The sequence below is a fragment of the Nyctereutes procyonoides genome, unplaced genomic scaffold (assembly GCF_905146905.1).
Source record: "Nyctereutes procyonoides isolate TBG_1078 unplaced genomic scaffold, NYPRO_anot_genome, whole genome shotgun sequence".
NCBI classification, from domain to species: Eukaryota; Metazoa; Chordata; class Mammalia; order Carnivora; family Canidae; genus Nyctereutes; species Nyctereutes procyonoides.
Window position 1 is genome coordinate 9,024,062 of NW_026575145.1, and position 72,089 is coordinate 9,096,150.

The 72,089-nt window shown below is 36.5% G+C and overlaps 1 protein-coding gene across 1 annotated transcript; it reads left to right on the top strand.

Moving 5' to 3' along the window:
- The first annotated feature begins 401 nt into the window (after nt 1-401).
- SEC23A (SEC23 homolog A, COPII coat complex component) lies at nt 402-58,117 on the top strand. The gene is made up of 20 exons (XM_055309326.1): nt 402-565; nt 6,745-6,986; nt 8,644-8,701; nt 8,904-8,990; nt 9,902-10,138; nt 13,727-13,806; nt 14,741-14,885; nt 17,479-17,637; nt 19,169-19,284; nt 23,499-23,622; nt 25,643-25,723; nt 27,026-27,115; nt 28,276-28,382; nt 29,825-29,978; nt 38,702-38,779; nt 41,034-41,195; nt 43,340-43,426; nt 45,667-45,822; nt 47,501-47,566; nt 56,721-58,117. Exons 2-20 carry the CDS (start codon nt 6,766-6,768, stop codon nt 56,808-56,810), a joined length of 2,298 nt encoding a protein of 765 aa, XP_055165301.1. The 5' UTR covers nt 402-565; nt 6,745-6,765; the 3' UTR covers nt 56,811-58,117.
- Nucleotides 58,118-72,089: the final 13,972 nt, after the last annotated feature.

The window sequence follows — 72,089 nt, forward strand, 5'->3', positions numbered from 1 at the left end:
CGGGCGGTCCCCACCTAGGTTAGCCCCGCCCCAGGTCGGTGCACGCCCCTTCCCCGCCCCCTCCCCGCCCCTCCCTCCTCCTCGTCCCCACTCCCTCGGCTCCGCCCCGGTGCCGCACCCTTCCCATTAGTCCCCGCATCCGGTAGCCCCGCCCCATACCTGGCCCCGCCCCCTCCCCGCCCCTCCCTCCTCCTCGTCCCCACTCCCTCGGCTCCGCCCCGGTGCCGCACCCTTCCCATTAGTCCCCTCATCCGGTAGCCCCGCCCCCAGCTCTGTCCCCGCCCCTGCCCCGCCCCTCCCTCGTCCTGGGGCCCTATCCCGGCCCCACTCCGGCGGGTCCCGCCCGCTCTCCTTCAGTTCCCTGGCGCGGTCGCCCCGCCCCCCTTCCCCTTGACGTGGCAGAGGCGGCCCCAGCCATGTTGGCCCAGCGGAGTTCTGCGCGGCGGTCGGGGGCGGGGCGGCGCCGGCCCTGATTGCAGTAACACGGTTGCTCCAGGTCGGCAGCAAGGACCGGTTGTGCAAGGCGGTGGCCGCGGCTGGCGCGGGTCTCGTCGGGGGGCAGTTGGTAAGGACTGACTTCGGGCTGCCTCCTCCCAGCTCCCTGGAGGGGCCGCGGGCCTTCAGCGGAAAGCGGGGGAGGGGAAGCTGGGCGGCCGCGGGCCGGGAGGGGGTGGGCCGGGGGCTCTGGGGTCGTGCCCGCTCTGCCCCCTCGGTGCTCCGGGGCAGGCGGGCGCGCCGGCGGCAGCGACCTTTGAATCCTGACCCCTTCCACCTCTTACTCACCACTGTGCTTCGTGGTTTCGGGGCCTGGGGGCCCGGGGGCCCGGGAGCCCCGAGCCCCCGAGCCCTCCCCACGCTACCCTGGATAAGGTAGGAAAGACAGGAGTCGAGTGAAAAACGGCAGTTCAGTGTCTCGCCCAGCACCCACCCTCGCCTCCGGGGCGATCCGCCTTCCTCGCCCCAGCCTCTCACCGCTCCTGGGCACTCGGGCTTCTTGGTTCATACCTTGCCTCATCTGAAGTGCCCTAGACTTTGAACCCAGGTGACTTCGTCACCGGTAGTTCGGCCTTGGGAGTCAAAGGGGATAAGGAGAATTAAGTGCTAGGTAAAGCTAACGCCTTAGGCCTCGATCACTAGTAGGGTGCAGTTTTCAGATGGGACCAGTCTTTTCTGTTGTGCTGTTGTCCCGTTTTGGTGGGAAAGGAAAAGCATTAGTCGATCTACCTACGTGTCATCTTTAGTGTACGTTGAATTCACGTGAATTTCCTCAACCTCCACCCCGCAAAGCCGTGTATAACTAGCCAGATTAATTTGGTTAGAAATGTTTTAGATTTGAATATGGATTTGAATACAAATGTTAAGTCTTCTCTCTCTTTTCCAGTAGTCTAATTAACATCGTTTTGGAAGTCTTTACAACTGAAAAGTAGAGAGGCACAGTTAATGGTTAAATACATCTGGTTTGGAAGAAACTCAAATTCTACTTGTAATTTAGGATATTTTTCATTTAGGATCTATAAAAGTGCTAAAATTGGAATATGGAAAACTTACAGTTATTGATTAGGAAAAGCTTTAAAAAATACTGTGGGCACGTATTTGATATGCTCGGTTAAAGAGACATAATACTTTGCTTCTTTGCTTTTAGTTCTACCATGAGAAATTATTTAAAGTTAAGTCTCACTGGTTATAAACTGTGGGGAAATAAGATTTCTTTAGCATAGTCTTTTGTGTTTTGTACCACTTAAAAAATATATTACGACTAGTATTTTAGGTCTCCATCCTATAGTGTCTGAATCATATTTATTCGGTTTTAACATAAGATTATAGGACAGACTGCTGATCAAATAATGGCATTTTATAAAAAGCTATTTGTAAAAGGAATTTATTTCAGATATACCATTATTGGATATGGGGCCCTACATGGAAAGTTTCATACTAGAATTAGTAATTTTGAAATTGAGCAGTTCCTACCTTGGAGAGGTGGGGGAGATATTGTGGATGGACATGTAATTGGACTATTTAAATAGGTGGGACTTTTTCAAAATACTCCTGGAAAGTGAGAATATGCAAAATAAAATAGATGTGATTTAGTGAACAAATACGATCTTAGAGCAGAGAGGTTGAAAAGAAAGTGGAAAAGGACGGTAATTGTGTTCAAAATATCACACAGGTTATATTTAATATGTCATGATATATTTTGTGTTTTGTACTACAAAAAGTAAGGATGTTACAACCCAGCCTTGTTACTTGTAGAAACTGAAACCTGCTATTGTGTGTAGATGTCTTTATGCTTTGTCTCATAGAGCCTTTCTTTACTAGGCTTTCTGAATTAAGACCTACTGTCCTAAGACCTTGGTTCTTAGAATTCTTTTAGACTCTTAAATATTATTGAGGATCCGCTCCAAACTCCCCCTCCTCCTCCCCAAATCCCATGCCTGCCTTAATAGAAGACAGGTGGATTTTCTTTCTTTTTTTTTTTTAATATCTTATTTATTCATAAGAGACACAGAGAGAGGCAGAGACTTAGGTAGAAGGAGAAGCAGGCTCCCTATGGAGAGCCTGATGTGGGGCTCGATCCCAGGACCCTGGGCCATGACCTGAGCCAAAGGCAGATGCTCAAAGAACAGGTGGATTTTCATATTTACTTCTGCATTCAGTGTTTTGTGATACATTATTCTGCTTGAATTGTATGAAAGAAATCTGGCCTCATATAGATACGTAGTTGGAAAAAGGAGGAATATTTTAATCGCTTTTTCAGATAATTGTGCATATTCTTCTTTCATATTACATTACAACCTGTTAATTGATTCAGAAGCCAAGGGTTAATAGCTATGTGAAATCTGAAATCTTAGGAATGAACTTTTTGTACTCTGTTGCTTTAAAATTCCCATTTTTCTGTCTTGCACTGTGAGTGGATCTTTATCCATGCATGATTTGGTAACATCATGAATTGATCATTTGGGAGACTTTGCTTCTCTGAACAAAGTATATTTTCCAAATGTTGACATGTTTCATTATACAGTAGAAAACTCACATTAATATCACCACCGATCTTATCAGAAAAATCTTTAAATATTAGCAAGCTGTGAAGCTCATAGTCGTGGATACAGGTTTTCAAAAATTTTGATATTTTCTTGAAAGCTGGGATTTTATCTTTGTTGTTAACTACTGTCAGTTATTTTCCAGGTAACAGGTTCACTTCATTGATTACAGAGAAAATGTATGCCACGTACTTAAGTACTACTTATGTACCATTTTTGAAGAATTGAGAAAATAGTCAAAACATTTTTTGTGTTTTTGTGGTTTAGATGAAAAACCTTGATTGGTCTAATATTTTAATGCTTTTTGGTGATGCATATTTTTTAAACTTTTAATTAAAAAATTGCGGGGGGGCACCTGGGTGGCTCAGTGATTGAACATCTGCCTTTGGCTCGGTCGTGATCCTGGGGTCCTGGGATTGAGTCCCACATCGAGCTTGTCGCAGGCTTGTCGCGAGGAGCCTGCTTCTCCCTCTGCCTGTGTCTCTGCCTCTCTGTATGTCTCATGAATAATAAATAAAATCTTTCAAAAAAATTTTTTTTGGTGATGCATTTTAGGTTATATAGGTTAGATTATACATGCAAAAATGGGAAAACTTCATTTTTTTTAAGATTTTATTTATTCGTGAAAGACAGAGAGAGAGAGGCAGAGACAGAGACACAGCAGAGGGAGAAGTAGGCTCCATGCAGGGAGCCTGACGTGGGACTGGATCCCGGGTCTCTAGGATCAGGCCCTGGGCGGAAGGTGGCGCTAAACTGCTGAGCCACCCGGGCTGCCCCTGTTTTTTTGTTCTGTAGAAATAATAGAAGGGATTGCATAGTCCTGGAGTTTATATTCACATCTGTAGCATGGAAGCTGTTGGCTAAAAACTGGATTTTTCTCACAGAAAGGTTGTTTCTCCTTTAAAACTGAGGTTTCCATCTAACTGCTCTCTGACTATTCCAGACCTTTGTTTTATCATTATGTTTCAGCACACACTTTTTTTTGAAAACTCGTACTGTCCTTTTCATATCTGGCTTCTATAATTTGTCTTGAAGATCATCTGTTCTTTTTTTTTTTTTTTAAGGATTTTATTTATTTATTCATGAGAGACAGAGAGAAAGAGGCAGAGACACAGACAGGGAGAAGCAGGCTCCTTGAGGGGAGCCTGATGGCAGGACTGGATCTCGGGACCAGGATCATGCCCTGAGCTGAACGCAGACTCAACCACTGAGCCACCCAGGCATCCTGAAGATCATCTTTTCTAAACAAGTTTAGTTATCTTAGTGTTCCTCTTTTATCTCTCATCAACCTTTGAAAAATCTGTGTTCGCTTTTGATTAGCATACAATTCTCTGGTTGTCTCTGAGATTCTGATAGAAATACAGTGTTTAATTTTTCTTTTATTATTTTTAACAGATATACTTAATTTTTCTTTTTCTTTTTCTTAAATATTTTATTTATTTATTCACAAGAGACACAAAGAGGGAGGCAGAGACATAGGAAGAAGGAGAAGCAAGTTCACCGTGGGGAGTCCAATGTGGGAACTCGATTCTAACACCCTGAGATCACACTTTGAGCCCCTTGAGCCGAAGGCAGCAGCTCAACTGCTGAGCCATCCAGGTGTTCCAACATTCTTACTTCTCTTAAAGGAAAGAAAATTCTTAGCTGCTAAAGAAGAGAAATACATAGATATGTTAAGCTTCGCTTTCTGTAATTTTTATTATCAAAGTCTATTTGAAAATGTTTCTAAAATTAAAATGATTATATTCAAATGCTTTTTTTTCAAATAATACCCTTTCGGGATCCCTGGGTGGCGCAGCGGTTTGGCGCCTGCCTTTGGCCCAGGGCGCGATCCTGGAGACCCGGGATCGAATCCCACATCGGGCTCCCGGTGCATGGAGCCTGCTTCTCCCTCTGCCTGTGTCTCTGCCTCTCTCTCTCTCTCTGTGACTATCATAAATAAATAAAAATTAAAAAAAAAAACAAATAATACCCTTTCTTCAGTTACATTTTTTTTAAAAGATTTTATTTATTTATTCATGAGAGGCATAGAGAGAGAGAGAGAGAGAGAGAGAGAGAGAGGCAGAGACACAGGCAGAGGGAGAAGCAGGCTCCACGCAGGGAGCCCGACATGAGACTCGATCCCGGGTCTCCAGGATCACGCCCTGGGCCGAAGGTGGTGCCAAACCACTGGGCCACCGGGGCTGCCCTCTTCAGTTACATTTTACAATCAGTTCCTCATCCTATATTGTCATTCTTTCTTTTCTTTTTTTTTTTTTTAAGATTTTATTTATTTGACACACAGAGAGAGAGTGTGCACACCAAAGAGGGAGTGGCAGCAGAGGAGAGGGAGAAACAGGCTCCCCACTGAGCAGAGAGCCTATAGTGGGGCTTGATCACAGGACCCTGAGATCATGACCTGAGCTGAAGGCAGTTGCACTTAACCAACTGAGGGGGGGGGGCGCCCCTGCCCCTCTTTTTAAAGATTTTATTTATTTAATCCTATTGTCATTCTTCGTTACTTCAGCGTCTGTGTTGGCTCTTTTGGCACCCTACCTTCATAATTCTTCAGTTTTTTTTTTTTAAGATTTTTATTTATTCATGAGAGACACACACAGAGAGAGGGGCAGAGACACAGGCAGAGGGAGAAGCAGGCTCCATACAGGGAGCCTGATGTAGGACTCGATCCCAGGTCTCCAGGATCAGGTGCTGGACTGAAGGTGGCGCTAGACTGCTGAGCCACCTGGGCTGCCCCATAATTCTTTAGTTCTTGATATCTTTCATTTCTCCTACAAATCTTTTGGCCAGCCACAAAAGCACTTCAAATTCTATCCTCTCAAAACATTAAATTTTACAATTTCTTTTCTTCACTAATCACTGTTGTAGTTTTAGTTTGTGAATGTTGGATAAAACTGTTGCCTAGGCAGGAGAGCTGGCATTCTAGAAAGGCAGTAGGAGAGAAACAAGATGGAGATGTCTGTTGATATTGGGCTCTTACCAGAGCTGCATCCTCCTCCCCCTAATAAATTTAAATGATTATATTGAAATCATATGTTTCAAATGAAAAATTCTCTCCTAAGTTGGAATGATAAAAATATTCTGAATTAAGTTTCTGCAAAAGTCAAATGGCATAGGGATCACCACTTGTCAGGCATTTTATTTATGAATGCCACAAATGGTCTTATATTTGCACAATAAAAAAATTACCTGTCTAAAATAGAAGTACCTGGTTTCAGAAAAATGTTTTTGTTATGCACTATTAAGTATTCTCTTCTAGCAGGGTTAGTGGAAATTTGTCATTTTCTGGATAGAAAACCAAACGAGCTTTAGAATTTGTTTTTGGTAATCTGTTTATTAGAATAATGTAATTTACAGGGCTGGTAGGGAAAACACAGGATCTAAATTTTCCCCCATCTTTGAGTTTCTTTCTTATGCACCCTTACATAAATAGGACACTTATTTTGCCTTTTTTTTTTTCCTGTAGTCTTTTTTTCAAGAGTTTCTAATAAAAAAAGGATAAAATACCTCTTACTGGGCATAATGAGCACTGGGTTCAGTAGAGTCATTATTTTGTTGTAAGTCAGGTTATTGTTGCTTGCTAATTTTTTTTCTGAGATAAATACTTTGGTTATGATTTTTCATGGATTAATATTGCTGAAAGTGGGAAAAACATGCTTAGTTTAGTTTTCCTTAAGAGGATTTTTAAACATCTTTAATTTTGTCGCAGAAATAATCATCAGGCTCTACAATGACGACCTATTTGGAATTCATTCAACAAAATGAAGAACGAGATGGAGTCCGATTTAGTTGGAATGTTTGGCCATCAAGTCGACTGGAAGCTACAAGAATGGTTGTTCCAGTAGCAGCCCTATTTACACCACTGAAGGAGAGACCTGATTTACCACCTATTCAATATGAACCTGTTCTGTGTAGTAGGACCACTTGCCGTGCAGTTTTGAATCCTTTATGGTAATTAAAATACATTTAAAAAGTAATGTGGCAATATGATTTAAAAATATAGTTTCTTTCTTACTCATTTATATAAAAATTTCTTTGCTTTTGTTTTAGTTATTTTTTCAAAGTAGGATATAGTCAAATCCAAAAAGCTGTAAAATTGAAGGATATTCTATTTGTAGTGAGTTGATAAGAGACCAAAGGTAAAGTTGTCACTTTATTAACTGTTAATCCTATCACTAATATCTCTAGATACTGGTGCTGGCTGTGTGTCATTAGACCCATGTTGTATCCTTAGAAAAGTCATAATTGAGTGGTATGCTGTTTGAGAATGTTATGATTTCTTAATGCATAAACCAGAATTTCAAGAATCCTCTTTTATTCCTCTTTCTACACTTTCTCCCCAACCAATCCACTAACAACTCTGATTCTGCCTCTAGAACGTTACTGATTCTCTTATATTTAGTCTCTTTTCTACTAGTACACTCTACTTCAAGATATACCATATTTTTTTCTGGACAATTTAATTATCCTCTTATATGGTCACCCTGTTTCCATTCTTGTCTTTCAGCAGTTTATCCAGAGGCTAGAGTGTTACAAATGGATATCAGATTATTAAAACATTTCAACAGTGTTTTATTATACTTGGAATGAAAAATCCAAACTTCTTGTCAAGACTCCTAAACCATACATCATCTAGCCTTTGTAATGTTTCTGCTTTCATCTGAAATTACCCATTTTCTTTATTGTTAATAACTACATTATATCTTACCTTCTTTCTGATCCTTGAACATACCAAATTTATTCCTACATTGAAACTTGTGCAATAGCTATATATTCTGCCTGGATTACTCTGCCTGGATTGACTAGTTCCTTTTAATTTAGATCACGTTTCAGTTGTTTATTTAAGAAGGCTTTCTTTTAAAGTAGCCCTCCCAAACACATTCTCACACCCTGCTTTGTTATCTTTAATCTCTTATTATCACTATCTGAAAGTATTTTCTGTGTTTGTGCATCTACTTTCGTATTGTATGTCTTTCTGTTCTAGAATATAAACTTCATAGTAACAGGGATCTTTGATTTCTTGTTTATTGCTGTATCACCAGACCTGGAATAATGGCTTCTACATACTAAGCATTCAGTAAATATGTTTTTTGAATTAAATGTTTTCTTTTTTCTTAAACATTTTATTTATTCATTCTTGAGACACACACACACACACACACACACACACACACACAGAGGCAGAGACACAGGCAGAGGGAGAAGCAGGCTCCATGCAAGAGCCTGATGTGGGACTCGATCCCAGGACCCCAGGATCATGCCCTGGGCATGAAGGCAGGCGCTCAACCGCTGAGCCACCCAGGGATCCCCAGAATTAAATGTTTTCTAGATTTGAGTGTAGAATTACTAAATCATTTGAAGAAAAAAGTATTGTCTTAATTTTATTGGTATTTACTATATATTAGAATTCGTGTTCATTTAAGTAACTTGTTATGTTAAAAGCATGAATTAGATATTGACAACATCTAAAGGTAATGGCTTTTAAAGGTCACTTTAAGTATTAGTTTGAATATGTTCATATTTCAGAAAGAAATTAATTTTATTGAAATTAGGATCATTGTACAATTGAACTGAAACATGAGCTCTTTTGTATCTTTTCTTAAAACAGTCAGGTGGATTATCGAGCAAAACTCTGGGCTTGCAACTTTTGTTATCAAAGGAATCAGGTAAGAAAACCCCTAATGCAGATGTTAATGCTTTGATACTAGTGTAAATATGTAAAAAAATGCACATTAAAATAAAGGTGAAATAATTTTTCATACAAAAAATACTTTTTAATAACTAAATGATAAAATTATTTGCAGTTTAGAATTTCATTACTCTTTTCTGGAAAATAATTTGTTAAAAAAATTTTTTTTTTCTCCATAGTTTCCACCTACTTATGCTGGTATATCTGAACTGAATCAACCTGCTGAACTTTTACCTCAGTTTTCTAGCATTGAATATGTAGTTCTGGTAAGAACATAAGAGTAAATCCTGAAGAAAGTTTTAACTATCCAGTAATTTACTATGTACCAAAATAATTGTTAATTTGAGATAACTTAAAGAGCATCATTCTTGATTCTCACATTGAATTGATGGAGCATTTAAGAGGTAAGAACTGTCCTGGTCAGTTTGAACAAGGTAATTTTTCTGTTGTAGTTATTTAATGATTGGCCAGGATATTGGGTGGTGTCTTGATTTGCCATACTAAGTAGGTCAATGAACAGTATAGTGTCAATATTGTTGTGTAGTTGGAAGGTCAGTTCAGAAATACTTAAATCAATATGATGCTAGAACCTAATGGTATATCCCCAAGTCTAATTAATAAAGTTACTCTTGTATTGGTCCTTGTTAAGAAAGTAATTTTTCTTCTCTTTTTGAATGGCTTTACATAATTGTTTACATATTTAAGTGTTAAAGTAATACTATCCTTTATGAATGTTGTAAAGAAAGCAGAATATGGTTAACTTGAGCCAGTAAATAATATGTCAAGCCTACCTAGTTTTTAGTTCTCTTGCAGTCTGATTCAGGTTTACATAATTATTTTATAAAAATGATCTTATTTTGTTTTAAAGCTTTATAGCTACTGTTTTCTTGTTTTAAGAGAAATAAATGCTTGTTACAGGAAATGAAGTCTTATGCAGCTAAACAAAATCAAAAGGTTTTGAAACTATAAATAATGGTTTTAAATTTAATTTTTATCTTAATATGCCTTAGATATCTTTCTATGCATAACCTGTTTCATATTCTGAAATGATTTAAGATTTCATTGTATGAATGTACTATAAATTATTTAATTAGTTCTCTACTAATTATCCTTGTATTGTGCTGAGTGTTAATACATTAACATTTTCTTATTATTCCCTCATTTTTAATTTTAAAAGCGTGGTCCTCAGATGCCTTTGATATTCCTCTATGTGGTTGATACTTGCATGGAAGATGAAGATTTACAAGCCCTGAAAGAATCTATGCAGATGTCATTAAGTCTTTTACCACCGACAGCTTTGGTTGGACTTATTACTTTTGGGAGAATGGTACAGGTTCATGAACTTGGATGTGAGGGCATTTCAAAAAGCTATGTGTTCAGAGGAACAAAAGATCTGTCTGCTAAACAACTGCAGGTAAAAACAAGAGTGGTAGTTTCAATTTTATCTGCGGGCATCACTCCAAAATTTGTCTATAAATGCATTCTGGATATAAGTTTATAGAAAATAGGGGATCCCTGGGTGGCGCAGCGGATTGGCGCCTGCCTTCGGCCCAGGGCGCGATCCTGGAGACCCAGGATCGAATCCCACGTCGGGCTCCCGGTGCATGGAGCCTGCTTCTCCCTCTGCCTATGTGTCTGCCTCTCTCTCTCTCTCTCTATCATAAATAAATAAAAAAAAAATTAAAAAAAAATATTTTTATGATGAATGGCTAATTATAATAAAGGCTTTAAATTTAGGGTTGATACCAATTTTTTTCATTTGCCTTAAATTGTTAATATACAGCTTTATACAGATTGAAGACTTTTTTAAAAAAAATATTTATTTATTAATGAGAGACACACACACAGAGAGAGAGGCAGAGATACAGGCAGAGAGAGAAGCAGGCTCCATGCAGGGAGCCCAGTGCGGGACTCGATCCCCGGTCTCCAGGATCACACCCCGGGTCGAAGGTGACGCTAAACTGCTGGGCCACCGGGGCTGCCCAAAACCTCTCACTTAAAAAAAAAAAAAAATTATTCATGAGAGAGAGACACAGAGAGAGGCAGAGTACATAGGCAGAGGGAGAAGCAGGCTTCCCTGTGGGGAGCCTGATGCGGGACTCGATCCCAAGACCCCGGGATCATGACCTGAGTCAAAGGCAGATGCTCAACCACTGAGCCACCCAGACGTCCCAAAGACCCCTCACTTTGAATGGTAAAACTGAAGGTATTTTGCTAGAGATTTGAAGAGCTTATAGAAGTCATACTGAAGACTGAGGGAAAGCAATCACAGAATAGTAGCTCTTGTTTCTTGATACTTCATTTTGGATTGAAACACTTTTATTATGTTTGGCAAGGGAAGTGTTTTAAGGCTTGAGAGTTATTAATGTATGAATCACGAGTATATATTTTTTCATACATCAGGACCAAATTTTTATTTTGGGGCAAAATTGAAGCTTTATCTTCCAAGACAGGGAGTTATTTGTGGCTTATTAGGTTCATCTGGGGATATTTTTTCAATATATATATATATATATATTTTTTTTTTTTTACTTAGCGATTTCGCTAGACCATGAGAGAGTGAGTGAACATGTGCTTGTATTAGAAGGTTGTTGAGAGGGTAAGATTGTTCATGTAAGAATTTTGAAAAACTTTGTGATCTGACACGACCCCCAGCTAAGAATAGTTACCCTAGAAGAGGATAGGTAAGCCTTGTTAAAGTAGACAGACATGAAGTCAGACTTCGGAGCATCCAGGTAGCCCAAAATGAAAAAGAAAAGATTTTGAGAATGGTTTTAAACGATTCTAATTTGAGGCTTGGCAGACTGAGATAGTGGTGCTACAGTTAATTGAGACAGAAAGTAGTGGAGGAGTTTGCAGATTTGGGTGGGGAGGATAATGAACAATGAATAAGATCATTAGATTTGAGGAAGTGAAGAAAATTAGAGTCAGCATTCTTACAAGAGGTTTGTTGAAGGTATGGAAGGCAATAGTGTGGGAATTTGAGAGAGAGAACTGAGTTAACAGGTTTACTTTAGGAAGGACACTTGAATGTGTTTATGCACAGGAAAGAGAGAGAGACTAAAGAGGGTGAATGAAAGTAGGAGTGAGGTGAGGTTTCAGAAGACATGATAGGGATTCCTTCAGGGGCACAGGAAGCCAGAGTGCCTTGGAGAAGAAGAGCATCTGTTTATATGAGACAGGAGAGAAATTAGGCACATTTTAGTCTTTCTGTGCCTTAGTTTTTTTCATTTGTAGAAGAGAAGTAATAATAGTATTTACCTTACAGTGTTGTCATGAGCATTAAATGGATTGTGCCTGTTAAGTGTTTGCAGTTGTTATTTTTAAACTAAAATTTTGTTTAAAGTTATTTAATGTTACCTCTGATGGTAGAGTACATTTTATTTATATTATGTAATAGATATGTATCACATAAAATACTTTTTTTTTTGTAGTAGGCAATAAATGGCTATGGACTAAATTTTTTTCTCCATTAAAATGTTTTTATTTTCTGTCTCTGTTTGGTCAAAAAGAACTTGATCTTTGCTCCCCAAATAGTCCTGAATTCTTAATTCTTAAATTCTTCCAGTTGTGCCATCTTGGGTTGATCTCTTTGCTTGTTGTCTTATCCTCCGTAGAAAGGGATAATACCTATTTTATAAGACTATTATTAGTACTGCCTGAAATAATGTGAGAATACTCTTGGGACAGTGGAAACTCTTACAAGGCTTTGTGGCAAAATCTGGGTTAATATCTTACTTTGCCACTTACTAGTTGTGTAACCTTTGGCAAGTTAACGTAGACTTTCTGAGTGTCAGTTTTCATTTATAAAGCAGGGATTAAGAAATTTATTTCATTTTGTTTTGTGAAGAAATAGCATATATGGGCAGCCCCCGTGGCTCAGCGGTTTAGTGCCACCTTCAGTCCAGGGCGTGATCCTGGAGACCTGGGATTGAGTCCCGCGTCAGGCTCCCTGTATGAAGCCTGCTTCTCCCTCTGCCTGTGTCTCTGCCTTTCTCTCTCTCCTCTCTGTGTTTCTCATGAATAAATAAATAAAATCTTAAAAAAAATAGTATATATAAAGAGTGTAGCACAGAATCTAACATATAGTAAGTCTTAGTAAAAACTTTCTTTTCCTGCTGGGAGTATAGAAAATACTATAGGATTAGCTCAGTATTTTTTTCTTTGCAAATTTTTAGATTTTCTGATTTTCTGTTATATACTTTTAGTCGATTACTACACGACTAAGTAGAATTTCTAAATTCAAGAAAACTTTAGTAAAATAATATTTAGTAAAATAATATTTACTAAAGTAAAACTTTACTAAAAAATTTCTAAATTCAAGAAAACTTTAGTAAATATAATATTTAGTAAAACTATTTAGTAAAATAGTGATGTGTTTAGAGAGGAATTTTTTACACATTTAAAATTCAAAACAAAACTGGTAATTTGGTTAGGTAGTAACTAAAAAATTAAGTATAGGCATAAAGGTGTGTGTACATTATAACTCTTATATGATTCCATGTACCTCTCCTTTATAACATTTATTACAATTGCAATTTTATACTTTTTTAGATAACAATTTTATTAACTGCTATTTGTTTCACCAGATTTTAATTTCATAAGGTCAAGGACTGTATATATATATTTACCATTAGATGCCTGACACATAGCAGGTACTTCTCAAGTGAAGTTGCTCAAAGGGATGGATGAATATAATTTAAGAAATACATTCAAGTTACATAGTAACTTGACTATTAATTAGAAATAAAGTATTTTTGAGCTAATATTCCTCTTTGCTTCTATAGTACCTTGTATTTTGCGCTCTCATGGTGATTATTTCATTGTCTTGTTACTATTTATCTGACTGTCTCCCCAACTGAACTTTTTGCTTTCTGAGGAAAAGACTTTATGCTCTTTATTTTTGGGTTCCTAATACCTAGCATAGTATCTGGCACATGGTAAGTAGTTGATACATCTTTGGAGTAATTGAATGGATATCACAGAAAAAATCTCTTTACAGGAAATGCTGGGACTCTCTAAAGTACCCGTTACTCAAGCAACACGTGGTCCTCAGGTACAGCAGCCACCTCCTTCCAATAGGTAATAATGAAATATGGCAAACAGAATTTTTACAATTTGTTTCACCAGATTTTAGCTCTTTTAAGCATCCTGTACCCTTAACTTGAACATAGACATTCAGTGATACTATGTTGTTAAATATTTTTAAGAATGTGAATATATTGCATTAGTATACCTTCTAAAAATTTGAGGCAGAGTCATATCACCAAAATGGTTGGTTTCTCATCATTACAATGTTGAGTTACTTTAGTTTTGATATGTTCCTGATCTATTTTTAAGTTCATAAAAACTTTTGTGGTTGAAGGCAGCCAAACAAAACTAGGTTCTGCAAAAGCTTTTCATTTTGCCTTCTTAGCCTTACAGGTAGTTTTTTCCTCCTAAACTTACTAATTAGAGGTGGTATTACTAAAATTGAGTTGATGTATCTTCTCATAATTACTTCAGTAGCCTTAAAACTTACCAGGCCGGTAAATAAAAGGTGCAGTCCTGAAGTAATACTTGGTGTGAGTGTTTTACTTATAGTTGTTGTGCTAAGACTGATTCTGGACCAGTAGATAACATCACCTGGGAACTTGTTTGAAATGCAGTTCTTGGGCCCTACCCCAGACCTACTGAAACAAAACTCTGCAATCAGCAGTCTGTTAAAATAAGTTCTTCTAGTTCTGATGTACACAAAAGTTAGAGAGCCATTGGTCTGCCATGTATTGAAGTTACTTTTCTCTATTTTTAATTTTTTTTTTTTTAGGATTTTATTTATTAGAGTGAGTGAGCACATGAGGGAGAGGGAGGCTTAATCCCAGGACCCTGGGATCATGATGAACTTAAGGGAGATGCTTAACCCACTGAGCCACCCAAGTGTCCCATACTTTTCTTTCTTTCTAAAAAAGTGAACAGTTTGTTTCTTGAACTCTTACAAGCATTTATAAATGACTTTTTATTTAACTTTGCTTTGCAGATTCTTGCAGCCAGTACAGAAAATAGACATGAATCTCACAGATCTTCTGGGAGAACTGCAGCGAGACCCTTGGCCTGTACCACAGGGGAAGAGACCTTTGCGTTCCTCTGGAGTGGCACTTTCCATAGCTGTAGGACTACTTGAGGTAGTGACGATAGCTTTGTTTTGGAAATGTAAATGTGTATGTATGTATCAATGATATGTACAAGGTAATGTTGTTGAGTGAGAAAACCAGGTCATTAAGACAAGTATCTAATTACATTTGAAGTTTGACTTACGGTATATCCTTTTGTGTATAGAGAGGCACCTGGAAGGGTGTTCGTCCAACTGTTAGCAGTGGTAGGATAAGGGGAATTTTGCTTTTAAGTAGAGTTTGAAAATTTTACACTACACAGATCTTAAGCTTTATAATTAGAAAAGAGAGTTTAAAAAAATGCTTTTTAAAAATGTGAGATGCTATCAAATTTACAGAGAAGTTGTAAAGAACTTTTTTCCCTTTGAACTATTTACATTGTTGACACCTTTCCAACCCCTTAAATACTTGAGTTGTATTTCCTATAAATCAGGATATTTTCTACAAAACCACAATACAATTATTACAGTCACAGTATTAACACTGACATGTTACTACCACCTAATTTTCAGAACTCATTCAACTTTTGCTGGTTATTTCAATTTCTTTTACTAAAAAGATTTAATTCAGAGACATGTATTTAGCAGCATGTTTGTTTAGTTTCCTGCAGTCAGGTACAGTTCCTCAACTTCTGCTTTCATGAACCTGATGCTTGGAAGATTCAGGCCAGTTATTTTATAGGCTGTCTCAAAGTAGGTTTGTTTTGATGTATCCACACAGTTAGATTCAGATCTTACATCATTGGTAAGAATATTGTAGAAATAATTCTGTGTTCTCATTACACCCTATCACATGGCCTGTGATTTTCATTTGCCATTCAAGATGATACAGTCACCATGATCACTTTTTTTTTTTTAAGATTTTATTTATTTATTCATGAGAGACAGAGAGAGGCAGAGGCACAGATAGAGGGAGAGGCAGGCTCCTGCACGGACCCTGATGTGGGACTCGATCCCAGAACCGGGATCATGCCCTGAGCCAAAGGCAGATGCTCAACTGCTGAGCCACCCAGGCATCCCACCGTGATCACTTCTTAAGATTGTATCTGTAGGTTTCTCCACTGTAAACATACTTTTATTTTCCCTCCTTTTGTAATTGAAAAGCATTAGATGGTGAGGGTCTTTGAAATCATACAAATATCTCCTTCCTCATCAAAATTTAAATTTATTTATTAATATCATTATAGAGTTTACATCTTTTCTATGTGTATACTCTACTTTGTTCCATAATTAGAAACTTTTTTTTTTTTTAAGATTTTATTTATTTATTCATGTGAGACACAGAGAGACAGACGTAGGCAGAGGGAGAAGCAGGCTCCCTCTAGGGAGCCGGATGCGGAACTCGATCCGGGACTCCGGAATCACACCCTGAGCCGAAGGCAGACGCTCAACCACTGAGCCACCCAGGCATCCCCATAATTAGAAAAATTTATATAATCATATTAGAAATGCTTTTTGGGGGAGCCTGCTTCTCTCTCTGCCTATGCCTCTGTTTCTTTGTGTCTTTCATGAATAAATAAATAAAATCTTTAAAAAAAAAAAGAAATGCTTTTATTTGCAATTTTCTTAGTTACTGGACAAAAAACATAGCACATTTTTTTGTTATGTTATAGCTTCAGAAAAGAATAGATGGTATAACTTTTGTAATCCAGTGTATTTGGATTCCTCAAAATTTCTGTTCTACTTATAGCACTCTTATTTTTTATTTACGTATTTATTTTCAAAATAATACCATTTTTTCTCAAGTCATTGGTACCTTAGGAGGAAGGAGAGGTAGATTGGAGCACTCAGTCTATCATCTTGAATTTGAAATATAAGCTATGCTTGTGTTTTAAACATAAAAAACAAAAATTAAACAACAAAACAGAAGATGCACTCTTTTCACTCTTTCTTTACTCCTTCCAGTCTAGGATTACTTAAGCAGGAGAAGCATCCTTGTTTATAGGAATCAGGTTTATAGAGTATTTTAAAGTTAGGAGGGCACTATTAATAGGATTTCAAAAGAAAGGTATTTAGGGATCCCTGGGTGGCGCAGCGGTTTGGCGCCTGCCTTTGGCCCAGGGCGCGATCCTGGAGACCCGAGATCGAGTCCCACGTCGGGCTCCCGGTGCATGGAGCCTGCTTTCTCCCTCTGCCTGTGTCTCTGCCCCTCTCTCTCTCTGTGTGTGACTATCATAAATGAATAAAAATTAAAAAAAAAACAAAACAAAAAAACAAAAGAAAGGTATTTAAACAAATACCTTGTCTTTTTTTTTTTTAATTTTTTTTATTTTTTTAATTTTTTTATGATAGTCACACAGAGAGAGAGAGAGAGAGGCAGAGACACAGGCAGAGGGAGAAGCAGGCTCCATGCACTGGGAGCCCGATGTGGGATTTGATCCCGGGTCTCCAGGATCACGCCCTGGGCCAAAGGCAGGCGCCAAACCGCTGCGCCACCCAGGGATCCCGACAAATACCTTGTCTTAAATTCATTTTAAACATTTGATTATTTCTTGGGAAATGGATACTTTTGTGTTTTCTGGAAAGTGTATATCAAAATTCACTTCTAGAAATGTATAACTTGCATTTTCCTTTAAACTCTTTTGACAAGTTACTTTTTCTTATAGTGTACTTTTCCCAACACTGGTGCTCGTATCATGATGTTCATTGGCGGTCCAGCAACTCAGGGACCTGGAATGGTGGTTGGAGATGAACTGAAGACGCCTATAAGATCATGGCACGACATTGAAAAAGACAACGCTAAATATGTTAAAAAGGGAACTAAGGTAATTTTGGCTTTTAAGCCTTGTTTTAGTAGAAAAATTCACTTGATGACAGAGGGAATACAAGTACTTTATGGTAAGAATCTGATATTGTAACTGCTATTCAGAATTGGAGAAATAGTCATTTTTTTCTTGATAATTTTTCTGGTTTTAAATATTTAAAAGTATAATAGCACTAATATGTATCTCTTTAAAAGATAATTCCTGAGAGAAACTCTGTGTGGCTTTTTAGATAATTATTTTAAAGAATGTCTTTTTTCGGGGCACATTGGTAGCTCAGTCTGGTTAAACATCTGTCTTTGGCTCAGGTCATGATCTCAGGGTTCTGGGATTGAGCCTCACATCTGACTCCTTGCTCCATGGAGAGCCTACTTCTCCCTCTGCTCTTCCTCTGCCCATGCTTTCTTGTTTACTCTCAAATAAGTAAAAAAAAAAAAAAAATTCTTTTAAAAAAATTAAAAAAAGAAAAAGTATCTTTCCTGCCTCAGGAGAAATTTCTTGCATTTTCTAATTTTTCATTTCCAAGAGGCTGCCTTTAGATAGGTATATTTTTCATAGTATGAATAGCCCATCATTTTCTGGTGAGTTGTTTTCTGTTCATGTAACTTCAATTTTATTTGGGTTTGTACCAGTACATTTTCACTTTTGACTATTGACTCCCTTGAGTTGGTTTTGCTGTTATTGTCTCTCTCTCTCTCTCTCTCTTTTTTTTTAAATATATTCTCTGGAGTTCACAATTTTAGTTGTGTTGTATTATCTCTATTTTTTTTTGGTAGTCATTATTTATAGTATTTTTAAAAGTGTAATTAATAACAGTTTTTGTTACTATTACTGGATGCTTTTTTTCCTGCTACCTAATTTCCCTTTTGAGCTTGGAATTTTTCTAGTTAGAGCTTCAAAAAATATTTTTTGGTTTGTTAAAAGAATAGCTTTTATTACTGTCTTTTTTTTAAATTTTTATTTATTTATGATAGTCACAGAGAGATAGAGAGAGAGAGGCAGAGACATAGGCAGAGGGAGAAGCAGGTTCCATGCACCGGGAGCCTGACTTGGGATTCGATCCCGGGTCTCCAGGATCACGCCCTGGGCCAAAGGCAAGCGCCAAACCGCTGCGCCACCCAGGGATCCCCTTACTGTTTTTTTATATTTGATACTTTTGTTACTTGGATGTGGATTTACCTAGGAAAAACAGTTCTGTGTTATTCCTCCACTATGTTCATGTATGAAGAGCAAAACGTATGATATGCCTTTCCTTCAAGCTAGCTTAATTTAGGAGTTAATTTAGAAAGAACATCTTAAATATGTGGAAGTGTCAGGCTTATAGAAGTTATTGTATCACCTTATGAGAAATTTTTTATTATAGAAAATTAAATTAGAACATCACATTTAAATTATTATGCATTATTCTTTTAGTATTTTTTAGGTTATTTTGATCTCTGGGAAAAATGATTTATAGGATGGTTAAGTTTGTGCATTAGTTTGATTTGATTTTAAAAAATCTTTTGTAGCATTTTTTTTTTTTAATCTTTTGTAGCATTTTGAAGCATTGGCTAATCGAGCTGCTACGACTGGTCATGTTATTGATATCTATGCATGTGCATTAGATCAGACAGGTCTCTTGGAGATGAAGTGCTGTCCCAACCTTACTGGGTATGTATTTATAGTTTTTGCAATTATAGACTGATAATTACAGTTTATATAAACCAATAATGATAGCTTAGGAAAAATGGTCATCATCCTATCATCCAGGACAACTGTTAAGAGTTTTTGATACTTCTTTCAGTAAAGTTTAAGTTTTTTTCTAAAATTCAGTTACAAAGGCACAAGTTCTGTTTGAAAAGCCTGTCTTGATATTTTGCATTTGTTGTTTTATTATTGTAGTAGCTTTTGATATATAATTCCCACCATAAAATTTCCCTTTTAAAGCTTACCACAATTAATGGTTTGTTTTTGGTACATTCACAGGTTGAGCAACCATCACCAAATTTAGTTTTAGAACATTGACATTACCCCAGAAAGCAGTCATTCCCCTTACCTGCTTCCTTCTTCTCCCTCTCCCACTCTTTCAGTGTAGATCACTAATCTCCTTTCTGTCTATAGGTTTGCCTGTTCTTGATCTTAGGGGGAAACCATTTCATCTTTCATCATTAAGTATGATGTTAGGTATGGGTTTTTGTAGATGCCTTTATCAGGTTGAAGAATTTTCTCTCCTTAGTGAAGATTTTTTCATTAAAGGGTTTTGGATTTGGTCAAATGTATTTTTTACATCTACCGAGATGATTACATGATTTTTATTCATTATTAATGTGGTGCGTTATAGTGATTTTTGTGTATTAAACCACCCTTGCATTCCTGGGATGAATATCATTTGTGAATGATCCTTTTTAGATATTGCTGGATTTGATTTGTTAATATTTTGTTGAGAATTTTTGCATCCATCGTCATAAGGGATCTTGACCTATAGTTTTTTTTTTTTTTCTCCTTGTGATATCTTTGGAATTGATATCAGGATAATACTGGACTCAGAATGAATTGCAAAGTGTTCCTCTTTCATTGGCAGTCTAATTATTTTGGGGATAATTTAATTAGGCTTTAATAAACTCAAGTAGGTCAACTCATTTCTCAAGTTTATTTTATTTTATTCATCTAATGGCTATTAATGAGCACCTACTGTATATCAAACTGTTCAAGGTACTGGATATAAGGCAGTGAACCAAATATAAAAATCTGCCCTCATGGAACTTATTTTAGTGCAGGAATGTTCAGTGTAATTTTCTATTGAAAATGTTTGGTGTTGTCCCACTGAAATAGGAGTGTGACTCACATTTAAAATTTAAAATTGTAATTTTAAATTGAGTTCCATTTAAATTTAAATAGCCACATGTTGGATGCACAGTTCTAGTGAGAGATGAGACAAGTAAAGTAAATAGCATGTCAGAAGATAGTAAATGTTAGGGAGAATAATTCAGGAAATGAGGACAGGGGTTTGCAGTACTAAATAGGGCAAGAAGGGAAGGCCTCATTGAAGATGAGGTTTAACAAAGACCTAAGAAAGAGAGGGAGTGAGACATCTATATATATGAAGGAAGAGTGTTTCAAGCAGAGAGAAAAGTGACTGGAAAGTTGAGAAGATACCTGGGGTGTTTCAGAAGTTGCAACAAGGCCAAAGTAGCTGGAGTGGAGGTAAGTGAGAGGAACAGATTGTGAGAGTCTTTTGACTATAGTAAGGGTTTCAGATAAGTTTACTTTGAGTGAAATGGAAAGTCATTGGAGAGTTTTCAGTAAAGGAGTGATATGATCTGTTGTAATGTTTTAAAGAGACCATCTGACTTTATTGTCTACAGTAGTCTATATAAGGATACAGGGATTCCAAGTGGTGGCTGAGAAATGTTTAGATTTGGGGTATATTTACAAGGTGGAAGATTTGCTGATAGTTTGGAACTGGGGTTTGGGAAAACGAAAGGGCATCTACTGGAAGCCTGCCCTTTGTTGAAATGGGTAAGACTGTGGAAAGAAGAGTATTAGTGGAACGTTTGGTTTAATATGCCATTTGACATTCATGAGGACGTTTTGAGTAGGCAGTTGGGTATTACAACATAGAGTAGAGATAGGTCTGGGCTGGAGATAAAAATGTGGGAGCTGAAAGAACATTGACGTTTTTTTAAATAGCAATAAAAATGGATGAGATTGTAAGATTTTGCAGTTGAACACTGCCAGGACCTTCCTGAGAGCAGTGAAAGTTGACTTAGAGTGAACTAGAAGAAGAATAGGAAGAGGGGATTGGAAACAGCTGGTAAAGATTACAACTTTTCAAACTTTCCCATATGCAGATCAGCTGGGTATCTTGTTAAAGTACAGATTCCGGATTTACTGTGCATAGGATGGGACTTGGAATTCTGTTTTTCAAACAGGATCCTTGGTGTTGCTAATGTTGCTGGACCAAGGGTCACACTGAGTAGTAAGGGTATAGACAGCTCTTTCAAAGAGGTTTGCTGTAAAAAGGGAACAGGTAATTAGGGTGGTGTAAATTGTCTTTAAGTAGGATACATTGTCAGGTTTAGTGATGACAGATCATCATGGATGACATGTTTGTAAAAGTAGAAAGTCTGAAAGATTTTATATACTACTGTCGGAATTAGTGTGTTAAGTTGTCAAGACTTCTAGATCAAGGTCAGCATACAAAATTCAACTGTATTTTTGTATACTGGTGACAGAGAAAACAAAATAAAAAAAATAATAACATCCAAGATAAACTCAGGAATTTCACAATATCAAAAATAAAATTACCATTAATTATGCCATATAAATTTTATTCTTTTGCCTATTTTAATTTTCTTAAAAGATTTATTTATTATTCATGATAGAACACACACACACACACACACACAGAGAGAGAGAGAGAGAGAGAGAGAGAGAGAGAGAGGCAGAGACACAGGAGGAGAGAGAAGTAGGCTCCATACCAGGAGCCCGACGTGGGACTCATCCCGGGACTCCAGGATCGTGCCCTGGGCCAAAGGCAGGTGCCAAACCGCTGAGCCACCCAGGGATCCCCCCTATTTTAATTTTTTATTGTATTTTATTGTTTAGAATCTACTAAAAGTATTTTAAAAATATGAGCAAATATATGTAAATATTTGTATGCATGTGAGTTTATGGGTTATGAGCAGCAGAAAATTATACATACCTTTCTCTACTTTGCATTTTCACTCATACCCTGGAAAGTGGTCTTTAGCAGTATATTACCTCATTTTGGGTATATACCATATTTTATTCAACTAGTCTCTAACAGATGATCATCTGGATTATTTCCATTCTTTTATTACTAGCAGTGGTGAATACCCCTGTGCATTTTCTGCTTTTGTTTTTGTTTTCCAGAATATTTTTGGGACAGATTCCCAATAGTGGCTTGACTAGATTAAAGAGAAAACACATGGATAATTTTGTTAGATATTGTCAAATTCCTCTGCATTCAGGTTGCATCATTTTGCATTCCCATCTGAGTTTCTACAGTCTCATCAACAGAGTATGTTGTCAAATTGTGATTTTTGCTGATTAGAACAAAATGGTATCTCAGAATTGTTTTTATTTGATAGTTAATTTTTTTAAAACTTTTAAACTAAAATTAAAATAGGTATATGCTTACTGGAAAGAATCAAGCAGTACATAAGTGCTTAAAATGAAAATGATTCCTCAGGCTCCTCTTATTTTCATTCACTGGTTTTGATCCTGTTAAGTTTGATATGATACATAGACAGTATATGCAAATATATACGTACACAAGTATGTATTTGTTTTTAAGAATGAGAACATGTGCCATAATTGTCACGCATCTTCACCAGGAGAACTGGGTGGCTGGGAAGGAAGAGGCATACTTGCTATTGTGTACCACTATACCTTTTGAATTTTGTATTGTGTGGATGTATTATCTATCTGTAAAAGAACTGATGATAAATGAAAGTGTTAGGAGAACTCAGATACTCTCAGGATTGAGATTATCTGTGGAGTGAAGATATTTTCATATATTTGAGTTTTTAAAAATAATGGTAATCTAGCACATTTTGGAGAGTATCTCTAAAATCTGTTGGTAGTGGGATGCCTGGGTGGCTCAGTGGTTAAGCATCTGCCTTCGGCTCAGGGTGTGATGCTGGAGTTCTGGGATTGAGTCCCATGTTGGGCTCCCTCCATGGAGCCTGCTTCTCTCTTTGCCTTTCTGTCTCTGTGTCTCTCATGAATGAATAGATAGAATCTTTAACAAAAAAATAATAAAATCTGTTGGTAGTATTGAGAAGTAATAACTTTTCTGGTTTTAACACATGGACCCAATACTTGTGTCACATACATTATTTTTTGTTCTTTACATGCAGAGGATACATGGTAATGGGTGACTCTTTCAACACTTCCTTATTCAAGCAGACTTTTCAAAGAGTCTTTACCAAAGATATGCATGGACAGTTTAAAATGGGCTTTGGTGGCACATTAGAAATAAAGGTAAGAGCCAAAACTTGACATGTATGGTATGTTATCAAGAGAAGTTTGTAGGCTTCACCACAATTTTAAAATATCATTAATCAAATTCAATATGTGCTTTAAAAGTTGTGGTGGTTTTATATTGAAAACCAGAATTGGAGATTTTATCAGAAAATGTATTATTGTTAAATGTACCTGAAATGTTTACTTGAGCATTTCCAAGTGATTGTTAGAGAAGAAGATACTGTATAGGTAAAATTTCATTTAACTACTTTTTTCCCTTTATATAGGGTTTAACTTTTAAAGTGTGCTTTATCTTTTTAGTGTTAATTTGCTTATGTTAGTACTAGATTTTTTTTTAATTGTAGGAATTAGTATCTAATTTAAGAGAAACCTGTTCTATTCCATTTGGATAATTAGTAATTGTTTAATGGTTGGTAGGTTATTGATATTACTCCCCTCTGTCATTCATTTCAAATTTGGATTTAGAAAATCCAAAGGCTTGGGGCACCTTGGTGGTGCAGTTGATTGGGCATCTGACTCTTGGTTTCAGCTTAGGTCGTGGGATTGAGCCCTGCGTTGGCCTCAGTGCTCTGAGGGGAGTCTACTTGAGATTTTTCTCTCCCACTGTCCCTCCCCTCTCCACACTCTCTCTCTAAAATACATAATAAAGGGCCCAGTGGTTGAGCATCTGCCTCTGCTTCAGGTTGTGATCCTGAGGTCCTAGGCTCCGGTCTTGCATCGGGCTCACCACAGGGAGCCTGCTTCTCCCTCTGCCTATGTCTCTGCCTCACTCTCTGGGTCTTTCATGAATACATAAGTAAAGTCTTAAAAAAAATACATAAATGAATCTTTAAACAAAAAAGAAAACCCAAAGGATTAGTGTTAGCTACTAGTGTATTATAAACACATTGATTTTGAATTTCCATTAAATAAAATCTTGTTAATCTTTTTATTTTATTGAATGCTTGCTCTATCTCCAGCATTAACCAAGGAAATTATAGAGATCTCAAGGGATATACAAGGCACAGATTTTCTTAAAAAGAAACTTAGCCTTGGGGCACCTCGTTGACTCAGTAGAGCGTGCGACTCTTGATCTCAGGGTCATGAATTCAAGCCCCACCTTGGGGGTGAAGCCTACTTAAAAAACAAAAACTACTGAGCCATCCTGGTGCCCTGAAACTTAGTTTTGATAGAAAGATAAGATTAACACTTGTGATAGAGTGAAATAACAGTAGATTATAGAAGTCCTAGAAAGGTTTAGGGAAGAAACATGAATGTTTGTAGGACACAATTTATTCTTGACAATAAATGGTTTTTTAGTGACTTATAGTGGTTTTGAAAGAGGGACGAATTTAAATTGGTTGAGGACAACACATTTTAGTTAGGATCCCATATGAGGAGAGGTAAAAAAGTGAGAACCAGCATGATATATTTGGGGAAACTTCCCAGTGAGAGTGGATGGCTTTTATTGCAATGTAAGGGAAATAGTTTTAATTGTGTGGTTGGATGTAGTTTGGCGATGCATGTCCAGGCAGAAGAAGCCATTGTAAATTAATGAACAATGTTTCGGGTAAAATTCATGTGACAATGTTAATCACTTTGTCAGGAAAAAGAATATCAAGAAACGTGAATTAGGCTTTTAAAATCTTTTGATAGAAACAACAATAGCTTAAATTTTGGTGTCAGTAGAGATTGGAAAGAAACCAGTCTTGGTGACACATTTTCTAAGGGAAGAAAAATAGAAGATAATGATTTTGGGATATGATATTATTTTGAATTCAGAGTGAGGTTTCAAAATGGAGATTTCTTATGAGCAGGTAGAAATAGAGTATTAAAGTTAGGTCAGGGCTAGATTTTATATTTGGGAGTTATCAATCTAGAAGTGCCCAATGATTCATTATTTCTAAATTAGTATGTTTTCATTGACTTGAGTTTTAAATATGGAAAAAAGTCTTTATTTTTATATACTTATAGTTGAGTATATGTTTGAGCTTATCTTTGAGTATACTGAAGTTTTCTCTGTATTCTTACATTGCAGACCTCAAGGGAAATAAAGATTTCAGGAGCTATTGGACCGTGTGTGTCTCTCAATTCTAAAGGACCTTGTGTATCTGAAAATGTAAGAGACCTTTAGTCTAAAAAGAAAATATAATTCATTCAAAGGGCAGGCCAACAAGAGACCTGGAGTGGCAGCCTGTAGCATTTCTTTCAAAATTGTTTGTGTGGGCTAAGTTTCCAGTAGAATGCGGTTCAGTTTTCACTGGTATAATCTATTTGTGGTTTCTTTTTTTTTTTTTGCATGTCCTTTTTACCATCTACCCCAAAATTTAAACCTTTGTATTGTTACCAGTCTTCTATATTTTTTATGCCTAAGTTATTACTTGCCCCAGTATGCCTAAAAAACCCCAACAACTGTGATTTGGAGATTTGGAGACTTCTAAAAGTGAAATCTGAATTTTTTTGTTTGTTAGTAGGATTTCCAACAAAGTAAGCAAATGAGCCCGATTTTCATTTTAATTCCTTTCTTTTTTTGTTATCCCATCTAGTGGTCAAATAATGTACTTTAAATGGTAGAATTGTGTAGCTATAGAGAGGGTGATGGTAATCATCTCTAAAATTAGAGTTTAAAAATTAATTTTAAGCAGATTGCATGGTAAAAATTAATATCTAAGAATAGTGTTTTGGGGAATCAGACTGCTTAAATTATGGAAATCTGATCTAGAGAACCTTTATCATATGTGCCCATATTATGTGTTAAATCAGTACCTCTTTACACAGGTCAAATAGTTGGATAGAAAGATAGCGTTAATTGTAATTACTTCATTAAATGGTATATACTTTTAAAATCTTTAATATTGAAGAACTTGTATCAATATTTAGCAAGAATTTGGGGGCACCTGTGTGGCTCAGTGGTTGAGCATCTGCTTTCAGCTCAGATTGTGATCCCGGGGTCCTGGGATTGAGTCCCACATTGGGTTCTCTGTGGGGGGCCTGTTTCTCCCTCTGCCTCTGTCTCTGCCTCTCTCTCTCTATCTCTCATGAATAAATTAATAAAATCTTAAAAAAAATACTTAGCAAGAATTTGAATTATCTTATAATTTTATTGTGTAAGAATTGCTTAATATTATTTCATGACATATTTCTATGACTTTTAAAAATCTTAAGCTTTTAACAGTCATTAAATTAGTTAGAAATGTGAAGCAATTTTTTTATTGCAGTTTTTTCCTTCCCTTTTTACCTTAATATATATTATAGTAATAAATTGGGGGTGTCTAGCTGGCTTAATTGGTGGAACATGCGACTCTTGATCTTGGGGTTGTGAGTTTGAGCCCCACATTGGTTGTAGAGGTTACTGAAAGTAAAATCTTTAAAAAAAATTGTATTCTCTATTTTTCAAACATACTATATTTTATTTTTACAGGAGATAGGAACGGGTGGCACATGTCAATGGAAGATATGTGGGCTCAGCCCCACTACAACCTTAGCTATATATTTTGAGGTTGTCAATCAGGTATGACTTTTATATTTGAAATACTCAATTTAGGCCATAGATATTTCATATTTTTTTCCAATAGTAATTAGACCCGAAGCTTATTATGTTTGGAATTTTTGTTTATCATATTCTTTTTCTCAAGCCTAAACTACTTGGTGAGAGGATAAACTATAACAGAAAGAGATGTTAAGGAAACCTGCAAATGCACAATATTGGGCAACCCAACTTTCATTCTCAGTTTTCCTTTTTTTCTATTTTAATATAAAATTGAAGCATAAATAAAAATTCTGTTCTAGATATGCATTTTTGTAATTAGGCATCAGGCTCCTCCTAGTTGTCACAAGGTGTATTATAATGATATATGAAACCCCTACAAGAACGTTTAATATATCAAAATTCATAGAAAAAGATTGTAAGGTAAAGATTCCTATATTTGAAAAGTTTTTTTTCTGGTATAAGAGGAAGTTATATTAAAGACGATATAATGTATAAGTTACTGACTTTCATACCAATAGTTATGAGGCATAAAATGAATCACAAAGTATTGATGATCAACCTTCATAAGATAGGTACAGGAATTTTTTTGCTTAACCATCAAAATTTGTGAAAAGAAGTAGCTTTTATTGACCAAAAATAAGTAAATCAAGAATGCTTCTTGTCAAAGATCATGAGGAAAGTTTCTCTTATTGACCACTTGCTATTTCTGAGGATCATTATTATATGTTACTATTGGGGTCTTCTCATTAATAGTTTTCTATGGGTCATCTGTTCATCATATGATTTATCTTCCTAAAAGTTCTGTTTTCATCTCATATACTGAAAGGTGAAGGACTTGGTTCAATTTCTCTTTATCGAGCTACTATTTTGCAAAATTGCCTTACTTATGCCTTTGTGTATCTGTTAATTTCTTTATACTTCTCCCTTTATTTTGTCTTTCACATCCTTGTGAATTATCTATTACTTGAAATTGATATCCTAGCTGGACTCACTTCTCTTATGCTTCATCATTTTTCCCCTTTCCCAGATCCATTTCTCTTTTGTGTGGCAAAACACAACTCTTTGGTATGCACTGGAAACAATCATCCTTCTATCGATTTTAGAATGAATTTCATTAAATAGGGTAACTATAAAAACACTGTAATAGATTTTGCTTAGTTTTTACTTTTATTTTTACATAGCATAATGCTCCAATTCCTCAAGGAGGGCGTGGTGCAATCCAGTTTGTGACTCAGTATCAGCATTCAAGTGGGCAGAGACGCATCCGAGTGACCACCATCGCTAGGAAGTAAGTTGTATTAATTAGAGATTAAATTATCATATCGAAACTATTCTGAGTCATGTTTCCAAACTGGGTTTCTGTTTTGAGAAACATCTGTAACTAGGAAATGAACATTTATAATAATAGTATTTTATTTCTTTTTTTTTTTTTTTAAGATTTATTTATTTATTCATGATAGAGACACAGAGAGAGGCAGAGACATAGGCAGAGGGAGGAGAAGCAGGCTCCATGCAGAGAGCCCGATGTGGGACTTGATCCTGGGATTCCAGGATCACGCCCTGAGCCAAAGGCAGACGCTCAACCACTGAGCCACCCAGGCGTCCTGCATTTTATTTCTTTCTAATCCAGCTTATTGGCTAAAATGTTCATTGTTAGGAAATGTATAGCAACTTAAAAAATGACTCCTAGGACACATTCTTTGAAATATTCTTTTATTTACCATATTCCTCTGAGAGGAGGAGCAAAACTAATAAACATTATCCTTTCATAGGCATTAACGATATGTACATATATATACATACATCATAATATAGCACAATAATTAATAGCATTACTTTTCAGTGAAAAAGTTCTTAGTCCTAAAACAGACTCTTAACTAAAGAGTACAAACAGGATTACTGGAAGAGAGGTGGATGGGGAATGGGCTAAATTGGTGATGGGCATGGAGGGAAAAAGAATATATAGAAACTTTAATTATATCATTTATCATTAATAATTGAATTAAAGACAAAATGAGAAAACATTTTTTGATAATTTTGTTCATTTTCCAGCTTAGTAAATGAGAATTATTTAGCCTGGAGGAAAACTCTTATTTTGTTGTATTTCCATGTTTCTGCCTTTAGAAAATTGGAGCAATAATATTTAAAAGTCTGACATAGACTTGTGTATTTCTGTGCACATGTATACCTATACATATACGTGTGCTCTATTTATACTTGTAGAAATCTTAATGTCTTAAGGAATGTGTTTGGAGATCTATCTTTACAATTACTTTAGAAGACTTTATTAGGTTTGGATATATTTTTCTGTTTTATTTATTTTTTATTTTTTAATTTATTTTTATTTTTTTTTAGTTTTTATTTATTTATGATAGTCACACACAGAGAGAGAGAGAGAGGCAGAGACACAGGCAGAGGGAGAAGCAGGCTCCATGCACCGGGAGCCTGACGTGGGATTCGATCCCGGGTCTCCAGGATCGCGCCCTGGGCCAAAGGCAGGCGCCAAACCGTTGCGCCACCCAGGGATCCCTGGATATATTTTTCTGAAAAATAATGCTATACTGAAACTATTAGTGATTTTAAATAATGCTGACTTTCTAGATAATGTTGGAATTTTCAAATATGAAATAATTTTCTGCATCATTTTAATTTACGTCTGTGTAGTAGCCAACTGTGATATTGTCACTTTAATAATTCAGCAGCATCTCTCTGCTTTCTTCTTGCCTTTAGCTGGGCAGATGCCCAAACTCAAATCCAAAACATTGCTGCGTCTTTTGACCAGGAAGCAGCTGCCATTCTTATGGCCCGGCTGGCAATCTATAGAGCAGAAACAGAGGAAGGACCAGATGTACTTAGATGGCTAGACAGACAGCTCATTCGACTGGTAAGAAGTAAACAATGTACTTTTGTCAATATATATACTTTCGTTTGTCATATTTGTTGCTTATGATTTCTTTCAGCATACTTAGCAGTTTAACTGAAAGACTGTATGAGGGATTTTGATTCAAGTTGCTGAGAAAGGCATAGTAATGAATGGTACGTTTCTCTCTTCCAGTAAACTAAAATACCTTTTTTCCTTAAAAGAGTGACACTTAAGTAACTTTTTTTCTTTCTTTCTTGTTTTGGGGCTGTTACCACATTAGTTTCAAATTTAATCCTAAATTATTGTAAATTTTTTTTTACTGCTTTTTTTTTTTTGCATATTTTTCTTCATTGCTATTGTTTTAGTTTTCTAATTTTATTGAGAAGTTAATTGTGATTTAAAAATTGGGATCCCTGGGTGGCGCAGTGGTTTGGTGCCTGCCTTTGGCCCAGGGCGTGATCCTGGAGACCCGGGATCGAATCCCACATCGGGCTCCCGGTGCATGGAGCCTGTTTCTCCCTCTGCCTATGTCTCTGCCTCTCTCTCTCTCTCTCTCTCTCTGTGACTATCATAAATAAATAAAAAAAATTAAAAAAAATAAAATAAAAATTATGCACGTTAACATACAAAAATATAGGTAGGCCTTGATTATCTGGATCTCTATTAGCAAAATGTGTGTTAGTAAAATTATTGATAATGCTGATTTACTTGGGTTTTTAGTATGGCAGGAACCCACTACTTACGTTTTAACCTAGAATGCTTAATTAAGTTCTATTCTTAATGCTCCATGTTTTATTCAGCAAATTCTTGCCTATTATTTTAGTCATAGGCTAAAGAGAACTGTTAAGAACTCTCTGCTAATCTATCAGATTTCTGTTTGTAGCAGGAAGATTTGCATTCTTTGTTTAGATTTTCATGTAGTTTTAAAAATATTCTTCAATGAACTAATCTTTGTTTAATAAAATTACTCATTTTTGTAGCATCATCCAGGACTTTTTTCTTTTACTTTACTTTCAAGGGTGTTTTTATACTAACACCTGTCTGTGGTGAAAGGAGTGTTTTAACATCAGCATGTCTTTTTACAAGAAGAGGCATAAAACTTCTCATCAAATCAACCACTGCTTGAACACCATAAGTACAAATGCCAACCCAGTTCTTCCAAGATGAACCATTGTTTCTAGATAGGAATATAAAGTATTAAATATATTTTGACTTTGCTAGTTTAGGACTGTGGAAATATATTCTTGAATTGCACTATCATTTAGCAGTTTGACATGACATTAGTGAAATCTGTTGGCTCGTCAACCTAAATAGAGAAGCTGTTATTTTTTAGCTGATTGCATAAACTTCTTCAGCATCATATGATATGTTATCAATGCATTCATTTATTGTATTACTTTAAAATGGAACGTTTTCAGTTTATCAGACTGCATCTTTTTTTTTAAGTATTTATTTTATAGAGAGTATGCCAGTGCATGAGTTGGGGGAGGGGCAGAGAGAGAGAATCTTAAGCAGACTCCCCACTAAGCGTGGAGCCTGACATGGAGCTCCATCTCACAAGCCATGAGATCATGACCTGAGCCAAAACCAAGAGTCAGAAGTTTAACCAACTGAGCCACCCAGACACCCCTCAGACTGCATCTTATCCTAGCATTTTACTTACTTTAATTTTACATGTTGGTATTATTAGGTTCTATTATAGTTCTGTGACTTTTTCTCTTTTTTTTTTAAGATTTTATTTATTTTGAGAGAGCGTGTGAACGAGTTGGGAGAGGGGCAGAGGCAGAGGGAGAGGAAGAAGCTGAGCAGGAAGTCCCACATGGGGCTCCATCCTAGGACCCCAGAATCATTACCTGAGCCAAAGTTGCTGAATGAACTGAGCCACTCAGGTGCCCTGACTTTTCCTTTCAGGGTAATAAGTTAGTAATCTGACATAGTTTGCTTCCTGAGCCTTTTCAATGGATGTGACTTTGTTTTACTAAATGCCTTGTTCTTTCGAGAAGAAAGTGTTTGAAGTGATCAGCACCTTTATTTGCCAAATGGCTGTGATTTGTAGTAGAGTGCTTTTGCCATTTTGTGAGAACTACTACTACATTTGTAGGTTATCGCATGTGACACAAAACAAAGTACAACTTGGGTTATCAGCTCACATAAAAACCCACTTATGGGGATCCCTGGGTGGCTCAGTGGTTAAGCACCTGACTTTGGCCCAGGGCGTGATTCTGGAGTCCCAGGATTGAGTCCCGCGTCGGGCTCCCTGCATGGAGCCTGCTTCTCCCTCTGTCTGTGTCTCTGCCTCTCTCTCTCTCTCTGTGTCTCTCATGAATAAATAAATAAAATCTTAAAAAAAAAAACAACCCACTGATTAGTAGCTTTCATTGTAAAGATTGATCTTTTCTGTGTCCCTTGTTGCTTAAATGTGGTGAAATGACTCAGAAGATTGTAATTCTTCAGAATTCTCTGTGGGGTAATGTCTAGAATATTCTGTCTCACAGTTGAACTTCAAAATTTGCCATATTGTTTGACATGCTTGTAAAACACAAACACTATTAATGTATAAAACAGAATGGCCTTGTAGAGAACTAAATGAGTTACAAAAAGTACAAAATTACAAAAACATACACTATAATTCACTTCTACACATTCTGCAGTTTTGTAGTATTAAACAGCAGTGCAAGGGTTTTGGGAATAGAGAATAGAAGAGTCATAGCACGATGAAAATTTTACTGTTATTTTCTGCCACACCAATATAGTTTGTCTGTTCCTATAAGTCACTTGGCAAATGTGGGTAAGAGGAAGTTGGTGGAGGTAATTTGAGGGAGGGGCTGATATTGTCAGACTATTGTTCTGCTTTCTGTGCAAAATAGTTTACACCAGTTATTGGTGGCTTCCCTTGTCATATGTCAAAAACAGAATGAAGTTTTCCAAATGAGCATAGTCCTACTGCATACTGCCACATGGGAATGAAAAATGGCCAAAAGAAATTGCTGGGGCATATGGGTGGCTTGGTGGTTGAGCATCTTTGATCCTGGAGTCCTGGGATCCAGTCCCACATTGGGCTCCCCATAGGGAGCCTACTTCTCCCTCTGCTATGTTTCTGCCTCTCTCTGTGTGTTTCTCATGAATAAAGAAATAAAAAATATCTTTTAAAAAATTAAAAAATAAGTAAAAATAAAAGAAATTGCTAACAGGTAACTTGGAAACCATCTATCACTGTGGCTGACATCATATGGTATGCAAAGTTCAAAAAACACATTTTTAAAAGATTTTAAAGAACTCCTAGTGACTAAGAAACCCTCATATATAGTAAAAGTGGTGAGAATGTGATCTTTACATTCTTCTAATTGATGGAATCACATTAACATACAGTTGAAGTGAAACTCTAGGTGATGACCAATGAACCTTAGTTATAAAAGCTGTTCTAAGACTCATTTTTTGTACTGATTGTGCACTGCTAAAATTTCAGCTGTAACAGTGATAACAACACAAATAGAGAAGGGATTAATAGTACCTTGTAGGTACTATTTATAGTTTTTTCCCAATGGAAAAAAATCTATGAAATTATACTAACAAACTTCTTTCCTCAATTTGGTATAGTGAATGTAATTATTTTCTTTTTTCTTGATGACTCAGGCTTATTTTCATTAAAAATAAACCTCTTTTTGGGGCACCTGGGTGGTGCAGTCAGTTAAGTGTCTGACCATGGCTTCAACTCAGATCAGATTTCAGAATCATGAAAGTCCCAACGATGTGGGACTCGTTTTTTTTTTTTTATATTTAATATTTTTTTATTATCAGGAATAAAGCTTGCATACACAAAAGCTCAGTCACACTTGTAGGCTGTTTTTATATTCCCATTGCATCCTCCAACCGAAACCTAACACGGTGTTGCGTGGATCATAGATCCTCAGTACAGCACCTGTGGGTCGTTTTGTTTCCTCCTAAAGGACCTTTGGGTCACCAAATGAACCATTGTTTGATTCCAGTGATCAGCAAGCACGCATTGTGACATGTTGTGCTCTTCTGAAGATAGGCAAATAAAGGCATTTTTGTTTCGAAATATGTCTACACAAGTAATATCAAGAGCTACACTTTATTTTTTTACTTTGAGCCAGATATGGCATTAATGGTTTTGTAGGTGTGCCTGTCATTTAAAAGCTCTGTAAAGGAGATCTTACGCACCCCCACAGTCCAGAGGGAGACCAGGGCGTCTAGGGGTTAAAAGGTTCTGTCCAAGGTCATGGTGGTAAGAAGTGAGTAGAAATCACCCTCGGAGTCACCTGCATTGGCCTCTGTGCTCAGCGTGGAGTCTACATGAGATTCCCTCTCCCTCTTCCTCTGCCCTTCCCATTCATGCTCTGTCTCTGTCTCTCTCTAAAATAACGACATCTTTAAAAAAAAAATCCAAACATCTTTTTAAAAACTCTTTTGTAGGTAATGGGCAATGTATGGCTAGATTGGTGCTGTGCCACATTTGCTTCTGACACTTTTAATGTAAGCCCTCGCTCCCCTTGGCCATAATCATTTAAGCTATTGGTTTCAACATATGCTTTGTCCCCTCATCCAGAGTCTCTTGTTTGGGTCCATCTTGTGCCCACCTTCATCTTCATGGACCTGTTCCTTACCTTTTTTCGTTTTTGTTCTTTACTTTTTTGACTCTTGACTTTTTCTATTGAATGACACCTTTTTCACAACTTAAACTTGATATTGGATTTTGTTTTTTCATCTTTGACCTTTGGTTTACCCACTAACCACAAATTGTGTTTTCCTTTTAGCTGTACTGCTACCTACAGTGGATAAACAGTTCGTCTGGTCCAGGAAATCTCTTTTGTTTAAAACCCTTGGAACTTTCCAGCAAATCCTACCCCAGCCAGGTTTTTCCTTATTATACCAGTGAAACCAGGCACTTTAGTTGTGCTGTTTCTTGTTTTCTCTGTTTTCTTAGAGAAAGACAGAGAGAGCGTGGGAGTAGGGGAACAGAGAGAGAATCTTAAGCCGGCTCCATGCCTAGGACAGAGCCTGATGGGGGGCTAGGTCTTACAACCCTGAGATCCTGACTGAGCCAACCAGGCTCTCCTGTTGTACTGTTTTTAAAGATGATCATATTTGCCATTACCATTTTCTTACAGAGATTGTGCTTTGACCTTTAGGACCCATATATGTATCTGCCTTTATGTGTATATAATTACTGAATTAAAGACAGGACTAGATTTCTTGTGTTGATATTTTCATCAAGAAAATTGTATTATTGTTGCTTTATCTGCCCAATCTTACTCCTTCTGAATAACTCCAACCATGGATCTTTGAGACACCTCCTTTATACTTCAGTCTTTTTGTTCCCATCTGTATTAGTGTTTTGGTTAGATTGTAAATAAGGACTATTTCTCAAGATTCCAGTAATCAATGCTAGGGCACTTGATAAGTGTTCAAAAAATTTTTTAAGTAATTCAAAGATTAGAAATATATGTATGTACATATTATGCAAATTTTGTATTAACTGTGGTAAAGTTTGGCTGTATTTTCAAAAAAACAAGTTATACACATTTAACTTCTGGATATAAAAGAATGTTTTATTTTTTTAATTGATTGATTATTATTTTTTTTTAGGAGGGATGGTGGGAGGCGCAGAGGGAGAGAGAAAATCTTAAGCTCCACACCCGGTGTGGAAGCCTGATACAGGGCTCCATCTCACAACCCTGAGATCATGACCTGAGCTGATGCCTAACTGACTGAGCCACCCAGGCACCCCTGGATACAGAAGGATTTTTAACACGAAATAAAAAGCAGGAGCCATTAAATAAAAATATTCAACGATTTTATTATGGGGGCAGCCAGGTGGCTCAGTTAGTTAAGCATCTGACTCTTGATTTTGGCTCAGGTTATGATCTCAGGGTTGTGAAATCTAGTCACATGTTGGGTTCTGCACTTAGTGGGGAGTCTGCTTCAGATTCTTTACTTTTCCCTCTACCTCTGCTCTCTCTCTCTCTTTCTGTCTCTAAAATAAATCTTTAAAAACTTAGAAAGATTTTATTCCATTAAAATGTAAAAAAATCTATTTGGCAAAAGTACCATTACAAAAATTTGATGTCAACTTGTATGTATGACTTATATATGTATATTTTTCATACATATAATGGAATATGGAAATTTTTATATATATGTGCTTTTACAAATGAGTAAGATTTGGAGAAAAGTGAGTAAATGTCTTGAACAAGGTATTAGCCAAAGAAGGAATCCAAGAAGCCAGTAAACATATGAAAAAATTAACAATCTTATTTATAATCAAAGTTAGAAAATAGAGCAAGATAATTTTTATTTATCAAATGGGTAAGAATTAGAAAAACATAATAATGCTTAAGAGTTGGTTAGTATTCAGGGAAATGGACAGCTTCATAGCTTGAAGGTTTGGAGTATGAACTGTACAAGTTCTATAAACATCTATATTACCTTATATTGAGAAGGCAGTTGATGATATATATCAGAAGCTTAAAAACTGCCTTTTACCTAGAAATTCTATCTCTAAGAATTTAATCTAAGGTTATAACAGCATAAATGCTAATAATGAGGGATTAGATAGTGATATGAAAATAAATGTTCATTATACAAGCAAAATTTTTGGACATAAGTTTGAATACATCTCACTCTAAAAATTATTAGCCTTTTGGACATCCCTGGTTAGCCAAGCATAAAAGTGAACAATGTTTTCATTACCCTCATTAACCATAACATAAGATTTTCCTAATGCTTTATTTTAACAGAATTCCAGGCACAATTTAAAATGTGTATATTTAATGTAATGTGATCAATAGTTCTGAATAATGTATGACTACTGGTTTTGCTCACAGAGTCTTTTCAGTGTATTTGACATTTTAGATTTCAGGTGTATTTGCTATTCAGATCAACAATTCAGGAGAATTTTCTGCAATGATGGAAATGTATAATCTGCACTGTTATGGAAGTACTTACTACTCATACATAGCTGTTGAGCACTTGAATATGGCTAGTGCAATTGAGGAACTGGATTTCTATTTAATTTCAATTTATTTAAATTGCCACATAAAGCTAGTGGTTATCATATTGTACAATGAAGATTACTCTCTTATTTTTTTTTTTAAAGATTTTATTTATTTACTCATGAGAGACAGAGGGAGAGAGAGAGGGGCAGAGACCCAGGCAGAGGAAGAAGCAGGCTCCATGCAGGGAGCTGGATGTGGGACCTCATCCTGGGTCTCCAGGGTCACTCCCTGGACTGAAGGCGGTGCTAAACCGCCGAGCCACCCAGGCTGCCCAAGATTACTCTCTTAATCAAAGTTCGTCAGTGAAGTATTATTAGAGGGCATTAAGGACAACAATACTCTTATTTCCAAATACCAAGATCTGTTTTCTGAGGATTAGCTCTACAACAGTAGCTTTGCTATTCTTTGCATGACAGTGGTTCTGATACGATTTTTCTTAGAAGCCAAAAACGTGATCAAGCCAATTATTCCTTTTTATGTGCTCTATACAGCACAGATAATTACATAAATCATATAGTGTTAGGAAGCAAATGCAACTGCACTAAATATAGCAGTGAATCCTTTGCTATTTTTAACTTGTTTTTTGTACCCTTGACCATATGTGAGTACTGTGCCGAACATTGCCAGGATATAGACCAATTGCATAAGTACTATAAAAATTTTCTCATATTCGAGACTCTGCTCAAGAACAAGGTGAGAAAGCTAATGTTTGTTGAATGCTGTTAGTCAGTGCTAAGCACTTTCTCCTAAGTTTTATCTCAGTTACTTAGTTGCGTTTTGTCACATTATCGTGGAGGGCTTATTTCTTGTTCACCAGTGTATGTACCTCCATTTACCTTAATATCCTTCTAATTTCTGCCGTGGTGTTTATTCTTTGTTTACCAGTTTACCTGTTGGTCTCATATTTTCTTTTCCTCAGCTTTTTTTTTTTTTCTTTGCATTGTTTCTGTTGTAGAGTTTTACACCATCAGCTTGCTTTTGTAACCACTATGGTAGTTTGATAGTTGCATCTTCCAGTTAGTAGGCTGTTGTCCTTTTTAGGCAGAGTCTTAAAGGGCACATGTTGAACTCTCTGGCCATTATCTAAGAACTCTATTTGCTATCAGAGACAGTTTTAAAAAAATCCAAATATTTGAAGATGAGTTATTACTGCATTGGAGCCAATGTATTGTTTGTTTCTAAATTCAAGTGTATTTTGTTGGGTGTAATTCTTCTCGGTAAGTATATAAATAAATTCCAGTTTTATCCCATATCAAGTATCTACTTTCTAAAGAGTAATAACTTTTTAAAAAATTTTTTTTATTTATTTGAGATGGGCAGCCCCAGTGGCCCAGCGGTTTAGTGCCGCCTTCAGCCAAGGCATGATCCTGGAGACCCGGGACCGAGTCCCGCGTCAGGCTCCCTGCATGGAGCCTGCTTCTCTCTCTGCGTCTCTCTGTGTGTCTCTCATTAATAAATAAATAAAATCTTAAAAATTTTTTAAAAAATTTATTTGAGAGAGAGAGAGGGAGCACAAGTGCATGAGTGTGAAGGGGGCAGAGGGAGAGGGAGAATCCCAGGACCCTGGGATCATGAGCAGAGCTGAAGGCAGATGCTTTAACCATCTGAGCCACCCAGGCACCCCAAGAATAATAACTTTTAAAAAATAGAATATGTATAGGTAAGAGGGTTAGTAGTATGCCAGGGAATATATTACTAACACATTTTATTTTATTTTATTTTATTTAGTGTCAGAAATTTGGAGAGTATCACAAAGATGATCCAAGTTCCTTCAGATTTTCAGAAACTTTCTCCCTTTATCCACAGGTGAGTAGGTAAAAAGGTCCATGTTCTTTTCTTAGTGTTGACAATAGTATTGAGTCTCACTTTTCCTGTTATATAAGAATATAGGACCTGTTGTATTGGGTTATTTTTTTTTGTAATGTTTTAAGTTTTGGGATAGCTAAGAAATTGATACTGTGCTTGAGTAGTCATTGAAAGGTGTATAGTATTTTTATGATTGCCTTCAAAAGAATCATTTATTTCTGGTGAAAGAAATTTACATTGGAACCCTACTCTGGGGTAGAAGTAGGTGTGAGGCCGATTAGCTTTCCATTTGATATAAGGGATCTAATTACAGTAGTAGTAAAAGGAAGTAACTTGACCAACCAGCTATTTTTACAGCATGGTACCATTACCTGAGAACAATTTTATGGGGATATACCAAATAAATAGAAAAGAAGCTAATTTGATTTATCTTAGAGAACTTTTGCCCCTTGGGCAGTGGAATCTACCTGTCTTATTTTGGTCGATATTTTTAAAAGCTTAGGTTATTTATGTGATAACTAACAGAACATTTATTCAGCTGAGGTCTATATGCAGAGAACTTTAAGAGAATAAAGATGACTGGCATGGATCTCATTTTCAAGGAGCTTTCAGTCTGAAGGGTGAGAACTGAAATATACCTAACAGAACAGAAGGGGAGAAATGCTGTAAAATATACACAAAATTTAAGGGAAACTTACAGGAATCCTTCCAAGTAAGTGGTGTGATACATCTTTTTAGAAGAGGGCATTTTAGCTTAGTCTGGAAGGAGGATTATATTGAGACATGGAAATTCAAATTTTTGCCCGTGAACACTTTGCTTAAGGCTTTAACTCTCTTTTCAGGACTACTATTATTTTTTTTGAAAATCTTTCAGTGATCTGTATTGTAGAAACTTCATGTTTATACAGGGAGATGTCCCTAAATCTCTGGTTACAATTTTGGAGAACTAGGAAAGAGCAAAGTCTATTTGCCTTAAGTCAAGCAAAAACCTTTCTTAGGACTTATATTAGTAGCAGAAACTTAAAGGAAAGAGATTGAGGGCATTAGCCTTAGTATTTGACTGAATGCTGAACACTTTCCTTTCTTTCTCTTCTCTCCCAACTCTATGCCTTCTTTTTTAGGCTTTTAATAGTTAATAGATCTCCCAAGAGACTGGGGCTTTTCATCTTTCCCCCTCTATTGGAAATAACAGAGGACCCACAAAAATTTTTTTTCTTTGTGGTTTCTAAACGCTCTTATAAAAGGTAACATAGACTAAATTTGAGGAAGGTTTTTATTTCTAAAGTCTTACCCCCAAATTTACCAATTACATATTGCTGTGAATAAACAGGAATAGCTAAAGTGGTAAGGGATGAGACAGCCTCTCCATGAATTCTGATCACAGAAGAAAGAAAAGGAATGATAATGTCATTGAGTGACATGTGCTGGGAGAGACCTGTGGATGAGTCCCAGACAGGAGCATCATGTAAGCACTGGAGCCCTGAGTGCTGAGGGAAGTGTAGAAAAGTAACTGAAAGACAAATGAGAGTTCTTTGGAAAGCTGATTCTATTGATTGTATCTGAGACCCTTTGATTGTATCAAAGCACAATGTAGCTGTCCTTTGTTTAGGCCAAACTCTTCCCCTTTTTGATCTCTTTCATATTGAGGAGTGGATAGAAGGAAATTGAAAAGAGAAAGAAGTAATGAAACAAAGCCTAAAGAATGTTTCTTAGGAATGAGAAAGAACTTAAATATTGAGAAACAAGTGAGTGTATGTAAGTCCTTTTTTTTTCTTTTTTCTTTTTTTTTAAATCAATGCAGACCCTTCCCCATGCATTTTTTGGGAACTCTCATAAAATAGAAAATCTATTAATCTATTTTTACGTTCTTTTGGACTCTTTTGATGGTGGTAAGGAATAGTAATAAAAAAGATTCAGAGATAGTGGCAGAGAGATGAGGAATAAAAACAAAGAATGCTGATAATGCACCATGTAGCATCAGCATCTGAATAACTTAGTTCCAAGCAAGGAGTTTTTTGTTCCTAGTCTTGTTTTCCTTTTGAGTCATCTCTTTTACTTTCATTTTTGTAATTGTTGTTGAATTATATTTTTAAGTAACTGATAAAGACCATTAATGAGATTCTTAAGAATACAATTTAGAATGTCCTTTTAACTTGTTTTTATTATCTTAATAGTTCTAATCAAATGCTTTTATAATAGTAAACTTTTTTTGCAATAAAATAAGTAAAAGCTATCTCACATTTTTTTCTTGTAGTTTATGTTTCATTTAAGAAGATCTCCTTTCTTACAAGTTTTTAACAATAGTCCCGATGAGAGTTCTTATTATCGTCACCATTTTATGCGTCAAGATTTGACCCAGTCCTTAATCATGATTCAGCCCATTCTGTATGCATATTCTTTTAGTGGACCCCCAGAGGTAAGAGAGACAGAAGACAACAATTTGTTTTGTTGCTGTGATGTGTGTCATTAAAAAGTGAAAACAAATTTTTCTTGGAAGATGGTTACTAAATATAAGAATTTAGTTCAAGAAGTTGTTATATATTCACTTAAAAAATTTATGAGTGCTTACTATATGCCAGGTTGCACTAGAAAATCATTTAAAAAACATAAAAAGTGAGGTGGAAGAGACTTAAGATCAATTCATCTAGTTATTTGGTTGATCAAATCCTCTAGGGTTTGTGGTTATTATGTCTTTAACAGGGTCCAGATGTAATGAATCTAGAACCTGTAACTTATTCAGAGTATATTGTCTGATAATTAGGACATTCTTTTTTTTTTTTTAAATTTTTATTTATTTATGATAGTCACACACAGAGAGAGAGAGAGAGAGGCAGAGACACAGGCAGAGGGAGAAGCAGGCTCCATGCACCGGGAGCCCGACGTGGGATTCGATCCGGGCTCTCCAGGATCGTGCCCTGGGCCAAAGGCAGGCGCCAAACCGCTGCGCCACCCAGGGATCCCTAATTAGGACATTCTGTCTAAACAAAGCTTCTTGCTTAAATATAATCTCATTCTCTTATAGCCCTTTTTGAACATAGGATGCAGTTGATTATAAAGATGTATAGTTAGAAAGGTTAGAAATCTAATGTCATCCATTTAGATTTCTTAGCAAACTGTCCCACTTACTTTAACCAGTTGTCAAACAGTTTTTCTATTTTGTGCTTCAAATTGTCTGTTTGGCCACTTAAAAGTATTAGTGACTATATTTGAAAATAATATTTAAGGATGGTCAGCATAAAGAGAATATAATATCTCTTGATAAATGATCTCTCATGATGCCTTTATTCATTGTTTTGTAAAAAATAGTATATAAAACATTTTGTTACTATAATTGTTTTAGTAGTTTGTCATAGTGTCTGCTTTTCTAGAAAATATATATTGTTAATGTGATGGTCTAGCTATGTATTTTGGTCGTATAGTTTTGGTCTTTTTTTCTTTGAATCAGGAAAGAAAGTTTTAGAGATTTTTATTTCAGAGTAATACATGTAAATTGTAGGTGTCTGGAAAATGTAGATTAGTGTTTAGAAGAAGTTTGGAATCCCACAATGCCTGCTGTCTGCCTCTTTTAAATTCCAGTCTTTCAATTTCATCCATGAATCCCATTAGCTTCATTTACTTAATTTGCTTTTGGAGTCCTCTTTCCTCAATCATGACTTATTCTTCTTCTGGATCATTTTCATTAACATAGAAACCTGAGTAATATTTACATTAAAAACCAACAGACAAAACCACCCCTGACTTCACATTTTCTCTAATTAGCACCCATTTCTCTGGTCTCAGTTGTAGCTAAACTCAGAAAGTTACTTGTCTGTATGATGATCTCACCTCACATTCTCTCCTCAACCAACATTATTCAGATTCTTGTCCTTGACAGTACATTGAAACAACTCTTACGAGGCCACCAATGTCCTACATCTTGCCAGAACTCTCAGTAGCATTTACCTAATGAGGATTCTCCTTGAAAACCTTTTTTTTTTTTTTTTTAATTTCTCTTACACCTGCAGTACCTACTGGTTTTCCACCTAATCACCACTTGTTCCTTTTCAGTCTCCTTTTGCTGACTTCTCCCTTTCAGATCTCCTAAGTGTTGGCAGGTTCCAGGGCTCCATCTCTGGCTTTTGCTCTGTCCTCTCTCTCTGTAGTGTAGACATATACTGTGATGCATATACCATCTTAATGTGTGTGATACCCAAATTTATGTCATTAGCTCGGGCTTCATTATATTTCCTATTAATGTATATTAGCTCCTTACATTTCCTATTCAGAACTATTCCATCTCCAAATTTGCTCTTTCCCAAGCCTTTCCACTCTCACTAAATGGAGCCATCATCAGCCTTAGGAGTTAACACTGATTTCCTCTTGGCTCTACTTTTTCCATTGTTACCTCCATTTTTGTGATTTCTCAGAAAAAATATACTGCAAGAATTCATGATAGCAAGATGTTTTTAAGTTATAAGATATAAACTTAACATTTTAAAAATATTCTGGAAAGATTGATTTTGTAACTTTAAGTAATTTATTTTACCATCTTCTTCTTCTCTCACTGTTTTCTGCTGTTAGCCGGTTCTTCTTGATAGCAGCAGCATTCTTGCAGATCGCATTCTTCTCATGGACACGTTCTTCCAGATTTTGATCTATCATGGTGAGGTAAGATTCCATAGCATTTAAAGCTATGCATATATGTGTCATAAAGTTTTTATTCATGGAAGCTTTCCCCTCCTTACTATATAGCTAGTGCTTCCTTCAGGATAAACTTTTATTTCTATTTTTATAAAATAGGTATAAAATACAATTGTTTCTACCACAGGTTTTTAGATGGCACTTGGAGTTGATCTACCTGTGATTATTTTGTCCATTTGTCCATGTACTATTGGATAAATGCATTTTACATAAAGCATAGTGTTGTGAAAGTAAGAGCATTGATGTATACATAGGTGTACCATACTTTGGGGTTTTACCTGAGATATTGAGAAGGGAAAAGCCTTTGTTAGTAGGCAGGTTCTCTCATTGTTTCATATTAGTCATTTAAAAAGTATTCCATTTAATGTATTTAAAGTATTTAAAAAAATATTCCACATGAGCTGAAAACTTATTTAAAGCATAAGTGAGTTAAAACTTATACCTTTATTTGATTGGAATGGTACATACTTGAAAAGAGCAGAATATTTGAGTAGCTATTAAGCTTTATTTTATTTATTATTATTTATTTATTTAAAGATTTTATTTATTCATGAGAAACACGGAGACAGTGGCAGAGATATAGGCAGAGGGAGAAGCAGGCTCCTTATGGGGATCCTGATATAGGATTCGATCCCCAAACTCTGGGATCATGACCTGAGCCAAAGGCAGACGCTCAACCACTGAGCCACCCAGGTGCCCCGCCATTAAGCTTTAATACAGGTATTTAGCAGAACTCTCTCCATTCCTGCATTTATTCATTCAGTCAATAATTAAATGCTTCCTCTGTATAAGAAAGCATTATATTCTGGATGCCTTGAGAAATACTGAGTTTCTTTTTTCACAGACCCACACTCAAATTTATATTCTCGTTAGTCTAGTAACGTGCAGATTTATTTTTCAAATTGTTTTAATTGTAAATGATTTTAGATTTGCACTATAATAGTAGAGGTGTTACTCAAAATATCCTTTTAAGTAACATTATCTAGGCCTTTTAAAAGATATATTGATTATTATTTTTAATTGCTACCAATACTAATGTCCTTTAATTTTTAAGAATAATGTCTGTTCTATCCTAATGACAGTAAGGTAGTTTGCTGCTTTTTTTTGTAATTAAAAAAAATAGCTTGTTAATCTACTTAACAGAGAAATTGGAAATGCACATGACTGTTCCTCTGTTAAATACAGAATATAAAGCTATATAGAGTATATATTGACTGATGCAATTAAGTTAGAAACCAAGCCAAGTTTAAATTTTTGGATGATTTAATTACATGGCTTTTGGAGCCATTTACTTTAATAAAAGAATTGATTCAGATGCTCTTCTACACATATATTATCTTTATAATGTTACTGCTATCATTACTCAAGTTTATATGTTTATATATCTTGCCAGAATGTTACTCCATTGATAAAGATTTTATATAGTAGGCAGTTAATTTTCAAGTCTCTGGGAAATCTTCTTTTGACAAAAATCCCCCTTGTTTATCATAAACTTAAGCAGATAGCTTTCAGCTAATAATATAAATGTAGTGTTTAAAATTATTTCTGGTTTATTATTTCTTTTTACTTTTAAAGGAGAAGAAATATTCTACTTTTGCATCTATGTACACAAGAATACCAAAATCAATGTCTTGATTTATTTTATTATTTATTTATTTATTTATTTATTTATTTATTTATTTATTTATTAAATTTTTATTTGTTTATTTTTATTTATGAGAGAGAGAGAGAGAGAGAGAGAGAGAGGCAGAGACACAGGCAGAGGGAGAAGCAGGCTCCATGCACCGGGAGCCCGACGTGGGATTCGATCCCGGGTCTCCAGGATCACGCCCTGGACCAAAGGCAGGCGCCAAACTGCTGCGCCACCCAGGGATCCCTATTTTTATTTTTTTAAAAGATTTTATTTATTTATTCATGAGAGACATAGAGAGAGAGGCATAGACAGGAGAAACAGGTTCCAGCAAGGAGCCCAATGTGGGCCTCATCCTGGGACTCTGGGATCATGCCCTGAGCCAAAGGCAGATCCTCAACTGCTGAGCCACCCAGGCATCCCAAATGTCTTGATTTAAAAGCTGATAAATGAAATAATAATTCATAATTTTCTTATTTTCTGAGGATCAATTCTTTTGAAAAAAAAAAAAAGTCTTAAAGTATTTGGAAAGGCAAGAAATTGAAAGTAATAATTCCTTTCATTGTTTTAAAATTAGACCATCGCACAGTGGCGCAAGTCAGGATACCAGGACATGCCAGAATATGAAAATTTCCGCCATCTTCTACAAGCCCCAGTGGATGATGCACAAGAGATTCTTCATTCCAGATTTCCAATGCCAAGGTACATTGACACTGAACATGGAGGTAGCCAGGTAAGTACAGTTAATTTGTTTGTTGTTAGTCTTGTAATGAGTTGTTCTCACTTGCTTCTGACTTTAATATGAAAAGACTACTTCATAAGGCAAGTAAAAGAGAAAGGAGATAGGTAGAAAGAAAGTTTACAAGGGAAAATATGCTCGTTTTTGCCTTAGCACTGAGAGCAAAGCAGTGATTATGGGCCAGTTGCCTAAAGCTAGCAGTTTCTCCCACCTTCTGCCACCAGCCCAGATTTAGTAACAGAGCCAGAATGATGTTATGGTGGTATTTCAGCTTTAGTTGAGCAAGAAGAACAATTTGGAAAATAATTTAGTGTACCTTTTTTGGCATAATTGTATTAAATCTGCTTATTTAATGAAAAAATCAATGAATATGAAGTTTGTGGTAACATAATTTTTTCTGTTTTCCTCATTCTGTCAGTTCAGTTTTTAGAAAATGTCATGTATTACAAAGCATTGTATTACAAAAGGCTTTGTGGTTTTTAGAATTACAAGGATTAACTACGTTACAAATACACATGGCCCTTCAGGACCTTTCAGAAAGCTGGTTAAGATCCTTACATATACTCTTAAAATACTTCTTACTTCTCCCTTGTAATTTTGTTAGAGTTATAATAAATTAACAATAGGTTATTATAAGTTTGTTTTACTTGCTAAAGGCAGGGACCTTGCTTCATTCATTATTATATCTCTAGTGCCTAGCACAGTGTTATAAATTATGTGATAAATATCAGCAACTGTTACTCAGAAATGATAGCAGTTATTTTTTGGGTTTTATTATATTTGTAATAAGAGCTACCATGTATGGAGAATTTGTAAAGCTGATAGTACTTTACACACCTTATCTCATTTGATCCTCAAAACAGTCATATTGTTACCTCCATTTTACAGATAATAAGAGTGAAACTTAGGTTATTGTGGCCAAGGAAGCACAGTAGGGGAGAAACTGAGATTCAAATCTGGGTGTTCTGACTCTAGAGCCAGTGCTCTTGTATTAAAATGCTTACTCATAGAGTAGAAAAAGATTTTGTGTGGTACTAAATTTCAAAAGATTGACTGCCTATATGACATGATAATTTATGCCTAGTTTTCTCATTGATGTGTTGTCATTTCTGCTATTTTCCTTTTATTCTGGTTTTTCTGTTGATTAGGTTTAGTGGATAGATGATTAAAGTGTTGAGTAAATTGTCTTATGGAAAAACCTAGTTTAAGAAAGTTTGAGAGTCACCGTTTATTTATTTATTTATTTATTTATCTATCTATCTATCTATCTATCTATCTATTTATTTGAGAGTCATTGTTTAAAGTAAAAGAATATATAGGTCACTTTTTGGTACTTCAAATCTCTGATGTTTCAGACCAAGTGTTTAGTAAATTTCACACAACTCTTATACTTGTTGCACACATAAATTTTATATGCTGAATTTTGGACTCAGCAGTTTATTATTTGTTATGAGTGTTTAGCTTGGAGAGAAGAGGGTACATTTATTTGTAACATGTTGTGGCCCACATATTTCCAAAATTAGTTTATTTTTTAAAAGTTGCTTTTTAATAAAATTAGTTTTATTAAAACATATTAAATAAAGTTGAGTTTAGGTTACATATTGTGTTTGTTCAGCTCATATTGACTAAATCTGTTTTTAATGGATAATGTTATTTCTTCTTCCCTTGTAAGGCTCGTTTCCTGCTTTCAAAAGTCAACCCTTCCCAGACTCATAATAATATGTATGCCTGGGGACAGGTAAGTGTAAATAGTGGAACTTGGAATTATTTCTTTAGTGTATTTATAGTTTGTTATTTTAGTGAGAACTACATTTTTTCCTGTGTATTTGCTAGTGATTTCTGTTGTAAAATTAATGAAAAAATGAGTAGAAAATAGAATTAGCATTTGGTGGCACCATAGAAAATAAAAAGTGATCGTATCAAATAGGTAGAATTCCTTCATATTCCAAGGTTAATACTACACCCTTGAGACAAAAAAGCAATATAGTGTATAATATAAGATAGGAAGTGATGATTTAAGCTTAATGCTAGGACATGAACTACAAAAGGCCACACATAATAAGTTGAAAGAGATCAGGGATTGTAGTTGAACAAGATAGGCAGGAGCCTGGAAATCATTGTTAATATATTTTGATTTGTAAGAAGTCCTACCTATTGGTACAACATTTATCAAGTATCCAATGTATATAGGACTTTGTATTGGCACTTTAGGATACATGGTGATCATCCTTGCTTTTTTTTTTTTTTAATGTTTCAAGTTTTCATTTAAATTCTAGTTTGTTAACATACAGTATAATATTATTTTCAGGAATAGAATTTAGTGATTCATCACTTTGATCATCCCTGCTTTTAAAGAGCTCATAATCTAGTACTGGAGATAAAATACATATCTAATTAAAATATAAGTCAGTATGAGATATGTTCTTTTAGAAAAATATAAAATATTATAGGGGTTAGAAGAGGAAGGGGGGAAACAGCACATCATAGCAGTAGGAGACTGTGTGAACAGAAAAGAGCTCACAAAAGGGAACATTTCCTTTTAGAATGGTCACAGTTTTTAAGAAGTAGAAATTATATGCGGAAAGGACTTCCAAGTAGAGGACAGTATGGACTAAATAAGGTACAGAGCACACATAGGATGAATAGAACAATAAATTGGAAGTTTATTGTGTAACTAAATTGTGGAGGATCTTAAATGCCAGGTTGAGTTCTGAGGAGCTGAGTCTTTATTTACTAAGTAATAAAATGTTACTGACGGTTTTTGAACAGGGTAAATTTGGGTCTTAGAAAGTAAAGTTGAATCTTAAAATTGAGAACATTCTGCAGGTTGAAACTATGTTTTGAAGTAATCCAAGTGAGGGAGAATGAAGGCAAGATGGTGAAAAGGAATAGATTTTAGTGATATTTTAAAAGTGGAACCAATGAGATTTGATTAGAAGTTCCAGAAAAGTAAAAGTTATTCTAGGGCAAGACAGCTAAATGCAAAATCTGAATTCTGATTGAACTCTGGATTTTACAGAGGAAAGAAGTATAAAGAACATAATTGGGATATTTGCGAAATTTGAATATGTACTATTTATCAGCTACTAGTATAATATTACTAAATTTCTTGATGGTGATACTACTGTTGTGGTTATATAGGATATTGTCCGTGACCCTGGGAGATACGTCCTAAAGCATTTGGGGGTAAAACATCATGATATCTTCAATTTACAGAAGTGATTCACAAAAGAAAGAAAAGGAAAAAAGGAAACATAAAGAAACAAAGCAAATGTGGCAAAATGTTAATGAATTTACGTATAGAGTATGTGGGTGTTCATTGTACTTTTTTCTCAACTTTTCTATAGGTTTGAGTTTTTAAAAAATAAATAGCTGAGGGAAAACAAGGTAAGGAGGGTTTTCAGCTAGTATAACTAGGAGAACATGTACCAGCAAGTGGGAGGCAGAGAGAAAACGTTTGATTTTAGGCACACTGAATTTGAGATAACATCTAGATGGCCAGATAAAACATCTAGCAGGCTTTTAGAAATTTGGGTTGATGATCAGGGCAATGATGTGAAAGTTGATCATGGACAAGTGATACTTAAAGTCATCACAGTGGATACTTGTCCAAGGAGAGAGTAGAGAAGCAAAAGAAGGATGAGATAAACTCTTGAGGAAGTACAATTGGTAGGAGTAGTTTACAAATAGAGAGGTGAGAGGAAAATGAAAAGAATATTGTACCATGTTATAATAGGTGAGGGAGGGCTTTATAGAAAGAAGGAAGGGGGTTCTGAGCATCTCAAAATAAGAGATGCTGTAGGCATTTGAAGGGAGGTAAAGACTACAAAAAGGTGGAATTTGAAGACTAGGAGGTAGGTCATTTGTGGCCTTGGTAAGCAGTTTTAAATATTGATTGAATACAAGATAGATTGTAAGGAGTTAGTACTAGGGTGGTAAAGAAGTGGAGATTGTTAAGTGTAAATGGTTTTTCTGCAAATTTAATCTGAGTTTGAATAGTAGGATAAAAGGATGATACTTATTAGGGTAAGGGCATAGAACTTATTTGTAGATCAGCTGTAAGAGGCTGAAAAAAGCTTATAGATGTTTAAGATCCTCAAAAGCAGAAAGTGTGATCACAAGCACTATATGCAGCTGATGCATTGCTAAGGAGGCAGGACATTTCCTTCTGCAAAAGCAAATTGGTAGGAGGATAATGAGAGAGAAAGATGTTGAGGACAGAACGCTCATATTGGAACGCTCATTTTATTTACTAACAATTTCTAGAGCTTGCTTCCATTATGTTTTGTAACCATTCTTTGTAGTTCAGGCATTGCATCAAAGATGACAGATTTTGGGGGTGATATTAGCACTGGAAATAAGAAAGATGGACACATTAAAGGGAGTACAGTAATTTCTATGTGAGGTCCAGGCTGGGTGGAGGAAGTAGTATTCGGATTAAGGCTTCTTCTCTTTAAATGTAGAGGTACCTCAAAAATTTTCCCTGATTTCCCGGCATACACTGTTTTTTTTTTTTTTTTTTTTTTGCATACACCCATAAGGCTTCAGCTTTCATCTGAGGCTAACTGGCAAATCTCTACCGTTAGTTTGACTTCACATTGAGCTATAGACTGGAATTTCCGTAACTGCCTGTTATATATACGTCACTGGAGGAGCTTCCTGTAGACATTGCATAAGCAACATGTCCCAACTTGAAATTACGTCTTTTTTACCATCTTGTTCTGTTTGACTCTCCTATTTTTACAGAGGACCCCACCATTTTCTCAGTTCCCAAGGCTTGCAACTTTAGTTATTTGCATTTTATTTTTTCCCTTCTGCCCTTAATTATTCATAAATGGTTTGATCACTTTCCCCTATCCATTCCCTCCTTTCCACGTCACTAACTGAGGTCAAGCCCTTGTTACTATTCATATAGAGTGTCAGTGCTTCAGACCTTTTTCTTCCATTTTGACAGTGGCCAGAGTGGTCTCCCTGAAGCAGTTTTAAGTTAAGAGCACTGCTAGAAATCTTTAATCTTTGGGGTACCTGGGTGGCTCAGTCAGTTAAGGGACTCTTGGTTTCGGCTCAGGTCATGAGATCAAGCCCTGCGTTGGGCTCTGTGCAAAGTCTGCTGGAGATTTGCTCTCTTCCTCTGTCCCTCCCCTAGCCCACATGCTCTCTCTCTCAAATAAATAAGTTTTTAAAAAAATCTTTAATAATGCCTTATAGAATTACAAATAAACTCTTTATATTGCTTTTGAGGGTCCTTTATTGCATAATCCAAAGTTTTCCCACTTTCAGCTACTGTTTTGTCTTTTGAGCCAACTGGATTTCTTATTCTACTTTGACTACATTAAGCATGTTACCATCTTTGTAACTTGTCCCTATCACCACTTGTACACATGAAGCCATCCCTCAAGGCTGAGTTCGAAGTTTATGGACTCCATGAAAATTTTTCTGTGATTGCATGACTTGTTTAATATAATGTTTTTCCCCTTTCATTCCTTTTTTTCATCCATTTCTGATGGCTCTTATCTCTCGTGTTAGGTTATAAATTACTTGAGAATAATAACTATGTTATTTTAATTTTTGACTGTCCACAGTACCTTAAACATAGCATGTATTGAGTATAATAGATTTGGGCAGAAGAACAGAGATTAGAGTATAAGAGCTTTGTGGAGGTATTTAGGAGTTAGAGACTTTATGATATAGATAAATAAATTGAATCCATGGTCTAAAAGTTCTGAAAGGTAAGATTTTTTTAGAGCAAGGAAAGGAGCTTACTGTTGGAAAGTGTGGAAGGGGTATATAGCACATGAAAGAAAAAAATTTATTCCTGTATAATGCATATACATATGATTATCAATATCACCCTCACCATTTCACTTGCTGTGGAACAAAAAGCTAAGTATACTACTATGACGTGGAAGTTTGGAATACAGAATGTACCATAAATCAGCCTTTCCATTATGCTTGAGTCATCTGAGTATTGGATCTAGTCTGGATCTCACAACTTAAGAGAAACTTACTTAAGAAAATTGCAAGAGGATAAGAAAGTAGTACCAATTAATAAAGTTCATGGAAATGGTCATTATGGAAGGAGAGGTTAATGGATACCTTTAAAATAGTATTTGTCAGGGGTCCCCTAGCAAATGCCCTTAGGGGCAGGTAAGTAACAAATGAATGAAGCTCTTACAAGAAAATCTGATACTCTCTGAGTGAAGGGGCAATACCTGCGGGCAAGGGGCTCTGGTGGACTAGAGTTTGTGGGAAGAATACAGAAGTCCTTTTCTAAAGAGGATAGCTGTTCTTCCCTTCTAGCTGATTGTTGCCATTTATATAATTTATTTAACAAAATGTTGTGAGCCTACATTAATGCAGACGAAATAAAATAAATCTTCGTGGCTGAATTTCCACATTAAAAAGTATGGTTGGGGGTCCCTGGGTGGCTCAGCAGTTTAGCCCCCTGCCTTCAGCCCTGGGCATGATCCTGGAGTCCCGGGATCGAGTCCCACATCAAGTTCCCTGCATGGAGCCTGCTTCTCCCTCTGCCTATGTCTCTGCTTGTGTTCGCTCTCTCTCTCTCTCTCTCTGTGTGTGTGTCTCATGAATAAATAAAAACCTTAAAAAAAAGTATGGTTTAGTTCATGGAAATAATAACTTGCTTCTTGCTTTTCTGGATTTAAATTACAATATGGGGCACCTGGTTGGCTCAGTCAGTAGAGCATGAGACTCTTGATCTCAGGGTTGTGAATTCAAGCCCCACACTGTGCATGGAATCTACTTAAAAAATAATAAATTACAACATGGAGATGTAGTTGGTAGTAGGCTTCTAAAGAACGTGTTGAGCTGTTAAGCATGGAGAGGCATCATTCTGGGCTGGTAGTTGAAAACTGTTACTTATCTTTGACTTTGTTAACAAAGTTTAACAGTATGTACTTGATATGCACAGTAAGACTCAGTAAATATTAGTTATTAGTCTTCCTTGTTCTCAGTGGGGAAATAATGTCTCGTTAATGATTTATTTATTTATTTATAAAAGATTTTATTTATTTGAGAGAGAGTGTATAAGCTGGCAGAGGGGCAGGGGGGAGAAGGAGAAACAGACTACTCACTGAGCAGGGTGCCCACTACAGTGCTTGATCCTACGACCCTGGGATGATGACCTGAGCTGAAGGCAGATGCTTAACTGGCTGAGCTACCCAGGTTCCCCTATTTTATTTTATTTTTAAAGATTTATTGGGCAGCCCGGTGGCGCAGCGGTTTGGCTCCGCCTGCAGCCCGGGGTGTGATCCTGGAGACCTGGGATCGAGTCCCACATCGGGCTCCCTGCGTGGAGTCTGCTTCTCCCTCTGCCTGTGTCTCTGCCTCTCTCTCTGTGTCTATGGATAAATAAATAAAATCTTAAAAAAAAAAGATTTATTTATTTATTTGAGAGAGAGAGAGAAAGAGCATGCCTGTTCCTGAGCAGGGGGAGGGGTAGAAGGAAAGTGAATCTCAAGCAGAATCCCCACTGAGTGTGGAGCCTGATACAGGGCTTGATTCCATGACCACTGAGGTCACAACCTGAGCTGAAATCAAAAGTCAGATGCCTAACTGAGCCACCCAGGTGCCCCAAAGATACTTTAAATAGGAAAGAAAATCTGTTTTAAACTTTGAAGTTTAGGGATGTCTGGGTGGCTCAGGGGTTGAGCATCTGCTTTTGACTCAGGGTGTGATCCTGGGGTCCTGAGATCGAGTCCTACATCAGGCTTCCCACAGGAAGCCTGCTTTTCCCTCTGGCTATGTCTCTCTGTCTTTGTCTTTGTGTCTCTCATGAATAGATAAAATCTTATAAATAAATAAACTTTGAAGTTTATTATGACCTGGAAGTAGAGGCATAAACGAGAGCCCTAAGGTCTTTCTTGACCTATGCTTTTTTGTAAGAAAAATTGTTAATATTTTTATAGATAATAATCATAATAATAACTAATAAGCTGAATCTATACTGTTTTAGTTCCTGTGCTAAGCTTCTTATGCACTCATACTTAATTATTAAAACATTCTTATGAGGTGCTTACTATTAACTCTATTTTGCAGAAGAGGAAATTAGGCTTAAATAGCTTAAGTAACCTATCTAAGATCACATAGCTAACTTGTGTTAGGGTCTGGATTTGACCCTGTGCTACTCTGACTGGAGAATCCAAATGTTTAATCATTAAGCTAAATCTATGATTGCAGTTTAGAGAGTTAACTTGGTAGCCAAGTATTTTACTAAAAATTATACAATCTTACAATTTAGTTTTCTTTTTGTCAGAAATCAAGTACCAGTGATAAGTTTTATCCATAGATGGCCTGAAGAGGGCACCACTGCAACACTGCTTCCCCACTGCTGTAGTTTCATACATTAAGTAATAGCTTGGATCTTTCTGCCTAATCCTGGATATATTTTAAGGAGAAAACAGGCACAGTTGAAAAATTAAGGTCAATCAGCTGCAAATTTTTGATGTTTGCATTGAGCATTAGTATTTATAATTTCAAATAAAATCTTTACATATATAAATTAGAAAATTGATGTATATTTTTGTCTTGACCGGGAGAAATACATCTGGGATTGGGTGAATTGAAGTGGAAAATGTGTAAGTCAGGAATATTTACAGAAAACAAAAAAAGCAAGAGCTACCAGATTATTATTAGTCTAAGTCATAGTTTTGAGACCTTTGCTTCTCTGTTAACTGAATGTAAAATAAGGAAAAATATTTTTGGTGTTATAAGAGTAGATTTTTCAAAAGAGTTAATAATAGCTCAGACATGTTGTATTCCTGCTGTGTGTGTCAGGTATTGTTCTGTTTCTTTACACAGTTGAACTCATTTAATCATTATAACAACCATATGAAATAGGTCCTTTTGTTACCTTTATTTTACAGATGAGGAAACTAAGACACAGAGAGGTTAAGTAATTTATCTTCCTCAAAGTCATGCAGGCAAGTGGCTGAGGAGGAATCGAGCCCATGCTGTCTGGCTCCAGACTCCAAACTCTTATTCTCAGTGCTATTGTCTCCATTATCAAGTTTTTATGATTAATGTATGAAAACACATAGTAAAATTGATTGTCCTTTATTCAGGAGAGGTCATGGCATGTCTGTGGCTATGCCAGACTGGAATTTGCAAGAGCTAAAAATGCCCATCTCCTATTTGTTATTCACTTGCTGATCTCTGAAAATTACTTGGTTTAGATTTTTTATATTTACTTATAAATGAGAACTTGAGTATCAGGTGAAAAATGTAAAAATCCAGATATAAAATCTTTCAGAAAACCTTTTTCTTGCTACAATAGAATTTCACTGTTAGTGGTTTGGATTACCAAAGTCATTCTGTCAACACAGTTTTTATTAAAATTGAAGTTAGGGATTTTCCTTAACTCTTGATAATTACTTAGGACCCACAGAGATCAATTAAAGTGACTTGAATGAAAATGATAAGCATGGTTTATTTTAAAAATATTGTAGGGACACCTGGGTGGCTCAGTGATTGAGTGTTTGCCTTTGGCTCAGGTTGTGAACCTGGGGTCCTGGGATCCAGTCCCATATCAGGCTCTCTGCGGGTAGCCTGCTTCTCCCTCTGCCTATGTCTCTGCCTTTCTCTCTGTGTTTCTCATGAGTAAATAAATAAATAAAATCTTTAAAAAAATTGTAAATATACCTCCTTCCAGTTGGCATGTCTGTTAAAATATGTACAATTTCTTTCATTCCCCCCCCCCCCAGATTTTATGTGTTTATTTGAGAGAGAGGAGAACACAAGCAGTAGGAGGTGCGTTGGGGGAGAGGGGGAGAAAGAATCTCTAAAGCAGATTTCTCACTGAACACGGAGCCCAACATGGGGCTTAATGCCAGGACCCCAAGACCATGACCTGAGTAGAAACCAGGAGTCAAATGCTCAATCCAGGTGCCCCAAAATATGTGCAATTTCAATTTTATTTAGTAGACAGGCAGCAGTAATCTTACCAAGGCAGATTTATTCCTTAGTAGTGATAAAGCACCAATACATAAAAGACAAATGAACACTTTACTACTGTAGAGATTAAGTTCGGTATGTAGTTGTCCGGATTCTGCAGTGCAAATCTGATGCCGACCACTTGGGGGCAGACTCGGCAAGTTAAATGACGTAGTTCACAGCAGGCCTGCCCCCAACTTCGGTGCCAGCTGCTAGTGGGATTCCTGTACTTCCAATCTGTAGAGGTGAGAGGGTGGGGGGAGTTGGTGGTGGTGGTGCCTCCCCCTCTCAGGTTTGATTACTCTAGAAGAACACATAGAACTCAGAAAAGCACTATATTTATGATTACAGTTTTATTATAAAGAATACAAATAAGGACCAGCGAAGAGACCCCCTCAGAGTGAGGTTTGAGAGGGTTCCAGATACAGAGCTTCTGTGCTCTTTCCCCATAGAATCAGGATGTGTTACCTCCTAGCATATTGATAAATTTTTTAGACAGGAAGCTCTACTGAGCTTTGGTATCAAGATCTGTTTCTTTACTACCAGGCCTGATTTATTGAATCTCCAGCACCCTTTTTTCCCTCCCTTTTCCTCACTTCCCTTCTCTAGAGGTCAGGTTGTCTGAAATACCCAGCCCTCTAATCACATGTTGATCTTTCTGATGACTGGCCCCCATCCTGAGTCATCTCATCTCAGTTGAGCTCATGAATTCAGTTGTAAGTGGAGCGGCTTATGAATAACAAAGACACTACTATTAGGAAATTCCAAAGGTATAGAGTCTCCCTCTGAGGAACCAGGGACCAGGCCAGTCAGATTCTTTATTCTACAACAGGAAGATCGGTGTTATTCTGCTTACAATGATTCCTTGTCTGTTTTAAACATTTGCTTATACATTTTAAGGTATTACTCTGTTTTAATCATAGCAAACATCTTTCTTCTAGGAGTCTGGAGCACCTATTCTCACAGATGATGTTAGTTTACAAGTGTTTATGGATCACTTGAAGAAACTTGCTGTGTCAAGTGCTGCTTGAAGAGCTGAACATATTAAGGACACTTAAGAGGAAATAATATTTCAATTTCATTTTTTTTCATTTTATCTGTGGAAACCAACAGAGGTATCTCTCTAGGCTTTGTATTAGTATGGTTTGAGATAACATGAGGAAAAATGTTCACATTTGTAGATTAAGCTGGAATATGAGAGCAATAAGAACAAATTTATTTTGCTTCCCACAGTATTATGACTGGTTTTAGAAACCTGAGGTCTTTATAATTTAATTATGTTAAAGAGTAAAAAATAGAGTTGGCCTTGTACTACAGAGATATAACTCATTTGTATATTGTAGAAAAATCCAAAGTGGCACTGAATATGTCCTTGCTGACTTTTTGAAAACTTGATTTTAACCAGAAAGTAAACAAAATCATCAACAGTAATGATAAATGTGAACATTTTTGCCTGTTCATTAAAATATATCTGTGATTTTCAAGCACTTATGCATATACTTTTTCTGTACTTATTCTGTTAAGGAAGATTTATTTTTATGATGATTTGTTTAGGAATTAGTTGGCTTTATATAAGGTAATTTTCACAAAGATAACTTAATGGTTTTGGTCATTTGGAAAAATAGTTTAGAGATGAAAAGTTTTTGGGGCAACAGTTCCACAACTGACAAAAAAATGTGAAATTCCCATAAAGTACCCAACTTACATGATTAAACAGGATAATTTTTTTTTTTTTTAAAAGAGTGATAGAAAATAAGCCATTTTGTTATAGTGCATTTTAGGAAGTCTGCAGTAAAGTAACTGTCATCACTACTAAACCAAAATTGGTTTTTACTGCATGGTTATGTTGTTTCCCCTTGTTTTTCAGAGGTAAATTTTACTTTATGTCCTTCAGTATTTTAACACTATTTTGGGAGTTTACATATTGCTTTTTATTTTTGCTTCCATTTTATGAAATGTATTAAGTTCTTATTCAAACAGTATTATGTAATATTTTGTTGAATGATATCATGTGGTGATGCTCAGTTTTATTTTGATTTATTCATTAGTATCATTCACTTTTACCTTTTAAAGTTTACTTGTAGCAAATGTTTACATTGCTAAAGCCAGATGTTTGACAATGAAATTTATATCGAGTACTGCAAATAAAAGGTGGTGCTATGATAAATGCTTAGAAGGACAGTTTGATGATTGTACTTGCATGAACACAATCATATGATAAAACAAACTTAAAAAAATTGTTTATATGTTATATTCAATTAAATAAATTGCTCTGTTCCATTTTATTTGAATTGAACTGTGCTAGGCCTAAATACCAATAAAATATACTTTTTCTGTGTTTTCCTGCTTGTTTCGAAGTCTGATAAAGCCTGAGAAGCCTCATATAAAATTTGAGCAATTATAAAATCTGCTATGAGTAGATTAAAAAGTGTTCATTTTTTTTTAAATGGCAGCTTTATTGGATATAATTCACTTACCACACAGTTCACCCATTTAAAGTGTACAGCTCAGTGGTTTTTAGAATATTCAGAATTGTGTAATCATCACCACAATCAATTTTAGAGCACTTACATCCTCCCCAAAGTAGTCGTTTTTGCCATAAGGAAATTGAGTTTTGGATTAACATATTTTGAATTGAGTTAAGCCCCTGTGATGATACATATTTAATTTGCATGGGCCCTTAACTTACACTCTTTAAGAGTGCATTGTTGTTCTTGAGTGGTAAGTCAGTACTTACCCCCAACTGTCCTTTACTTTTCTAAATCAATTACAGCTGAAGGTGCTAAAGTAAGGCATACGGAGGAACAAATATATCATCATACTTTTTTAACTTACCATTTGAAAGAAAGCACCTGGGATCTGTTTGTGTCTAATTTAGCTGTAACTCAATTGCTAGATATTTAAATAGATTGTTGAAGAAAGAAATGTTTAACCCTTTTAATAAAATTCAGAGCAGATAGTGTATCTGCTAAATTGTTAGCAGCATTGAGAAGCTTTGATATGTCCAGAACTATTTGAAATTTACTGTTGAATCTACTGCCCCTTGTGGCTTTATCTCTAAAAACAGCTTTAGACCTCATCTGTGTCTGTGCATTTTTATTTTGTTGTAAGAAGATACATTTATTCTTTTATGGGCTGATTCGAAAAGTGAACTGACATTTTCTCCATCCAGTTCCCCACTTGATAAACTTACCTCTATATTCCCTAGCCCGTGGCCTGCATGTGATGAATGTGCTTGTTGTCCAGTCCAGGCCAGAAACCAGTGAAGCAGCATTTTTCGATCTTACTCTCCACAACATCTTTAGTAACCATTTCTACCAGTTCTGCCTCTCTAATATCTCCCTAGTCTCTTTACTGTTTTCCATTTTACTGTTCTTCTGCCTTCATCATGTCTCATGTGGTTGGTGCAGCTGCCTCCTAACCTGTCTTTCCCCAGTCTCCTCCATTCTTCTCTTGAATTCACTGAAATACAAATCTGATTATGTCATTCTCTTTGCCCTCATAATATAATCCAAACACTTTGACCTGGTAACATTGGATATTGAACAACAATCAGATCTTAGATCTCCTTTGAAAAATAGCACAAAGAACACAGTTGGAAAGGTGTACTATTGGAGAGAGGTCCCTAGTTCTACCTAAGCATCAGTCTTAGGTGTGTTATTTGGGACATATAGTGACAAAGCAGATGCATTCTTCACTGGCTGTTACAAAGTAAGTGGCTTACTGCATTTGGTTTTATTTCAAATGAAAATAATCAGTTATTTTTCAAACACTACCAACAAATTAGGATTATTTGCTTTCTAATGCCTATAATTTACATTTTTTTCATTTTCCATTTTTCCAATATCCATGCATGCATACTTTTTGTGCTTTTATGTATTTGATTTATATTCATCTTGAGCATTTTGTCAAGTAATTCAGATGTTTCTCTTGTTTGCTTTTTAATAGTTTACCTTATGAAATTAAAACATTTTCCTTATGTTCATTTTTCCTTTCTTTAATAGAGAAACGGGTGCCTGGATGGCTCAGTCGGTTAAGCATCTGCCCAGGGTTCTGGGATTGAGCCCAGTGTTGGGCTCCCTGCTCAGCTGGTAGTCTGCTTCTCCCCCTCCCCATTTGGGTGCTTTCTCCCTCTCTCTCAAAGAAATAAATAAAATCTTGAAAAAAAAATAGAGAAACAAATACTGGTCTAGGTTTAGTGTATTATTATCTGGTCAATGTAATAATTGGTATGCAATACTAGATATGGAATAATGAAGTTGCATTACAAAATAAATTCAGATTTTTTTTTCTTCCCCATCTATGGATTGTACTGACATAAAGCCCAATTATGTGGGTTGAGGATGTGATAACTGGGAAATTGGGGATTTTCCCCCCTAAAGAAACATTAAAAAAAACCCAAAACAGTAAAATATCTAAACATTTGGAAGATAGAAATGTTAATTTTAGGGTTTGTTAAATCAACATAGAATTAGCTATGTATTTTTAAAAGTTAAGGATAACAAAGTTCAAACCAGGATATAAAAATTTCAAACCAGATTTTGTAACTTCCAAACCAGTGGAGGAAAAGAAGCAATAAAAGCAATCTGATGAAAGGGCAGGCAACAAAGATGAAAAAGGCAGCAAAAGGGGGGAAAGTGTGGTAAATAAGAGACAAAAGAAAAAATAACAGATCAGTACTTTTTCGTGTATTTATGAAAATTAAAAATACTTAATGGTCTGTTGTAATGAGCAAAATCATATGTAGTATTTTGAACCTTCTGTAAATTTGTCTTAAGACTTCATAAAAATATTTTCATGTATCCATGCTTTACTGAGTATAGTCAGACTCATCAATCTTTTTCATAGTTGACTGTGAAGAAGACATTAATTTCAAAAGTGTTATTTTTTATTTGAAGCAAAAGAGACACAAATAGGAAAACTCAAAGGTAAGTTTGATAGAGATTCATAAAAAAATCCATTTTTACAAATTTCATAAATTCCTAAATTCTTAAAACTGTTTTTTCAGGATTGATGCTAGCGGCTTTCACAAAGCTTCTTGGTATAAAGATTTCCACTGTAATACATAAACTAGAAAATTCAAGATAAATTCCTATTACATTTGATAAAACCCTCCAAAATTCTTTTGCAAAAATGAGCACAAATGGCTGAATGATGGTGCACACTGACATTATTTGATCCATTGATTTCAAACAAATGTCCAGTTACAGATCAAGGTGTTTGGATATTGGTGTTTTAATTTTTTCCTGGCCATGTAAGTAGAACATCTGTTACGTTATGGGTGTTCTTTGAAATTTGATTCTTCAGTGTAAATTCTATTTTCTTAGATTTTGTTATTGCATATTTAATTGCCTTCTCTGCAGTTTCTATGTGCTGATCTAAAGCTTAGTGTCTTAATAATGTACATTGTTCAAGCCTGATTTAGATCACAGCTACTTTGAGTTTTGATTAACCTCATCTAAAACTTTACACCAAAAAAACCCCCTGAAATTTTGCCAGTGACGTAATGATTTATTTTCTTGGTGAGTCTTTTAGTTTTAAAACAAACAGCAGTTAAAGACAAATTTTATTCATAAAGATACTCAAATTCAGTGAAAGGTTCCATTTAGGCACTAAAATGTGCACTTGGGAAAATTACACTTAAAAGTTCACACTCTGTTTTGCTCTTTTAACATTATCCACCAACAAAAACTCCCAAGTTTAGATTGAGAGAATTGTTTCTTCATCTTTGTGATTACTAGCCTAGTGTGGTTTACTTGAACCTACTGTTTAAAGAGCAGGATATTTAGTACCAGGGATATTGAAGAAACAAGCTCTCCCCACTCCACCAAGGGAGCTGAAATGATTCAAAATGTGTTACTAACTTACCCTCCAAATTGAAGGGTGTCTCTGTATATTGGGACTGGACTCTAACTGGGAGTTCTCTGAATTAAGTTCTATACAGAATGCAATGTTTATTAAAGGATAAGTAATAAAAATGTACTAAACATATTAAAACTTAGCAGTAGCCATAGCTATTGTATAGATTTTTATTTTTTTTCTTTCATGTTTTTAGGGGTTAGACCAATGAAAGTCTTGTTTTTCAGTTTGAAGTATTTTGTCACTGACATTATTTGTAATTGCTGGCATAGAGTGATAAAACTGCTCTGTCCTTGTTACACCATTGTTTGGAAACTAAACTGTAAGGTTTGATTTACTCATGAATTAAATTTCAGTGAAGATTATAAAATATTTAGTACTGAACAGTAAAAGTGCTATGTATCAAAAGTTGTGGTATGGGAAAAAGGGTTACTAGAGGGATATGTGTTATTTTAAATGCAGCTGGAGAAAAAGGATTAGAAATAAACTTTGCATTCAAGTCAAGAAAAAAAATCTGAAGAAAGGAAATAATAATAATAAAATCAGATTTTTGAAAAAAGATTTTATTTATTCATGAGAGACACACAGAGAGAGGCAGAGTCACAGGCAGAGGGAGAAGCAGGCTCCATGCAGGGAGCATGTTGTGGGACATGATCCTGGGACCCTGGGATCATGCCCTGAGCCAAAGGCAGACGCCCAACCACTGACCCACCCAGGCATCCCTAAAAGCAGATTTTTAATGAGAAAACAAAATAAGTATCAATGGAGATGTTCCATAAAACAAAAAAGAACTTGAAAGTCTTAAAGCCATTTTTAAAGCTAAGAAGGAAATTGAGTATCAGCTCATCTTCTGAATAGTAAAATGGTGTTTTTTTCAAATGGAAGTCTTAAATGAGTAATTTAAAATTTTTGTTCAGGTCAATTAAGAAGCATAATTGTTTAATGATCAACCATCTAAAATTTTTCCTCCAGTGAATTTCAGAGAAGATTAGATGTTATACATTTACCACTGAAGAGTGTAGAAGTAGTTTCAAACTTCAGAATTTGTGTAATTTTGAAGTTCAAAGAGTCCACTGAGGTCAAGCCCTATCTGTCCAATTCAGGAATTCCTTGTCAGTATCTCAGATGTTGGTCATCTGACTTCTGTATACAGAGCACTTTCAGTGACAAAACAAGATAGCTGTAAATTACTGAATGCGACAGATGACGACACTTCAAGAGAAAAGATAGTGAATTGGGAAGGAATTACAATGCCACATACCAAAAAAAAGTCTTGACCAGAATTTGATGGAGAAAATTTAAATCTGTTTTACACAATACTTTCTGAGGGACCATAATCATTGGCCTACAAAGACATCTGGCACTCGGATATTGTCATTAAATGAGAGCAGGGCAGCCCATAATGCAGGTGTTTGCCAATTTAGAAAAACGTTTCTAAGCAGGACATCATGCACCCACTTTTCTAACAGAGCACTGTGTATTTTCCAACTGCAATAACCAGAGTATTTATGTAGAGTAAAGTACATCGCAGAGCCAAGTGGTGTGAATCTATTTCCTATGAGAAATGTGGCTTGCTCTGCTGGAGAAAATGCTGTTTTCTGATCTGTGTCAAGATCTTGCTCAGCTGCTCTAACAGGGTGAAGCAGCCACAGAATGATCTGTAGGTATGTGTTTAACCTGTTCTGGGGACTGCACTATTTGTTTTGGCAAAGTAGGGAGATCCATAAAATCAACAATTTTTGTAGGGGTTAGAGATTTCTCTAAGAGAAACAAATCTGGAGATTACTTTAGAGTTACAGTAAGGATATCATTTTGAAGTGATAAGTATACTGATTAAAGAGCCTCCAAAACTGAAGGATCACATCTCACTTTATCTAATGTGTTAGAGCAGATAGTTCCTGTCTTCAAGGCAATTTAAAAATAACTTAATCTGCAAAGGTTTAAAAATTAATCTTCATAAAATCCTTGTGAGATGCTGATAGGTCAAATATTTTGCATGTTTGAAAACACTGGTGAAGAAGTAAAATTCAACAGAGATGAATCATAGAGCAGTACTTCTCAAACTTGAACATGCATAGGAATCACCTACAGATAATCATTAAATGCAGATGTTGAAGTAGGTCTGAAACTGAGTCTGATGTTTTGCATTTCTAACAAGTTCCCCAGGTGATACCAGTGCTGCTTTCTGGACCACAATTTTAATAGCAAATTTTGCTAAAAGCAACATTTTCACCATGTGTTGGGACTTCCACACAAAGAAGTCCAACAGTCAGTTGGAAATGTGCAGTCTTGAATCAGGAGTCTCAGGTTTGGGAACAATAAGCCTAGAATTGATAGCTAAATCTATGAGATTAGATGAAGTTGCTTTTATTAATTATTTACTAAGTGCTAACCAGACATATAGGAAGCACAGACGGTCTTCCTTTGTTGAGCATGGATTAGGCCATCATGTATGGTTTCTTGTGTTTAATTCTAAACTTCTATTTTTAATGAGAACATTAAGCCAACTGATTTATCAAATAGATCTTTTTCAGCAAGGAAGTATTTCTATTAAAAAGGCTATCAAGTTATTGAAATATTAATAGTACAATATGTGACAAAAGAGAATGTTTTCATTGAATCTTGGGTTTTCATAATACTCAGAATTAGGTTTTGTATTTTAATAGGAGTTTTAAAAAAATAAGATCCTAACTAATAAACTATGAAATGGCTTAATTAACAACTGCCTTTAATTATTTTAAGAAGACATGTCCCATTTTTTTAAGACCATGAAATAGGTTGCCAAGGCATGTTTGTTTGTTTTTTTTTTAAAGATTTAATTTATTTATTCATGAGAGACAGAGAGAGAGAGAGAGAGAGGAGGCAGAGACACAAACAGAGGGAGAAGCAGGCTCCATGCAGGGAGCTTGACGTGGGACTTGATCCCCGGTCTCCAGGATCACACTCCGGGCTGAAGGTGGCACCAAACCGCTGGCCTATCGGGGCTGCCCGCCAAGGCATGTTGTTAAATGTTCTTAATTAGGTATGTTTATTAGCTGCTTAGGTAAGCATTATGGACTGGGGTAGACATGGATCTTCCTGGGGTTAGAAAAATAAATTTGACAGTCTGAGCAGACTTTAGACCAACAGACTTCTGATTTGTGTGTGTTGTGCCTTCTCATCTGCTTATATATTTACAGTGAAACTTTTCAATTGTTTACTTATTGAGTTTCATATACACTTTTGACATGGCATGTTGTAAATGACTCTAATGATTACCTTCCATTTGGAGTCTAAAGTCCAGCATGGTTTCAGGGAACTAATGTTTTATTATTGCAGATTCTCTGGCAGGAACATTCACGGCGCCCACTGTGCTTACTCAGCCTATACCGGTGACAGCTACATCTGCTTCTCCATCTGCACCTTGCAGTTTGAAGTCGATATCATTAGCTGTCTGTAAAACTGAAGAATCTGGCTGTATCTAAAGAAGGAGGACTGACTGGGTTGAAAAAAATCTCCACCTCTCTGCAGGACCTGCCACAAAATAATAGTTCTGTGGAATGATGTGGGGATTTCTTATGATTAAGTAGATTATGAAGCTGTGATTTTCCAACAGATACATTTAAACATGCCCAAAGAATACTTTAAGGATATAATCACAAAATGTGTTTAATAATGATGTAGCTGTGATATGTGTCATATAAGGCTCTGTTTTTGTCATAGGTAAAACTCATTTATAAATAAAACCTAACATTACCACTACAGAGGAAGAAAACCAAATTCTTACCGTAGTATATGAGACCTGTCAATCATTGCACCTGCTACATTCAGGATGTCCTCCTGCTCGCCACCCTCTGCTGAGCTAAGCAGCCAGCCCCAGTCTCATTCCTAAGCAAAGAGATTGGGATCACATTTTCTAAAGGCACCTAATCCACAGACTGGCTGGTGAGCTACAAAATAAGTTGGCATGAAAAACTTACCCTTGTAAGGATAATGGTAACTAACAAGACCAATTATCCTCTCGTCCTTTAAGAGTTGAATAGGGTAATCCAGAGAGCAGCAGCCATTCTGTAAACAGTCGAAAAATGACAGAGAAGCAACAAGAAGTGGAAGAGGCATATTGATGGAACATTAGGGCGGAGATTCATGAACTCTGGCTGGGAAATGGTTCCTATATTGCCTTGAATTTTGTAAAGCAGCTATTTCTGGAATCCTTTCACTCTGATTCCCAAATGTGCCCTTACAACACCTCTCAAGAAGAATTAAACTTATTGGTGAAACAAAGATCACAGTGACCATGATGATTTACCTTTTGACCTGATATTGCAAAGAATAGGGATTCAGTACTCACAAAACTAATCAGATGAAGCAAAAGCATGGCACATTGGGACCTAGTCCCAGAAGAGGCAGTATTTTATCTGTCCATCTGGTTTAGGTGTCTTTCTAACAGTATCCATCAGGATTACTAACTTACAGCTTTCTGAAGACAACAAAAGCCTTAATGGCAGTTACTTATGATTCACTCCACATCTTTGTAAATAGTATATTGAGTGAGTGAGTAGGATTGTGAGCCATAATTATGAAAGCTATTGTATTTTGTCTCTGTCCCTTGAAACTTGTTCCATGTGTGTACTTTCCCACCCCTCAGCCACTTGATGGAGACGGTAGCAGGCTGATCATTTTTGGGTGACTCTTACCAAATCGACTTGAAGATCACTCCAAATCACGGACATAGCCCCACTGTGCTAGGTGGGAAATATGCACCACCTCATTTATATTTCTGCCTGATGGCCTAGCTTAGAGCTCACTTTGGAACCTGCTATCTATGTTATCTTGACATCTTAGTCCAAGCCACTTGTTGCACACTTATCCATAGGAAGAGTATGAATGGTATACACACAGACAATCCCATTGTTAGTCTCCAATTCTCTCACAGATACTTCTTAATCAGCATATCTTGGGAAAAGTGCTGTTTTCTGGCATTCTTTGCTCAGTCTTTCTCTGGGGTCCCACCCACTCAAATCCTTCTCCACAGTCTGTTTGTGATGTATAGTTCATATTGTAGGACCTTTATTCCTTGTTTACAATTTTGCTTATAAACTGTTTGAAGTAAACCTTAAGAACTGAATCTTCATCAATCAATTCTAATAAAAAGCTATGCTTGCCTCTAAAACACTGGACAAGGCCATTTGTCTGCTTTTCTTATTAATGAGAATGGTGGTGACACGATGCAGCAGCTTTCTGCAGAACGTTGTGTGGTTATGTTCTTCTCTGCTGCTGGGTCAGTTCTGCTCGGTGGGCATTCTCTGTGGGCTATGGGCATGGGAAGTGTGTTTGGTGATGAGAGACCTTTCCTGCCTGGAGTCAGGGCTAAACATGGACACTCCTTTTCGCAACTTGATGACACCTTGTGTAGTACCAGTAAGTGTTTCTTTGTAGTTGTAGCTAAAAAATAGCTCAACGATATTACTATTCAATCACTTTTATACACTAGTATGTAGGTTACCTAAGTGTTCAGAGACTAGAGATAAAAATGATTTATAGAGCAGTGCTTTGTGCTAAAAATATCGGTTGCTGATGATTCTAGAAAGTTAGGAATAGAACTCCCTACCAGTCACATATCTGCAGGGAGGGAGGCATATTTAATCATTTATCCTATCAGTGAAAGATTTGCTGTGTGTTAGATGACTCACACAACTGAGTGTATTTCTCATTATTTCTGAATCTTATGATTTCACAAAATCAATAAACTTCTATTTCTATCCAATTCTTTATTATTACATTTTAGAAGGATGTGAAACAAAACTTGTGAAGAGATGGGCCGCCTGGGTGGCTCAGTTGGTTTAGTGTCCACCTCTTGGTTTTGGCTCAGGTCATGATCTTGGGGTTCTCAGATCGAGCCCTGTGTTGGGCTCTGCCCTCAGTGGGAAGTCTACTTGTGAGAGTCTCTCTCTCCCTCTGCTCCTCCCCCTGTTTGTACTATCTCTTTCTCCATCTCTAAAATAAATAAATAAATAAATAAATAAATAAATAAATAAATAAATAAATTCTTTAAAAAAACTTGTCAAGAGACAATTATCCTATAGTCTTTTTTAAAAGATTTTATTTGTTTATTCATGAGAGACAGAGAGAGGCAGAGACATAGGCAGAGGGATAAGCAGTTTCCGGGTCGGAGCCTGATGTGGGACTCGATCCAAGGACCCCCTGGGATCACAACCTGAGCTGAAGGCAGATGTTCAACCACTGAGCCACCCAGGTATCCCCTCTTTTTTTTTTGTCTGTTGAGGAATGTGTCATTACATTTCACTATTATTTTCACTTTCTACTTATTTATGGAATTGCTGAACTAGCTCTCAAATTGAGTGAACATTTGAATTCACTCTGAGTTTTTATACTAAGCCTTCAGTGAATGAAGGAGAGAATCACTAAAGGAAGAAATAAATAATATAATAAAAATTGCAAGGAGAGCATTTCAGAGAAACAGATTAGAAAATGTGTAGGATAAATTTCAATCCAGGGGACTACAGCCCAAAGGCCCTAACACTTTTTCACCTCAGGGGGGCAGTAGCTACTACAAAACTGGAAACTCAAATGATGTTTTAAGATCTTTCTCCTCCAATTTAAATTCTGAACTTCTCTAATTTTTTATGTGATTTTTTTCTATCAAAACTCATGTTTTAGTGTTTGTTTTTTGAAAACTAATCCCTATACCTATCTGAACTAATTGGACCCCAAAAGTAAAAAGTAGTTGTTGAAAGGGTACAAAATTGGAGAGTATGAGTTTAGTTCCACATCATTCATGACAAGCTTTCAAAATCTGAATTCCCAGAAGAAAATTATAAATATATGAAAATTTTTATTCTGTAAATCAATTCTTTTAAAAGCAGCAATTGTGGCACAATAAGAGAGGTGGTGGGTTGGAATTTTGAGGTCAGATATCATCCTAGCATCTCCAGGTGTGACCACATTTTTTGGAAAAGATTTATTTTAGAGAGAGAAAGCACTCAGAGGGGAGCCTGGGGAGGGGCAGAGGTAGAGGAAGAGAGAGTCTTAAGCAGACTCCATGCTGAGTGCAGAGCCCAGTGCAGGACTCAGTCTCACAATCCTGAGATCATGACCTAAGCTGAAACCAAGAGTTGGGCACTTAACCAACTATGCCACCCAGGTACTCCTAGATATGACCACATTTTTGACCTATAATTTCTTGTAGAATACTTAATATTTTGTCTGTATTTCCATCTTGGTAACAACCTAAATATAGATGTAAGTATGATGATACCTTTTCTTCAGCAAAAGCACAGCAACCATAATCAGGGGAATTGGTGACAGAAAGTTAAATTTAGTAGAAGATCCTAAAAAGTTAAGAACTCTCTCACTCTTGTTCATTTCTGCACTTGAGTGAATTATGAATTACTCATCATGTGAGTGGCGATCTTTCATGAGGAGAAACAGCTTTGGTAAATGTTACAAATGGTGGTTCAGCTATTTTAAAGTATCTAGGTTTGAGTATTTGCTATTATATCCAGGTGGGGTAATCCCAGAGAATTTAGATTCAGAGATTTTTTTCTTTTATTATTTTTTCTAGAAATAGTAGTCAAATAGATTTTCATCTAGCAAGGAGAAGAAAACAGATGTAGTTCATATCTTTTAAGGAAAAAAATCCACTGATGACATTTTTTTCCCCACTGATGTTGACTTTAAGCACAAATGTAGACAGCAAGGGTGTCAGAGTAAGGTATTTAGGGGGCACGGACACTGCATGGGTTTAAGTCCCAGTTTTGTCATTCTCTAGCTGAAACACTTTGGGCACATTGTTCAACCTCTCTGGGCCTGCTTGCTCAGTTGTAAGATGGAAACAATCATAATAACTACCTCTAGGGTTATATGGGTATGAAATGATTGAGTGCTTCTAATATGCAGGGTCAGGCCTTCCACGACAAGGATGACAGCCAACACTTGCAGGACATTTAATAAGTGCCAGGCATTTTTTTTTTTAAGATTTTATTTATTTATTTATTTATTTATTTATTTATTTATTTATTTATTTATTTATGAGAGAGAGAGAGAGAGAGAGAGAGAGAGAGAGAGAAAGAGAAACTGCATGTGTGATAACATGAGCCTGGGGAGGGACAAAAGCAGAGGAAGAAACAGACTTCCTACTAAGCTCAGAGCTCTGTGGGTCTCCATCCCAGGACCATGAGATCATGACCAGACCCAAAGGAAGTTCAGCACTTAACTGACTAAGCCTCTCAGGCAACGCTCTAAGTGCTAAGAATAACCTCTAAGACAGGCACTATTATCATTCCCAGTTTGCCAATGAGGAAACTAAGGCACAGGGTGGTTAAAACAACCTACTCAAGATCACACAGCTACTTAGTGCTAGACAAGAGATGTTAAGTCCAGGTGGTTTGCTTCCAGAATCCCTGCTTTCTTTGTGCTCCTTTCCCTGAGGGAGATTAAAATTCCTGTGGAGCTTTTAGTGGTCCAGATCAGGGAAGTGAGCTGGTGGAGGTCACTGAGAGGACGTGACCTCCAGTTGACCCGTGAGAGGGCCCCAAGCAGTTGGAGGCTCCTCACCCCTCCGTCTTTCTATGTAGATTTCACCCATCATTTCCTCTTGAGGACCTGTTTCTGTAACACAGTGGCAGTAGGTGCTAACTGAACCCAGTTAAGGCCCGTCGCAGAAACTTTTTTTTTTTATTTTTTACATTTGTCTTAAAGTTCGATTTGCTAGCATATAGTGTAACACCCAGTGCTCATCCCATCAAGTGCCCCCCTCAGTACCAGTCACCCAATCACCCCATCCCCCTGCCCACCTCCCCTTCCGCTACCCTTTGTTTGTTTCCCAGAGTTAGGAGTCTCTCATGGTTTATTTCCTTCCCTAATTTTTCCCACTCAGTTCCCCTCCTTTCCCTTTCTCTCATTATTTCTTATACTCCCCATATGAGTGAAACCATATGATCCTTGTCCTTCTCCAATTGACTTACTTTGCTCAGCATAATACCCTCTAGTTCCATCCACTTTGAAGCAAATGGTGGCTATTCATCCTTTCTGATGGCTGAGTAATATTCCATTGTATACATAGACCACATCTTCTTTATCCATTCATCTGCCAAAGGACATCATGGCTCCTTCCACAGTTTGGCTATTGTGGCCATTGCTGCTATGAACATTGGGGTGTAGGAGTCCTGGTATTTCACTGCATCTGTGTCTTTGGGGTAAATCCCTAGCAGTGCAATTCCTAGGTGGTCAGGTAGCTCTATTAACTTCTTGAGGAACCTCCACTCTGTTTTCCAGGGTGGCTGTACCAGTTCGCATTCCCACCAACAGCTTGAGAGGGTTCCCTTTTCTCCACATTTGTTGTTTTCTGCCTTGTTAATTTTCCCCATTCTCACTGGTGTGAGGTGGTATCTCTTTGTGGTTTTGATTTGTATTTCCCTGATGGCAAGTGATGCGGAGCATTTTCTCATGTGCTTGTTGGCCATGTCTATGTCTTCCTCTGTGAGATTTCTGTTCACGTTTTCTGCCCATTTCATGATTGGATTTTTTTGTTTCTTGGGTGTTGAGTTTGATATGTACTTTATAGATCTTGGACATAAGCCCTTTGTCTGATAGGTCATTTGCAAATATCTTCTCCCACTTTTAAGATTCTGGTGAGTGGGTGCAGAGCTCTCATCCACCTGTGGCCACCCAAGACAAGTTTTGTAAGTTCCCTTGCTTATTATAATGGCCACCTCCCAATCTGGAGTGGCCTGCCTCTGTTTTCAGTCTCTCCTCACCCTCTGTGTATGGGAGCCAGCTTACAATGAGATATCACCTTACACCAGTGAGAATGGGGAAAATTTACAAGACGGGAAACAACAAATGTGGAGAAAGGGGAACCCTCTTGCACTGTTGATGGGAATGTGAACTGGTGCAGCCACTCTGGAAAACTGTGTGGAGGTTCCTCAAAGAGTTAAAAATAGAGCTACCCTATGACCCAGGAATTGCACTGCTGGGATTTCTTTCAAAGATACAGATGCAGTGAAATGCCGGGACACCTGCACCCCAATGTTCATAGCAGCAATGTCCACAATAGCCGAACTGTGGAGGGAGCCTCGGTGTCCATTGAAAGATGAATGGATAAAGAAGACGTGGTTTATGTATACAATGGAATATTACTCAGCCATTAGAAATGACAAATACCCACCATTTGCTTCAACGTGGATAGAGCTGGAGGGTATTATGCTGAGTGAAGTAAGTCAATTGGAGAAGGACAAACATTATATGGTTTCATTCATTTGGGGAATGTAAAAAATAGTGAAAGGGATTAAAGGGGAAAGGAGGAAAATGAATGGGAAATATCAGTGAGGGTGACAGAACATGAGAGACTCCTAACTCTGGGAAACGAACAAGGGGTGGTGGAAAGGGAGGTGTGTGGGGGGTTGGGGTGACTGGGTGATGGGCACTGAGCGGGGCACTGGACGGGATGA

What these genes read in the sequence shown, in the direction of transcription:
- SEC23A (XM_055309326.1), top strand. Translation starts at nt 6,766, where the DNA reads ATGACGACCTATTTGGAATTCATTCAACAAAATGAAGAACGAGATGGA. An exon ending in CTTTTAGTGGACCCCCAGAG is followed by an intron (nt 41,196 to 43,339) that starts GTAAGAGAGACA and finishes TTCTGCTGTTAG; the next exon opens with CCGGTTCTTCTTGATAGCAG. An exon ending in ATATGTATGCCTGGGGACAG is followed by an intron (nt 47,567 to 56,720) that starts GTAAGTGTAAAT and finishes TCTTTCTTCTAG; the next exon opens with GAGTCTGGAGCACCTATTCT.